This window comes from Salvelinus namaycush, chromosome 3 (assembly GCF_016432855.1).
Source record: "Salvelinus namaycush isolate Seneca chromosome 3, SaNama_1.0, whole genome shotgun sequence".
NCBI lineage: Eukaryota > Metazoa > Chordata > Actinopteri > Salmoniformes > Salmonidae > Salvelinus > Salvelinus namaycush.
Window position 1 is genome coordinate 71952962 of NC_052309.1, and position 64017 is coordinate 72016978.

A 64017-nucleotide genomic window follows, 5' to 3' on the forward strand; every position below is an offset into this window, starting at 1 on the left:
CAGAAAGAGCCTAATGATGGAGCTATTCACACTTACGATTACAGCATGTATCCCTGTATGACACACAGAGATCTAAGATGGAGGTGTAATCACACTGGTTTAATGATCCTCTCCCATTAGCAGGGTGTGGGGAGAGAGGGCAGTAAACCAAACCAGCTTTTGAGACTAAACTGACTGGCCATTGATTTTCTACAGTGGATAGATGTCCATCATTCAGACCGGGCGATACAGTAAGAGGAACGAAGACAGAGGGAGCGAGGCACCTCGCTGAACAACAGACCACCGACACCAGATACCCCACCATGGTTACAGCCAATAACCTAAGCCCATCATCCAGTGGTTGCAGACAGCTGGAAACCCAATATGAACATCACTAACCATCTGGAGAAAGGACAGCAGTGGACTTTTCACATATGCTTTAGAGCTTATCTGTGTACTGAAATACTGTCAGAATGTCTTTCAACTCCGTCACAGCCATGTACTGTATGTAACCCTGCAGATCAGGGCAAAGAGACGACAGGTCAACGATTACTTTGTGAAAGGAAAGGAGGGAAGGGAACTGTTTTAGCAGCTCAGTGGGAGCATGAAAGGGCTGCTGACCCCTTCCCCCTCTCAGAGGCCTCCTGGGCACCATTAACGCCTTGAGAGGGGGGGCATTTCCAAAGTTGGGTAAGGGTGGAGAATATATAGCATCTGGAAAGCATTATGCTGTTACTGCCCATGGGTGAGACATAGGAGGAATAAGAGCAGGGAGAATGTGTGTGTGTCTCAATGTGTGTGTGTGTGTGTGTGTGTGTGTGTGTGGTTTGGTTTTTACTATCCTTGTGGGGACCGCTTTTTTAGGCTTAGGGGTTAGGTTTGGGTTAGGTTTAGTTTTAGGGTTAGGGTTAGGATTTTGGGGTAGGGTTAAAGTTAAGAGCTAGGGTTAAGGTCAGGGAAAATAGGATTTTGAATGGGAATCAATTGTTTGGTCCCCATAAGGATTGTAAAATGTGTGTGTGTGTGTGTGTGTGTGTAGTCAATTACATTTGTGGGTCAGAGAATGTTAGAGCAATTTTAAAAAGACAGAGAGAGAGAGAGGGCGATGGAGGAGGCTGAGGTGGAGAGAGGGAGGGGAGATAAGGGTGAAGGGACAGAGCGATAGTGTGTACATAGGCAGTGGGAATGTGTGAGTGTGTGACCTAGCGCCATGCAGTGTGCTGTATGAGTCTTTGTTCCTGCTAGTCGTTTGAAGACTGGACCTTTTCAATGGGAGGCAGGATGTAGAGATCAGGAACCTTGGCAACAGAACAGTTTCATCTGGGCCTGGGCTAGAAACAAAATGGCTTTGTGTGAGTGTGTTAGAGAGAGACACCCTTATCCCATCCTCACCCCCAGCCGGCCCGGCCCAGCCTCAGGCAGGGTACACGAGGTGCTCCCCCCTCATCAGTCGTCCCAGCAGCCCAGGCCCAGCCAGCTGCCCTGGGCCTGGGGAGAGGGAACAGCGTAGCTAATGGCTCACACACAGCACATGACCTTCACTGAGACACATGCAGACACAGAGTAGGTCCCACTCCAATCAGCAGCACACACTTCTATCATCTAGAATTTCAGGGAGACGGGGAAGCCAGCTGATTCAGAACAGATTGTGATACAACAGGTTACATGGGGGTTACATGGGACAGGGAGGGACATTTGATGTAATACTCATAGTTCCTTTTCCCCAAAGGAGCTATTGTTGGGATTTGGGGGTTGTCAGGAAGATATTCTAGGTTGGTGAAAGGTTCAACATTGTCAGATACGAATGAAGCAGGCCCCAGGGAGGAGTAGAGCATGCTGGGTATTGGAGTATACTGATCCATATCTCTCTCCATAGGTCATAAGACTGATCACAAAGCAAATACTCCCCTAGTCTCCACTCACAGAGCAATTTACTGTTATGGAGCCAACTGTGATAAATGAAAATAAGAGGGTTTCTCGGCCAACTCTGGAACTCGCTCCCCCATTTTGTGAGATTTTCCTGGCTGTGGAGCGTTCACACCCCCACCCCCTTGGAGTAATTTTTTAAGAGCTAGTCGAGCATTTTCCATAACATGAGTACATGCTGTGCTAGGCCAAGTGCCCGCGGCACGCTAGAGACAATCGCTGGACGTTAAACCTACCTCCCCCTACCCTAGCACCACCAGCTCATTCCCCAGCCACCCTCCACTACCACCTCACATCCCCTCTAGTACTCTAGTCCTCTATCTCTCTCTGCCCATTTCTCTCCTCCACTCCCTCACTCTCTGCCCCCCCGCCTCACTCTCCACCCCCTCCCTCTTCCATATACTTCTTCTCTCAACCCCCCTCTCTCTCCTCCACACCCTCCCTCTCTCCTCTCCTCCCTGCCATCCATCGCTTGGGCTGATATTGAGCATGCATTTCACAGACACTCCCTTAGAGACCGGTGACCTCATCACTGGGCAGGAAGTCAGGGGTTCGTGTTCCTCCTTTTGTGAAAGTAATCCCACACTCAATATTTTATTCAGGAGGGAGTGGAGTGGAGGAGTGGTGGAGTGGAGGAGTGGAGAGAGGTCTGGCGGAGGGAAGGAGGGGGTGTGGAGGCCCCTAACTCAGTTGATTCTCATTAGTGCTCACTGCTCATGCCACATCATCATGGTCACACATCTGTACTTATAGACTAGAGCTTTAACTGCATTGAAACCACAGGAGGCTGGTGAGGGGAGGACGGCTGATCATAGTCTGGAATGGAGTGAATGGAATGGTATCAAACACATGGACCATGTGTTTGATACCGTTCCATTTATTCCATTCCAGCCATTACTATGAGCCTGTCCTCCACAATGAAGGTGCCACCAGGAACCAAAAGGAACCAAAAGGCCCTCTGTGAAAAGCATTTCTAGATCCAGGTCCAGGTGGCTTAACTTTCACAACTGGTCTAGACTGGACTGCAATGTGGCAGTGGAACAATGTGGAAGAGGAAGGACTGAAACAGAAAAGCCACAGAAAATAAAAGAGAAGAAAGATTCGACAAAGAGAAGAAAGATTCGACATAGAGAAGAAAGATTCGACAAAGAGAAGTTGTAAATGAAGCACAAAATATCAAAAGGAATGGAGAACAGATCAGTCTGTTTGGTTAGACACATGCTGTAGGCTACTGTATCTTTCTGTGAAAACCCAAGTCAATATGTCGTAAAAACATAGAGACAGAGAGACAAACTGACTGGAAACTTTTGTCCCTGATGTGAGTCAATGAATTTGACTGACGGTTTATTGCTGCCAGGGTGCTATTGCTATATTCTGATGACATCAAGGAAACGCCTAGGCAAGGCTGTAGCTGAGCTGATTCAACTCTACAGCTGCTTCTCCTCAGGCAGCAGCAGGAACAGACCCACCTGCCCTGCTGCCATACACAGAGGGGGTGTGGGGGCAGTCATCAGCTCTTTCTCTCAGGGGGCCCTACTGTGGACTAGGAAGATCACACACATACGTGCACACGCACACGGACATATATGCACGTGCACATGGACACATATATACACACACACACACACACCTTTGACAATGTGAATGTTTTTACTGCATTCTGGATAGAACCTCTGTCTTCTGGACAAGAAAACCATTCCCCATTTAGAGAAACGCTCGACCTGTGAAAAGAAAGATCATTCCAATCCATTCCAATTTCTAAGTGATTCTAAAGAAGGAATGGAAAGTACCTGACTCCCTGTTGGACTTCTTTGTTGCCTTTGAAGTGGCAGCAGTGGGTCCGCACCAGTGTGCACATTAGATTAGAGTAGAATAGATTATTAGTCACATTACATTTACACGACCAAACTCTTAGATTTCAATAAACACTGTCTGTAAAGTCTATGGAAGTAATTGGTTATTATGATTTTGATGTGAAGTATTAATACATACATTGCAATGGTTAGGCCTATTTAAATAACGGAGCACACCAAACATTAGGAACACCTTCCTAATATTGAGTTGCACCCCCCGCCCCCCATCAATAAGGGATCATAGCTTTCACCTGGTCAGTCTGTCATGGAAGGAGGGTTCTTAATATTTTGTAGACTCAGTGCACGTTACCTTATCATCAGGTCAAGCCCTACAAGACAACCTTTCCTTTTACATTTCTCACAATAAGTGTTATCTAAGAAAGAAGATAAGAGAGTGAAAAAGAAAGAGAGAGAGAAATGGAGCGGGAGAGAGAGAGAGAGTAGTGAGAAAGCACATTTTTGATCAATGCCCACAATGTGTTTCATCTAGCTGGTATGTGAGAGCTGCGAGCAGACATTCATGGCAGATCGATTCAGCACTGGGGAGCACAAGCATCAGGATTTTGAGGTTAAACTTTGCACGCACAGTCACTCACAAGAACAAAGTCAAACTGACGCATACACTCACCTATCATTTATACCACTTTCACAGACACACCTGCATTCCCTCCTTCCCTCAGTCCCCAGGACAGTCATCCCCAGTGAGTCTGTACATGTCTGTTACCGCCAGGTCTGGCTTTCCGCTAACGGTGCACAAACACACACTGTTGCTCCAGAGGGGTGTGTTGGGGCCTGGCCACTCCCGGCACTCACGACACAAAGACAGCAGCGCTGCCAGAAAGCAACACACAGCAGCTCCACAGAAAAGGAGAAAAACAGACAGAGCAGGCCAGGGAAAGAGGGGGGCAGAGAGGGGTGGGGGTGAATTCACTGAGGAGGCTGTGGAGTCTGAGCACTCTGCCTGCAGGGACATTGGTGGGTCTGTGCCCAGATGTGAGGGAGGGGATGGATGGATGGAGGGATGGATGGATGGATGGAGGGATGGATGGATGGATGGATGGATGGATGGATGGATGGATGGATGGATGGATGGATGGATGGATGGAGGGAGGGAGGGAGGGAGGGAGGGAGGGAGGGAGGGATGGATGGATGGACACAGAAGTGACAGTAAGATCCAGTGTGTCTGAATCCCTGCCAATCCCTCCAGTCATTCTCCTGGTGCTGCTCTGCTGCCTCTACAACCATTCTGTTATGTTTCCAGGACATTTCATTCCCCACCCGCTGCTGATTCTGGCACACACCACCTTAGGGCCTTCTCACATATTATAGTGTTGGACACACACTCTTAGTACACACCGCGCACGCACACATACAAACGCACGCACGCACGCACGCACGCACGCACACACACAGCGAGTCAGTGGAACAGAAGGCAGCAGCAACACATACTCTGTCGTTCTCTATCTTCCAGAGATATGCTAATTAGCAGTGACACAGTCGTCCAGTGATAAGGAAGTACTATAAAAACAGTGCCTCATGTCTTAGGAAGTGAATGTCATCCGTTACGCTCTCAACCAGCCCTTTCTGCATTGTACTCCCTGTGGTTTGATAGCATTTCTCTCTCTCCCTTTCCCTCTCTCTCGCTCTCTCTCTTTCCCTCTCTCTCGCTCTCTCTCTTTCCCTCTCTCTCGCTCTATCTCTTTCTCTCTGTCTCTGTGCCATGATTCATGCTGTAGTGAAACAGAACATTCAGATAAAATAACTGCTAGGAGACCGGGAGGACATTCACAGATAAACTATGAACATACTCCTTACACAATAAGAACATTCAGACCTACATTCAGAGAGGAACTGCACTCACTCACTGACACTCAGTCCAAGATGGTGCCTCGTCCTCTGTTGGCCAAGTGGAGAGTCTGTGATTAGTATGTGCTTACCTCATTGGTTAGAAATCTAATGATGCAGTTACTGCCATGAGATTGTCCAATTAGCATAGCCCCTCACTGTCTAATTATATATATATATATATATATATATATATATATATATATATATATATATATATATATATATATATATATATATATATTGAACCTTTATTTAACTAGGCAAGTCAGTTAAGAACAAATTCTTATTTGTAATGACGGCTTACCACGACCAAACCCGGGCGATGCTGGGCCAATTGCGCCGACCTATGGGACTCCCAATCACGGCCGGTTGGGATACAGCCTAGATTCGAACCAGGGTGTCTGTAGTGACGCCACTAGCACTGAGATGCAGTGCCTTAGACCGCTGAGCGCATTATCTCACAAGCTGAAAAGCGTTACCTCAAAACTAGGTCAAGGAAAAATAGCACATAAGATGAAGAGCTTGCCAAGGGCCAGAGTGACACTAAAGTGTTACAGGGATTAAATAATCAGCAAGAGAAAAGGGGGTGAGGGAGTGAGTGAGTTAGGGAGGGAGGGAGTGAGTGAGTTAGGGAGGGAGGGAAGAAGGGAGGGAGGGTTGGGAGGGCAAGAAAGAGAGCATGTAACTGTGAGGAGGAGCAGGGTCAAGGGGGAGATTGGGAGCGAGAGATAAGCAAAGGTTGGTGGGCGTCTGGTGGCTCCAAGGTCACAGAGGTCAGCCAGAGCGGAGGAAAGGTGGAACGTCATGACTCATTGCTATGTGGGAAAGAAGGAGGGAGAGAGAGAGGAAATAGTTTCAGGTCTGTTTGGGATAATTGAAGTGCATCCCTCAGCTGTAGTTGCTTGTGGAGTGTGGGAGTGTAGTGAGAGAGGGAGAAAGAGAGAGAGATGGAGAGAGAGAGAGAGAAAGGAGGAAGGAAGGAGAAAGGGAGAGAAAGAGAGAGAAAGCGAGAGAAAGAAAGAGAGACGGAGGGAGGGAGGGAAAGAGAGGGTTCAGTGCCTGGGCAGGTCTGGTTCCCATTAGACAAGAGGCCCAGAGGGTGGGTTTGTTTGTACAGGCAGAACGTCCCATAGGAGCAGGGGAGGCAGAGGAAGGCTGATGATGTCACTCTGCCCTATTGGGCCCCTACAGAGGGAATATCAACTGCTCTGGTTCACTCTTTCACCTTCTCACCCCTCCAATCCCCTCATCCCTACATCCCACCCACCCGTTTGGAAAGAATTGAAACAAACGGCTAACTTCTAAACTGTTTACGGATGTTCTCTGTTTGTGTGTTATTCATGAGAGCTGAGCTGAGAGGTCCTGTCATGACTCCTCTTCTCCTTGGACTGGCCCAGAACAGAGGATCATCTGCTGCTGCCCTTTGATTGATGTGTTATTCACCTGTGAACGAACCAACCTAGCCCTGCATATGAATCAGCCTACTGCCTCACTGCGGCTTAATGGGCATGTGCAGACAGGTCTATCACTCACATGGCCCATGGGCTGGGTTGTATCAGGACCAGTTACACACACACACAATCCTTTTACACATTATAATTACAGGCCAATTAATTACTGATGTGACTATCCAGCATGTCATGAATCATAACAAATGCCTCTTATGTCACCCATTAAATGTGTGGGTGCTATTATTGACAGCTGTTATATTGCATGCTATCCCCAAGTCATTCATTATCTCCGCTGACCACCATCTACATAGTTTGTGTTATTTTCACCATGACAACAATGGTTTCCTTGGTGTTTGTGGCCTAACTGTTTCTCTCTTTTCCCTCCTGGTATATGGCTGTTAGAGATAGCAACAGCCTCAGGCACAGAGGGATGAATGGAAGGCACCGCTGTTGATTGTGGCCTATAAAGGACACTGTGACTAACACGCAGCAGCATTAATAGGTTAATAAGGCCTGTAGGGTCTGATTGGAGCAGCATGACTCTGACTCAACTATGGTGCAACAGACAGACAGGACCAGAGACAGTTGTGGTTAGAGCAGAGACAGAAGAGGAAGCGAGACATCCCACTCCCTCAATTTTTCTGTTTCAATGTGAGTCAATGATCTAGGTAGACCAGACCCAGCTGCTATCGCATTGGTGTCTATGGGAGAGCCAGACCTTAAGCTCCCGAGTGGTGCGGTCTAAGGCACTGCATCTCTGTGCAAGAGGTGTCACTACAGTCCCTTGTTCGAATCCACGCTGTATCACATCCGTCTGTGATTGGGAGTCCCATAGGGCGGTGCACAATTGGCCCAGCGTTGTCTGGGTTTGGCCGGGGTAGGTCGTCATTGTAAATAAGAATTTGTTCTTAACTGACTTGCCTAGTTAAATAAAGGTTCAATCCTTTTTTTTTTAAGTAGACCAGTACTGACCATTTTTTCCAATGGTAAACGGCCTGAGTGAACTATCTTCATTTATCCACCATCTTTGGTTAGAGTGTCTGAATCAAAGCTGAACAGACACCTGGTTAGGTTGGGGTTAAGGAGTGGAGGGAGTGGTGATGTTTCACTCCTGGTTCCTCTGAAACAAGGACCGGCTGGGGAGTGTAGCACTGATTTATAGAGCCCAGACCAAAACTTCACTCCAACTTTTCCTGGAATTTGAGGCATTTTGGGGGGAGAGGGAGCAGGGTGTTAAGGGGTGAATGTGGTCCGAAGGCCAGGGAAGGAGCTATATTTCACCCATGGCCTTTAAATCAATTCTCCTCCAGATGGGTTTCAGGAGGTTGAAAGCTAATGAACGATCTCTTCCCCCTGCCTGTCCATTGCATTGAGTTACACACTTCACTCTGTCTATCCCTATAGGGTAGATCTGTTTCTCAAAGATGGAACCCTACAGTTCAACTGTGTTATTTGAGCTAAGGGGTCAACACTGCACATGATTAGGTAACTAGCATTTCCCTGGCTCAAGTAGTCAGCTGAAGACTGTAGAGGATAAGTGGACTGGTTTGTAACAGTCCAACTGATTACAATAGTTCAGACTGAACAGTATGCACATTGAGACAATGAATCAGCCACACTGTTGTTCTGTTGGCTGTGGATGCACATGCACGTAGAGGCAAGCATGTGTAACCTTATACGTATATAGAGTCTCTTGAGCAACTGCATATGAGTTCGTGTGTGTGTGTGTGTGTGTGTGTGTGTGTGTGTGTGTGTGTGTGTGTGAGAGACTTGTGTGTTTCTGTGTGTGCGTGTTTGTGCATGCAGCTGTAGGTGTGTATTTGTTAGTGTAATAATAAAAAGGACCAGAGTTGATCTCTATTAGTGTATTGTTCTCCCCTTTGAACCAGTTTCTCAATGAGTCACACCAGCGGCCTAATAAGTTATTGTCAGCACCAATGCCTCTTATGCAACAGAAAGAAGACAAACCCTCCAGCAAGTTACCAACACCCACACAGACCCACAGCGTATTAGCATAGCATTGCTATTATAGTTTCACCATGGAGTCGTAAAACTATCAGAACCATTTCAACCAATCTGCTTCAATTTAACATGATCACTGATAGCCCTGGAAGAGGGGTTCGTGTGAGCCTTTAATTTAAGCCAGCTTTCTTTTGTGTTAGCTAGCAGCGATGTTCGTCACTTTATGGAGCATTCTTCAGGACAGTTGCACTGTTGCCAAACTCTGACTTTCAAGATAAACACTGGATGTTTTCCAGCATTACAGCTCGGTCCATGGTCACAAAACACTTCCATACCACCACAGCTTGTTAGTCTCACACACACACACACACACACACACACACACACACACACACACACACACACACACACACACACACACACACACACACACACACACACACACACACACACACACACACACACACACACACACACACACACACACACACACCTCCCGCTCATGGGGTAGTGTAGTAGGGATCTGAGGCTGAACAGGCTTGGTTCTAACAGGGATCTAATGTGGCCCCTGTCTCTTACATTTTCCATAGACCACCCCTAATTCCTAGCGAGGGAAGTCCCCATAATTCCTTGGAGGGATGACTGCTCTGCTCGGCCTGCCCTCCTCACAATGAACTCTGTCCCATGTGTCAACTGCTCTCTTCTCATTAACAAACCAGTCTTCCTGGTGTGTGTGTGTTGCAGTGACTGTTCTATCTGCTGCCCTAAATTAGCTTTGACTTTTGTTTGCCATGGATTTAATGGCATGACTCACATCATACTAAATCTCTAGGCATTACCCAGTGAGTCCATCTGGAAGGCCTGGAGGCTGAAAGTGGGTTCACAAATGAAACTACTTACAGTCTTCATCATGTGGAAACCTCAGTCATAGTCTCAGTGTATGCCAGGCAGACAGCTCTATTTGACACCGTGACTCCCATCATATTATTCAATAAGAAATCCAATATATGGCAACACACTGCGCTCATCTGTCATCATCTACTTAAGCTGGAAAAGTGTCGGCTCGGTTTGGGCTTCATCGGGGAAAAATTGACTTTTTAATGCAATATGGCCAGAGTCAGGTTTCCTCATCAATGTTGTGAGATTGTGAGACGGCCAGAGTGTTAGTTTTGATTATAAACTGGGTTGTTCGAGCCCTGAATGCTGATTGTCTGACAGCAGTGGTATATCAGACCGTATATCACGGGTACGACAAAACATTTATTTTTACTGCTGGTTGATGCTTATTTATAAAACCCTCTTAGGCCTCACTCCCCCCTATCTGAGATATCTACTGCAGCCCTCATCCTCCACATACAACACCCATTCTGTCAGTCACATTCTGTTAAAGGTCCCCAAAGCACACACATCCCTGGGTCGTTCGTCTTTTCAGTTCGCTGCAGCTAGCGACTGGAACGAGCTGCAACAAACACTCAAACTGGACAGTTATATCTCAATCTCTTCATTCAAAGACTCAATCATGGACACATTTACTGACAGTTGTGGCTGCTTTGTGTGATGTGTTGTTGTTTCTACCTTCTTGCCCTTTGTGCTGTTGTCTGTGCCCAATAATGTTTATACCATGTTAGGTGCTGCTACCATGTTGTGTTGCTACCATGTTATTGTTATGTTGTGTTGCTACCATGCTGTGTTGTCATGTGTTGCTGCCTTGCTATGTTGTTGTCTTAGGTCTCTCTTTATGTAGTGTTGTGTTGTCTCTCTTGTTGTGATGTGTGTTTTATCCTATATTTATATTTTATTAAATTTCTATTTTTAATTCCAGCCCCAGCAGGAGGCCTTTTGCCTTTTGGTAGGCCGTCATTGTAAATAAGAATTTGTTCTTAACTGACTTGCCTAGTTAAATAAAGGTAACATAAATATATATATATATATATACACCACTGTACAAAAGTTTGAGGTCACTTAGAAATGTCCTTGTTTTTGAAAGAAAAGCAAATGTTTTGTCCATTAAAATAACATCAAACTGATCAGAAATACAGTGACAACGACATTGTTAATGTTGTAAATTACTATTGTAGCTGGAAACGGCTGATTTTTAATGGCATATCTACATAGACGTACAGAGGCCCATTATCAGCAACCATCTCTCCTGTGTTCCATTGACACGTTGTGTTAGCTAATCCAAGTTTATCATTTTAAAAGGCTAATTGATCATTAGAAAACACTTTTGCAATTATGTTAGTGCAACCGATGTGAAATGGCTAGTTAGCGGGGTGCGCGCTAATAGCATTTCAATCGGTGACGTCACTCGCTCTGAGACCCCGAAGTAGTTGTTCCCTTTGCTCTGCAAGGGCCGCGTCTTTTGTGGAGCGATGGGTAACGATGCTTCGAGAGTGGCTGTTGTCGATGTGTGCAGAGGGTCCCTGGTTCAAGCCCAGGTAGGGGCGAGGAGAGGGACGGAAGCTATACTGTTACATTAGCACAGCTGAAATGTGTTGTTCTGATTAAAGAAGCAATAAAACTGGCCTTCTTTAGACTAGTCGAGTATCTGGAGCATCAGCATTTGTGCGCTCGATTACAGGCTCAAAATGGCCAGAAACAAATACATTTCCTCGGAAACCCGTCAGTCTATTCTTGTACTGAGAAGTTAAGGCTATTCCATGCGAGAAATTGCCAAGAAACTGAAGATCTCGTACAAAGCTGTGTACTACTCCCTTCACAGAACAACGCAAACTGGCTCTATCCAGAATAGAAAGAGGAGTGGGAGGCCCTGGTGCACAACTGAGCAAGAGGACAAGTACATTACAGTGTGTAGTTTGAGAAACAGATGACTCACAAGTCCTCAACTGGCAGCTTCATTAAATAGTACTCGCAAAACACCAGTCTCAACATCAACAGTGAAGAGGTGACTCCAGGATGCTGGTCTTATAGGCAGAGTAGCAAAGAAAAAGCCATATCTCAGACTGGCCAATAAAAATACAAGATTAAGATGGGCAAAAGAACACCGACACTGGACAGAGGAAGATTGGAAAAAAAGTGTTATGGACAGACGAATCTAAGTTTGAGGTGTTCGGATCACAAAGAAGAACATTCGTGAGACGCAGAAAAAATGAAAAGATGCTGGAGGAGTGCTTGACGCCATCTGTCAAGAGTGGTGGAAGCAATATGATGGTCTGGGGGTGCTTTGGTGGTGGTAAAGTGGGAGATTTGTACAGGGTAAAAGGGATCTTGAAGAAGGAAGGCTATCACTACATTTTGCAACGCCATGCCGTACCCTGTGGATGGTGCTTAATTGGAGCCAATTTCCTCCTACAGCAGGACAATGACCCAAAGCACAGCTCCAAACTATGCAAGAACTATTTAGGGAAGAAGCACTCAGCTGCTATTCTGTCTATAATGGAGTGTCCAGCACAGTCAACGGATCTCAACCCTATTGAGCTGTTGTCGGAGCAGGTATGTAAGAAGTGCCCATCGAGCCAATCCAACTTGTGGGAGGTGCTTCAGGAAGCATGGGGTGAAATCTCTTCAGATTACCTCAACAAATTGACAACTAGAATGCCAAAGGTCTGCAAGGCTGTAATTGCTGCAAATAGAGGATTCTTTGACGAAAGCGAAGTTTGAAGGACACAATTATTTCAATTAAAAATCATTATTTATAACCTTGTCAACGTCCTACCGATGCTAGATTACAGAGACACCATTTATAGATCGTCAGGTAAGGGTGATCTCGACCGGCTAGATGTTCTTTACCATTCGGCCATCAGATTTGCCACCAATGATCCTTATAGGACACATCACTGTACTCTATACTCCTCTGTAAACTTGTAATCTCTGTAAACCCGTCGCAAGACCCACTGGTTGATGCTTATTTATAAAACCCTCTTCGGCTTCACTCCCCCCTAACTGAGATATCTACTGCAGCCCTCATCCTCCACATACAACACCCGTTCTGCCAGTCACATTCTGTTAAAGGTCCCCAAAGCACAGACATCCCTGGGTCGCTTGTCTTTTCAGTTTGCTGCAGCTAGTGACTGAAACGAGCTGCAACAAATACTCAAACTGGACAGTTCTCAATCTCTTCATTCAAAGACTCAATCATGGACACTCTTACTGACAGTTGTGGCTGGTTTGTGTGATGTATTGTTGCCTCTACCTTCTTGCCCTTTGTGCTGTTGTCTGTGCCCAATAATGTTGTGTTATTACCATGTTGTTATGTTGTGTTGCTACCATGCTGTGTTGTCATGTGTTGCTGCCTTGCTATGTTGTCTTAGGTCTCTCTTTATGTAGTGTTGTTTGTTTAGTCCTATATTTATATTGTATTTTATCATGACACAAGGCGAGACCCAGATGCAGACACAGGAGGCAGATGGTTGGAGTCTTACAATATTTATTAATCCAATAGGGTAAGGCAAGAGAATGGTCGTGGACAGGCAAAGGGTCAAAACTAGTTCAGACTCCAAAAGGTACCAAAGGGCAGGCAGAATCAAGGTCAGGGCAGGCAGGATGATCAGGCAGGCGGGAAAGTAGTCCAGAGTCAGGCAGGGGTCAAAACCGGGAAAAGTGTCAAAAAGAGAATAGCAAAAGGAGAACGGGAAAAACACGCTGGTTGACTTGACTAACATACAAGATGAACTGACAAAGAGAGACAGGAAACACATGGAAAAATACACTGGGGAAAATAAGCGACACCTGTAGGGGGTGGAGACAATCACCGGAACAGGTGAAACAGATCAGGGCGTGACAGTATTTATTTATTTTTTTATTTATAGGGTGCTCCCATAGCGGGCATGGAGGTCTGGAACCCCCTTAAATGCATTTAAAACCATTTTTAAAATCGCTGCTTGGTAACCCAAAAATAATACCAGGTGCCCGAAAAACAGAGATGTCTGGGAAATGGCTCCAGGGGCCAGCCCTCACCCAGGCCCCCGTCCCCGCAGGAGGCCTTTTGCCTTTTCGTAGGCTGTCATTGTAAATAAGAATTTGTTCATAACTGACTTGCCTAGTTAAATAAGTTATTGCCTAGTTCCTATTAATTTTGCAACTCACTTCATGTATGTTTTCATGGAAAACAAGGACATTTCTAAGTGACCCCAAATTTTTGAACGGTAGTGTATATAATTACATTGGTAACCAGTTTATAATAGCAATAAGGCACATCGGCTGTTTGTGGTATATGGCCAATATACCAAGGCTAAGGGCTGTGTCCAGGCACTCCGAGTTGGGTCGTGCGTAAGAACAGCCCTTAGCATGGTATATTGGCCATATACCACACCTCCTCGGGCCTTATTGCTTAAGTAGACCATGTGTGGGTGGAATCTTAGCTTTGAGTATTTAGAGCACACTGTGTAATAGGTGAGTGTTTACAGTTAACATTGTGTTTATACAGTAGTGTCTATGGTGTATGTAATAAGGGTGCTGGCGTTCAATTTTCTATTCTCTTTGGGCTCCTAGTCTTTCACCCCTTTTCTTTGAATTGCCAATGGATTTGCCGTTTTGATAGACTGTGGCCGCCGTGTTATTTCAGTTTTGATTGGATGTGACCGGTGAGGTCATAATGTAATTACGGCACAGCTGTATCAGCATCACCAAACTCCGCCAAAACCTTGCTTCCCCTCCTCCATCCATCCCCCATCCTCCACTCTGGTCTCCCCTCCCTGGCCTGTTCTGGTCTGCAGCACAGAGGAGCCTTGTCCTGCTCGAGGCCTTCCTGCTCCCTGCTCACTGTCTCAACACCCAGTTTACAGGTCAGGGGAAGGAAAGAGGAGTGGAGGCAGCAGCAGCAGGAACCAGGGGGAGAATCAACATAACAGACCCAACCTGATGACGACTGTGGAGAGAGAGAGAGAGAGAGAGAGAGAGAGAGAGAGAGAGAGAGAGAGAGAGAGAGAGAGAGAGAGAGAGAGAGAGAGAGAGAGAGAGAGAGAGAGAGAGAGAGAGAGAGAGAGAGAGAGAGAGAGAGAGAGAGAGAGAGAGAGAGAGAGAGAGAGAGAGAGAGAGAGAGAGAGAGAGAGAGAGAGTGCAGGAGAGAGAGAGAGAGAGAGTGCAGGAGAGAGAGAGAGAGAGGGAAGGAGAGAGAGAGTGCAGGAGAGAGAGAGAGAGAGAGAGGGAAGGAGAGAGAGAGAGAGAGAGAGAGAGAGAGAGAGAGAGAGAGAGAGAGAGAGAGAGAGAGAGAGAGAGAGAGTGCAGGAGAGAGAGAGAGAGAGTGCAGGAGAGAGAGAGAGAGTGCAGGAGAGAGAGAGAGAGTGCAGGAGAGAGAGAGAGAGGGAAGGAGAGAGAGAGTGCAGGAGAGAGAGAGAGAGAGAGAGAGGGAAGGAGAGAGAGAGAGAGAGAGAGAGAGAGAGAGAGAGAAGATCTCCCACCGTTCCATGCTATAAAAACTCCTGACCTTCGTGCAAAAAATAAACAGTGCCATTATTGACTATGAAAATAGCCGCTATCTCATGTGAGATGGAAAATGGGTGACCATGAAACATTTACAACGCCGTGTGATGATTCCAATGTTGCACAATACGTTCCCTCCTTCCCGCCCTCCTGTGATTGCGTAAAGGAGGGAAATGAAAACGAGAGTCGGAAAAGATCATCACTTATTTGGCCAACAGCAGCGGTGGTTTGTCAGGGTGACCGTTGTGGTGAGCCTGGTAACCGTGAAGACAGAGGTCTGGCCGACTGGACCAGTGTTCAGTTCCTGTCTGCCAGCCCCTTATACACATGGGAGAGGGAAGTGAAGTGACATGGAGAAGGGAAGAATGTGTAGAGTGTGTAGGAGATCAAAGCACCAGACCCCAGGGTGGAGGTGGTGGTGTGATGTGGTGAGCAGCAGGGGAGCTACCGCTGCACAGTCAGTAAATCTCTGCTCAATTTCAAGTGTGTTTCAACTGTGATTTACAATAACAACATCACTCCCAGATCCCTGGTGGAGGCTAGCTAACACCATGGTCCCTTTCATTGCAAACTGCTGAGTGCCGAGACATGCACATCAAAAGACAAATCTGCACTGAAAAGAAGGCAAAATTGTATTTTATATATCAACTGGTCATGAACATGGATGGTAAAACTGAAATAGCTGTGTCATGGACAGTCTCAGCTGGACAATTGGTGTCCTTTGTGGCCATTTTCTTGTGTAGGTGACTGTGAATGTCTGGTGTTGTGTCCCGCCCCGGCAGTGTGTCTGAGATGTCTGTAGACTGCACTGCTCCAGGCTGTCGGCAGTGTGTCTGAGATGTCTGTAGACTGCACTGCTCCAGGCTGTGTCGGCAGTGTGTCTGGGATGTCTGTAGACTGCACTGCTCCAGGCTGTGTCGGCAGTGTGTCTGAGATGTCTGTAGACTGCACTGCTCCAGGCTGTGTCGGCAGAGTGTCTGGGATGTCTGTAGACTGCACTGCTCCAGGCTGTGTCGGCAGAGTGTCTGGGATGTCTGTAGACTGCACTGCTCCAGGCTGTGTCGGCAGTGTGTCTGGGATGTCTGTAGACTGCACTGCTCCAGGCTGTGTCGGCAGTGTGTCTGGGATGTCTGTAGACTGCACTGCTCCAGGCTGTGTCGGCAGTGTGTCTGAGATGTCTGTAGACTGCACTGCTCCAGGCTGTGTCGGCAGTGTGTCTGGGATGTCTGTAGACTGCACTGCTCCAGGCTGTGTCGGCAGTGTGTCTGGGATGTCTGTAGACTGCACTGCTCCAGGCTGTGTCGGCAGTGTGTCTGAGATGTCTGTAGACTGCACTGCTCCAGGCTGTGTCGGCAGAGTGTCTGGGATGTCTGTAGACTGCACTGCTCCAGGCTGTGTCGGCAGAGTGTGAGATCTAGACCCTCACTGTCTCCCTGTCATCTCCTCTCATAGCCTTTGTTATTTTACGATACGCACATTCCACCACCCTGTCACTCTGTCAGTCACACAAGTAAACATAGACACACACTCATACACATTCACAGATATCCCTTAGTCATCTTCACATTAGTTTTCCCTCTTAACTGAAGTACTCTTTTTAACCTACTGAGTTGAGCCAAGCTGTACTTCACTGGCCTGGTTACCATCCATCATAGTTGCTGGAACTATGCTAGAAAGGACAAAGTGGAAAGAAAATATCCGAGCCAGCACAGTACGATTCAGGACGGCACAATAGTGTGAAAAGAACCAGGGTGTGAAGGAGAGTGCATGGGGGCCATAGAGGGGGTTTGTCTGGTCTGGACAGCAGAGAGAGATAGAGAGATAGAGAGATAGAGATAGAGAGAGAGAGAGAGAGAGAGAGAGAGAGAGAGAGAGAGAGAGAGAGAGAGAGAGAGAGAGAGAGAGATTAAAGCTGTGCTCTTGTTATGGCCTGACCCTGATCCCCTTTTGACCCCAACATTGACCCCTGCAGTCAACCAGCCAATCCTGCCCTGAGAGATTAGAAGATAAGGAAGTGGAGAGGGGAGAGATGTGTGTGTTTGACACATGTCGGCACAAACACTCTTTTGTAAACACACTTATACAAACAAATCCTGCATGCACAGTTATCCCTGTCACAAATACACAAAGTGAGTAAGACACACACACACATGCACACACACACACTGATCTTCTGCTCTATCTCTCAGGTAAACAACTGGCAGTGTGCGTACAATCTCCTGGAGGTGAGATTCCAAAAGGTTCACGCTTGACCTGCTTACTGAAAGCTCATTTTACCCTCTACCGACACACTTCACTTCCTTCAACTCCTCTGCATCCATCCATCCACCCTTCCTCGATTTCCTTAACCTATTTTCACCTTTTTCACCCAACTCCCTCAGCTCCCCCATCCTCACACATCATTTACTATCCTCCAAAACACCACCCTCCACCCTCTCCTTCCCAAAATCTTCAGGGTAGTAACAGTCTGCATGAGTGCATTTGGGAGCCCAAGCGTTCCTTTCTTCGGGGTGTCCTGCTGAGCTGTGCCAACGCTGGGAAACATCTGTGCTCCAATTTCTTTCTCTTTTATCTGAGTACGCATGTAGCTGTCTCTAAGACTGCCCATCCAGTTAGTAGGCTACATACTGCAGGTCAACCTATGGGTCCAGATGTTGCACAGCTGGAGCGGGAGAACGTGCAAAACAGTATTCAGCGACAATCTTACACATCAAACACACACACGACACCCACCCATATGTGCACAAAAACACACACACACACACACCCATATGTGCACAAACACACACACACACACACACGGGGGAGAGAAAGGCACACACCATAACCATTGATCTAAACCTGCGAGTATATTAAGCATTTGAACTCACACACAGGTCAAAGTATTCCTAAACTCAGTCTGTTGTTCCTGTTTATCTGTGCTTGCTGCTCATGCCTGTTTTAGACTTGAGAAGTTGAGGAGGACGGGTGAAAATGACTGGGGAAATACATCTATTTTTATTCCAGTTGTTAGGAATTATTTGTTTACATCTCACACGTAAGTAACGCCCTGGACCAGAGCTGGCTCGTAGATACAGTGGGGCAAAAAAGTATTTAGTCAGCCACCAATTGTGCAAGTTCTCCCACTTAAAAAGATGAGAGAGGCCTGTAATTTTCATCATAGGTACACTTCAACTATGACAGACAAAATGAGAGAAAAAAATCCAGAAAATCACATTGTAGGATTTTTTATGAATTTATTTGCAAATTATGGTGGAAAATAAGTATTTGGTCACCTACAAACAAGCAAGATTTCTGGCTCTCACAGACCTGTAACTTCTTCTTTAAGAGGCTCCTCTGTCCTCCACTCGTTACCTGTATTAATGGCACCTGTTTGAACTTGTTATCAGTATAAAAGACACCTGTCCACAACCTCAAACAGTCACACTCCAAACTCCACTATGGCCAAGACCAAAGAGCTGTCAAAGGACACCAGAAACAAAATTGTAGACCTGCACCAGGCTGGGAAGACTGAATCTGCAATAGGTAAGCAGCTTGGTTTGAAGAAATCAACTGTGGGAGCAATTATTAGGAAATGGAAGACATACAAGACCACTGATAATCTCCCTCGATCTGGGGCTCCACGCAAGATCTCACCCCGTGGGGTCAAAATGATCACAAGAACGGTGAGCAAAAATCCCAGAACCACACGGGGGGACCTAGTGAATGACCTGCAGAGAGCTGGGACCAAAGTAACAAAGCCTACCATCAGTAACACACTACGCCGCCAGGGACTCAAATCCTGCAGTGCCAGACGTGTCCCCCTGCTTAAGCCAGTACATGTCCAGGCCCGTCTGAAGTTTGCTAGAGAGCATTTGGATGATCCAGAAGAAGATTGGGAGAATGTCATATGGTCAGATGAAACCAAAATAGAACTTTTTGGTAAAAACTCAACTCGTCGTGTTTGGAGGACAAAGAATGCTGAGTTGCATCCAAAGAACACCATACCTACTGTGAAGCATGGGGGTGGAAACATCATGCTTTGGGGCTGTTTTTCTGCAAAGGGACCAGGACGACTGATCCGTGTAAAGGAAAGAATGAATGGGGCCATGTATCGTGAGATTTTGAGTGAAAACCTCCTTCCATCAGCAAGGGCATTGAAGATGAAACGTGGCTGGGTCTTTCAGCATGACAATGATCCCAAACACACCGCCCGGGCAACAAAGGAGTGGCTTCGTAAGAAGCATTTCAAGGTCCTGGAGTGGCCTAGCCAGTCTCCAGATCTCAACCCCATAGAAAATCTTTGGAGGGAGTTGAAAGTCCGTGTTGCCCAGCAACAGCCCCAAAACATCACTGCTCTAGAGGAGATCTGCATGGAGGAATGGGCCAAAATACCAGCAACAGTGTGTGAAAACCTTGTGAAGACTTACAGAAAACGTTTGACCTCTGTCATTGCCAACAAAGGGTATTTAACAAAGTATTGAGATAAACTTTTGTTATTGACCAAATACTTATTTTCCACCATAATTTGCAAATAAATTCATAAAAAATCCTACAATGTGATTTTCTGGATTTTTTTTCTTCTCATTTTGTCTGTCATAGTTGAAGTGTACCTATGATGAAAATTACAGGCCTCTCTCATCTTTTTAAGTGGGAGAACTTGCACAATTGGTGGCTGACTAAATACCTTTTTGCCCCACTGTAGCTGACAAGCTCATGTGTGTATAGTGGCACCCCAATTAAAAATACAAAGGCTTTGGTAGTTAATAACTAATGTGTAACATGCTTGCTATAGCTGGCCTTGAAAATGTTAACCAGTTCATCAAAATCGTTCAAATCGCACATGCCTACAGTATGAGAGATTATTCAATCCTTTGATTGGATGAGAAAGATGTCAATTGCTACTGCAAGACATCTGATTGGTTATCTGTTAATTTGTTCTATGTGGTATGCCATACTTATAGGCCGTCTATTGACGTCGTTTATAATTTTTTTTAAACAGAGCCGGGTGTGTTTTCTAGAGGAGGACTAAAAATAGCCGTCCTCAAATGAGGGGGGTGCTATTGAGATTAGACCATTTCAGAACAGTGTTTTTAAACAGATATTTCTCATTGATGTATCTAAAAATGTTAGATGACCAGCCTCCTCTGATATGTACATGTATTTACCTTTCAACCAGACACACACGGAGAAGGAGAATCTAAGATGACTGACAAGAGTTGTATGACAGCACAAATGACAGGTCCTGTTTAGGAAAACATTCTCTCTGAGTTATCATGTTCATAGACCCTAGTTTAATAATGAATGTGCGGATGAGAATGTGTTTTCATACTGGTACTTCAGCTAGGCTCTGTAAACACAGGGTCTAAGCTCCAGGAAGTCCACCAACCCCTACCTCGTGTCCCTCATCTCCCAATCCCCATGTCCATACCGTCCCTCACCATGGAGCTCTCTGGACCTCCCTGTCCTCCTCATTTCTTACTCCACCCTGTCAGAGGGAGAGAGGTGATGGCAGAGTCACACACACTGAAATTGAACATAATAGATATGGCCCAATACACCAGTAGAGTAACCAACACACAGAGACACAACAACACATCCACACACTCACACACATGAATAAAGTTGAACATGGGAACAGTCTATTGAGTCCAGGCTATAATAATCGGGGTAACTCTATACTCCTGAGAGAGATTCCTGGGCAGAAGGGGTGGAACCCTTTAACATTGGCTACTCACTGAGATCCACTGCACCACGGAAACATCTCACTCATACCCACAGAGAGCTCTGCTAGGAAAATAAATAGACAGATCATATACGTTCAGAGAGACTCCCCTCACACAGCCACACAGAGAGAAAATACAAAGACACACAGAGAAAACACTAACAAAGGACACACAGGCAGCAAACAGAAGATGGGTACAACAAGGCCTGGCAGTTATAAAATATGTATAATAATAATATGCCTGTAATGAAATCTGGTGTTATAAGTGGATTCACATGGCTCATGTACACATCATGTACATAACTAACAAAAGCACATACGGTTTCATTTAAGTGGGGGAAACAAAGCGCCCACCATGTGGTGTGGACAATGAGGTGAACCTCACCCCACAACGAAGAGATCAAATGTTTCTAACAACTACAAGTCTACTGTGTAGGTAAGAGAACGCTAGAAGATCAGGTTAGAGATAAGAGGGGAAGGTAACACTAGAGGTATTTATGGAGGAGGGGGAGCAGGGGGACCTGTTTTACCACATAACCTGTGAACAACAGACAGACAGACAGAGAGAGGGAGAGAGAGAGAGAGAGAGAGAGACATGTTGCATGACCAACACTTAAGCCACTAATGGGTGATTTGGAGAGAGGAGAAGATCAGCAGACGTCCAAGCGACAATGTTTACTCTGTCTGTTAAGGGGTATGGGGGGAACAAAAACACCCAGCAATGACACACACACACACACATACCTCCTCTACAACCAGCAGCACACACCGCCTGCTGTCTTTATTTTTTTATTTAACCTTTATTTAACTAGGCACGTCAGTTAAGAACAAATTCTTGTTTACAATGACGGCCTACCCCGGCCAAACCCTCCCCTAACCCGGGCGACGCTGGGCCAATTGTGAACCGCCCTATGGGACTCCTGATCACAGCCGGTTGTAATACAGCCCGGTATAGAACCCAGGTCTGTAGTAACGCCTCTAGCACTAGTGCCTTAGACCGCTGCGCCACTCGGCCCCATTGCTCCATTGATTGAATCACACAGCGCATCAGGATACTTACTGATGGTTAATGGCACAGGTTTGAGTGATTTTTCAGAGTGGCTGGAAGCAGCTGTAGCTGAGGCCTCTGGCTGCCTGTTCATCTACAGTAACACTATTGATTTGAACATCCAGAACTCATATTGACAATTCTCAGAACATGCCCTATGCTGTATTCATAAAATAGAATGTAGAATATGGTGCTGAACCACAATCACATGCAAGCATGCAAAGCCCCTTCAGCTGTGTCCTGTTCTCTCATGTTCTGACTGTTTGCAGCACTACCCTAGGTCCAAGATAGAACCAAAAATAGGAGTATTGTATGTTGTATAACTGCTTTGTGGTAAAGCATATTGCGCTAGAAAATTGCACTAGAAAGGTTACTGGTAAACCTAAACTAAAATGAGGCTATGAGCTAATGGTAAAATTAACCCTGTGCCCCTTCTGTCTCAATCATCAGTTGGTGAGAAATATGTCGCTCTGGAGACTAACGGGGACAAAAGTGTTACATAACCAAAATCATTTCCACATCCTTTGACCTGAATGTGAATACTCAGAGTATCATTATTCATGTCATTGTGAGCATCAGGTCTCATTGTATCACAAGAATGGGTTACAGATACACATGACTTAAGGAACATTCACAGTGCTAAAAATATAAAGTCTAGCTTTGGAGCATCTGTGGCGGAAAGAGGAAGGCTTATGTCCAGGCTTTGTGGAGCTACTCTCTGACTTCAGAAGAGGAAGTGATGTGAGTAAGAGATCCTTCCCCTGCTTTTCTCTTTACATCTCTTTTTCAAATCCAAACAAGGTAATATTAACAGGAATATACAGTGGATTTCACCCAGCAATCCCCATGCAGAATAGTAAGAATATTTTCTTAGTATTATCTTGCCTGCTCTTTGTGCAAAGGAGGAAAACTAGACCTTGTGCATTCAGTGTACACTAAATAATGGTCCCCCTTGAAATTCCCGTGCAGGACTTTGACAACATCCTTGCATCTGTAAACACCGCAGAAAATAGGTTAAATGTATACCATTTAGCCATGGAAAGTCCCCTTTCACTGAAATAGAGCATGAGAACAGTTACGCTTGACTGTTGTGATGACTTCCCTAGTGAAGGCTGGCTGCATCTAAAAGTAGAAACAAAGGAAACTCAGATCCTCAGATCGTCTAATACCACTCTGCCTTGTTGGGTCTGAGAGGAGGTATGGAGATGAGTTGAGGAGTCACAATATCTGTTCTTACTCAATGGGACATTTTGCTTGCTAGCAGTCCTGGGATAACTATAGTTTTAAATATGCTAAATCCATAGATTAGGGCCTAATTAATTTATTTCAATTGACTGATTTCCTTATGTAAACTGTAACTCAGTAAAATCGTTGGATGTTGCATTTATATTTTTGTTCAGTGTATATATTTTTAATAACTTGCATAAAAAATACCTCTAAATATTATGTGTTTTTCTGAGAGGTATTCAAAATACTTTCAAAAGTGATTCGTTTTTCTGAGACCTTTAATTGAATATCAAAGGAAATAATTGCCTGTAGTTGATTTTCTATATCTGACTACTGTTGGACTACCTCGAGTATTTGAAAAGTTGGTGTTTTCTAGTAAACTACAAAATACAACTTTTTCTGCCCAGGTCTGCATGCTAGACATTACAAGAAATAGTTTTGTTTCTCTAAATGTCTGTCTGTCTCTCGCTCTCTCTCACTTTCACATAACTACATAGGGCTAGAGACAAGTCAGGTAACCACAGACTGCATCACAACAATCCATGTTCACTTACAAGAAAGGCACATCACATTTACATTTGTTTTGTCATTTGGCAGACATTCTTATCCAAAGTGACTTACAGGAGAAATTAGGGTGGCGCTTTGCTCAAAGGCACATCGACAGATGTTTCACCATGCAGGGGCCGTAATAACAGCTGCCAGATGTGGGGAGTCTCAAGAGCCCAGTCACATTCTCACAGACAATGGAATGCTTGTGAGTAGCCCCAACAGGAAGTGAGGTCAGGGCTCTTGACCCCTCCCCTGAGCTAAGTGGGAGCTGCAAGGTTGGGGGTTCCTCTCTCCTCTGTGAGGCTCTGCAATGCACTCTCTCACAAACGTCTTGTCCCATCATAAACTCCCTGACAATGTGCAGTCAGTCCATAATGAGTGCTTGCTAGACATCCAGATTACTCACTGTCCATTCAAACTGCCAACGCTTAAGTGGAGTACGTCATTGACATGGAAGTACGAAAACTATTGGCGCCTTAGAGGGTAGGTACGCCCACATGTTGAAGAGCCACTCTCAGTTTCCAGAGAAACAGAACGTTTACTTTGAGTCTCCTTTTGATTTCTCCCAAATATACAGTGTGTTTCTATTCAAGATAATTTCACAATTTCCCTGCTTCTGAGAGAACACCTCCCACGCAGCTGGTGGAGGAGGAGAGGTGGAAGGAAGAAAGGTGGGAAGGATGTCTACAGTTGGTGGGTGGGGGGTTGCCCAATCACTGCCTGTCTCCTCTAACTATGCAGCTCTATTCACTCTCAACTCACTCACCAACACAGGGGGAGAAAGCAGACAGTTTATGGACTTTATGTTTCATCTGTGTGCGTTTCATTACCTAGTTTCATTTGCCACCAAGATGTGTGTAATGTGTCATGTGGTCTCTGGTATGCCGTATACAACACCATTACATTGATGTCACTCTGCATCACGGTACAGTAGCTAGGCTGGATTTCTGGCTTGATAATGACTGACAGAACATGCCCATACTCACCTCTCGCCTACCTTCTTGACTGACAGCAGACCAATTGCCATGATGTATTGATTAAAGACAAAAACAAGAATGAGTCAACATGAACAACTGACTCAACGCTTATTTACATGTTTTGCTATGAGCCATATCAAAGTTGAAATGCAAATACATTTCCCTTCCCTTATAGTAAAATCTAATTACAAATAATGTACGGGAAACAATGAAATTCTTCAGTATATGAATAGCCTGTATGCCAGAGACAGTATTTGTAGTACTGTAGTCAGTCAGAAGACTCCTCGGATCTCAGGCTAGTTAAGATTTGGAGGAGCACTGGACTCACGTTCATCCAGGGAGCGCGAGGGTTCCGGAAGTGAGGTGGTGGAACATTAAGGACGAAAACATCTGCACTTCATTTGTACACTGGACAGAGAAAAACTCACCATGAAAATGCTATCTGTTATCATGTAAGTCTAATTAGTGACTATGAATAAAGGTAGAGGGTTTATCTGAACATAATAAGTGAAAACCATTAACCGCCAATGGGACTGGTGTTAATATTCTGTAGCAGGACGTTTCGACAGTGGTTTTGAGTGGAGTAATATGTGTGTGACCGGTGCGTAATGTGCGCGCGCCTCCCTGTTGTTCCATAGCCGGTGGAGCTGTTGTTCTCAGAGTTAGAGAAGGAACAACCACACGGACACTGGGGATAGAGCAACAAAGGAGAAAGTATGAGCCGAACGAAAAGTCTTAGGCATTGTCTTTAAAGTCTCTTGTATTGGGAATCATTCAGTCTTCGCAGTATATATATTTTTTGAGGCAGAGTAGTTACAGCTATGGATTTACCTGTGACTAGACAAGCAACACTGTCTAGTCGTCATCCGAAATTTTGATTGTCATCATTATCCTCGACCCAGAAGAAGACAGCGCTCACAAATCAGGTGAACTTTTGAAAATGCATTTGATTTGGAGATAGGTAGCCACATGCTACACCTAAGGCGACAACAACCACAACTACATCGGCCGACTTTGGTTTTGCTGCACCCACCGACTTCGCACATGGGGTAAGTAGTTTCATGTGTAGACCTACCAGCCAAATTGTACAATTGTGGCGAGTGTACACTCTACACGTGCGGTTGTTGGAAAAACAAAGAAACTATCAATCAATGAACAACGTGCAGCGGGTCCGCAACACACGAGGGCAGTTATGAACTTCGCACACTTTGGGAAGATAAAACCTATTATTTTATATTAATCTACCCAAAGACCTATAGCACGTATTTAGTGGCAACCACTTACATCTAATCACACATGATTGTTTAAGTAACCTTAATGATATTAGAATTGGGCAGCATGAATGATAACCAGGATGCAGTCAAACGTGTTGAGAGGTTATCAGTATATAACGTATAAGGAAACCACACACAAATTCTAAGAGAAGCTTATGGGTGTCTTGGGTGATGCCTTATTAGTGTTCCTCAAGGTTGTACAGTATATGGTTAACCGAACAACCAGAAAATTATCCGTCAATAAATATATTGTTTTATTCTCCGGGAATAACAGATGTTTTGGAACGTTGTGTTTAATGAGTAACATGATCCATTAAATATTAACAAGCCACCGTGCCCGATGCTGGCGGATCCACTACTGCTCTATGTGTATTGTAGTTTGTCGATGGGGGTGGGGCTGTGGTCCCCTGGCTTTAGCTTCGCAGGGGGCTCCTATACGTCTTGTAGCGGTTGCAAGACCCGCTGTGCCCCCCTCGGGTGTTGTCGAGGTTCGTTCATCCGTCACTGTAAAGGGCGCATTGTCCTGAAAGGATGTTTTAATAAAACAAAAGGCTCCATTATACCATCTCACCGGAGCGGAGCTGCTTGGTGAGCGTCCGCGGGATCGGGGTCCCAAGTGTCTGGGGGATTAGACCTAATTTCCATTCTAACATGTTTTCAAGAGTTCCAAAAAGAATAAAGGCTAATATATATATTTTTTGCAACACTGTTCAGTTTTATCTTAAAAGATAAAGAAACTGTTCATAATTCTATTGTAAAAGCCCTGACCTACTTGCTGCACACTTTCACAAACCGTTACATTAGGCTAACCTATCTGTCATACTGTACATGTATTATATGCTGAGGTCTTAACTGACTACAAAATCAAATCAAAGTTTATTTGTCACATGCTTTGTAAACAACAGGTTTAGTCTACGGGCCCTTTCCAACAATGAATAGAGAAACATTTAAAAATTATAGAAAAAAATTATAACACAAGGAAAAAATACACAATGAGTAAGGGTAACTTGGCTATATACACTAGGTACCAGTATGTAGTCGATGTGCAGGGGTACTTCATTAAAAAAATATATATTTCACCTTTATTTAACCAGGTAGGCTAGTTGAGAACAAGTTCTCATTTACAACTGCAACCTGGCCAAGATAAAGCAAAGCAGTGTGACACAAACAACAACACAGAGTTACACATGGAATAAACAAACGTACAGTCAATAACACAATAGGGGGGGAAAAGAGTCTATATACAGTGTACGAGGTAATTGAGGTAGATATGTATTATAGGTAGGGGTAAAGTGACTAGGCAACAGGATAGATAATAAACAGTAGTAGCAGCGTATGTGATGAGTCAAAAGAGAGCTCAAAAAAGTTCAATGTAGATATTTGGTTAACTATTTAGCAGTCCTATGGCTTGGGCGTAGAAGCTGTTCAGGGTCGTTTTGGTTCCGGACTTGGTACATCGGTACCTCCAGCCACTCCAGGAGTCTTTTGACAGTTTTTAGGCCTTCCTCTGACACTGCTTGACATTACAGTTCAGCGTGTTGAATATGTGGATTAAGATGTGTGGAACAGGATATGTCATAATTATCTGGGTTGTATGGATTTAGGTGACTGCTGTGATGTCTGTTATGGTGTGTTTATGACCCATTCTGCACCTTGGCCAAGATGAATGAAATAGTGTTTGTTAGGAGCACAGTTTTGGGTCACATTGACAATGAAAAGCATAAACGCACCCTGCACGTTTCTGCTCTTTGAAAGAATAGCATTATGCAAAAACACCTTACACAGACACACCCACACAGAATGAGGGTGTCGGTAATCTATTCATGGGTAAGAGAAACACAGAGATAAGCTGATAAGGAGGAGGAACTAGTGTTTTATTACCCTGATAAAAACACCCATCCATCATTCTCTCCCTCCCTCTCTCCTCAGCTCCCTCTCTCTCTCCTCAGCTCACTCTCTTCACTGTGCTGGTCATTAAGCCTGTCTAAAATGTTAAAAGCTCCTGATGACATTAGCTCATGCTTGACCAATGGCAACAGAGCGCTAGACTAACTGAATGCTCAGATGGGAGACACTACAGACAAAAAGCACCACATAAAGACAAGCAAACATTTCTCCATGATACATCATTTGAGAGGGGTGGTGGGTGGGAGAAGGACATACACTGAGTATACAAAACATTAAGAACACCTGCTCTTTCCATAACATAGACTGACCAGGTGAATCCAGGTGAAAACTATGATCCCTTAATGATGTCTCTTGTTAAATTCTCTTCAATCAGTGTAGATGAAGGGGAGAAGACCGGTTAAAGACAGATTTTTAAGCCTTGAGACAATTGAGACATGGATTGTGTATGTGTGCCATTCAGAGGGTGAATGGGCAAGACAACAGATTTAAGTGCCTTTGAACAGGGTATGGTAATAGGTGCCAAACACACTGGTTTGTGTCAAGAACTGAAATGCTGCTGGGTTTTTCACGCTCAACAGTTTCCTGTGTGTATCAAGAATGGTCCCCCACCCAAAGGACATCCTGCTAAGCATTGGTGTCATTGGAAGCATTGGAGTCAACATGGGCCAGCATCCCTGTGGAATGCTTTTGACACCTTGTAGAGTCCATGCCTGACGAATTGAGGCTGTTCTGAGTGTAAAGGGGGGAGGTGTTCTTAATGTTTGGTGTACTCAGTGTATGTAGGTGGAGAAGAATATCAGGTGTGAGATGGGGATGTTGTGGGGGTGCTGTGGGTTGTTTCGGGTGTGGATGGGACGCCTGTGCTACGGGGGGAGGGGGGACTGGCCGACAGGCTAGAGATAGATATAACCTGATGCAGGCGACTGGCCGTCTGCTTTGCGACCATGTGACCTCACGGCTCATTACACTAGAACAAAACCCACCACACCGCCGCCACAACTGACCTCTGCCAACCCTCTTCACACACGTTCACTTCACACACTCTCATCTCTGGCCCAAGTGACAGAGCCCTGGAGTGCTGCTGTTAACAGCTCCAACACACCAACAGTCAACCATCCACACATTGTAACCAGGCAGACATGACAGCAGCATCCACACAGTGTAACCAGGCAGACATGACAGCAGCATCCACACAGTGTAACCAGGCAGACATGACAGCAGCATCCACAAAGTGTAACCAGGCAGACATGACAGCAGCATCCACACAGTGTAACCAGGCAGACATGACAGCAGCATCCACACAGTGTAACCAGGCAGACATGACAGCAGCATCCACACAGTGTAACCAGGCAGACATGACAGCAGCATCCACACAGTGTAACCAGGCAGACTTACTGTTAAAGACAAAAAAAGGATTTAAAGGGATTCATTGGATCTCATGCTCTGGCTCTGGCACATGTTTTTGGGTTTAGCAGTCCATATAGAGTGAATCTAAACTCCATGATGTCAGACTGCTCTCTGGTTAAATCCAGCAGATCATGACATCATAATGTTGGGGTCAGGAGGTCTCTGGGTGCTGTTACCCACCCTGGCCCCTTCCCTGCTCAGTCACCAGTTTATCCCTCATGAACTGAACACCCCCCCCCCCCCCCCCATGAGCCCCAGGGTCACCAAAGCCTACTGAATGGAGGAAGACTGCGAGGAGAAGTAGCGCGTGAGAAATACAAGTCAAATCAATGGACAAATAAATAAACCAATGTAGAAAGTAAACGGATGGATAAATAAATTGATGATAATTCAGCAGTGGGAACTGGATGTGTGGGATTATTTCTTGGCCAGGTCGGAAGCCGGGTCACATGGGGGTTGAAGTCGGAGGGAGATGTGGGTGGGGTCGTCCCTAAAGGATGCTCATGTTTCAGCTCCAATCCTGGGAGAGCGAGGCCGCTAATACGAGCAGTGAGAAGTCTTTTTCCTTAGGGACGCCGAAGGCTCTCGTTGTCTACTACACACAACCACTTTACTTTAGTCAGCCATTTCGAAAGGAGTACAAACATCGGAAAGATCAGAGAAGGGAACAACGGGTGCATGCCAAATAGCCAACAACGTTCTGGCTTGTACAGGCAGGGTTAAAAGGAAACAGTCACATGTCAATCCACTACTTACAGATGTATCATACAATCAATGTGTGTAATGCCTTTACAGGGGTGGATCCCCAAATAAATGTATAAAGTGATCAAAACAAATGTAGTTAGTGCAATACATTTTCTAGATAAAAGGATAAGTAGCATATCATTTTTAAATGTGTGCATGCTCTTCTCCTTCGGGAAAACATTTGCTGACTCAAAGGGGGTGTGGCGGGTATTAAAACACTTCTGCGCTACCTGCCGTGAGGATCAGTGGAGGCTGCTGAGGGGAGGACGGCTCATAATAATGGCTGGAACGGAGCGAATGGAATGGCAACAAACACATGGGAACCATGTGCTTGATGTATTTGAGACCATTCCCCTCCAGCCAACCAACCTCCTGTGGTGTGGATACTCTTGTGCATCCTCTGTCGAAGTTGGTAATCGAGGAGGGGGGCAGCCTCCTTCGTTCGCCTACTAACAAATTAACACTCGACCACTTATCGGTTTTACTGGGTCACAGAGGAGAGAGGAAGGAGAAGTCAATGAGAGGACGGTCTTTTGCCCAAATAAGAATCTCCGCTAGCCTGAAAAACACTTTTCCTGGGTGTGGCAGCTGTTCGCAGGTTTCAGAAGTACAAGCTGCAACAAACAGCTGACAACATGTAGCTTTCTGATACACAGCCAAGAACTGGGAGTGTCTCCGATCAGGAAATATATGGCCTGCTCTGCTTTTTTCACCATTCCCAACATCTTACAAACAAACACACACACACACACACACACACACACACACACACACACACACACACACACACACACACACACACACACACACACACACACACACACACACACACACACACACACACACACACACACACACACAGACACACAGACACAGACACATGAAACTATTTCAAAACATAATCTGTCTAACACACCCGGACTCACTGTCAGACGTGATCTCAGGAGTACTTTATAAATATTTAGTTGAGCAGACATTTGGAGGAGGGAAAGGTTTGGGGTATTTCAGTCCAGGATGATGTTTAAATTCCTTACCCAAATCCAACAGCTTTAAAAGGTCCTGTTACATCTGTCGTCTTCTCTAGTCACTTAACATAAACGTATCCATGGCTACGCACCCTAATACCCTCACCAACATACCAGCATGCCTGACATATCATTAAAGGCATTTGGTTCAAATCATCCTGCACAGTTGTGATAAAGGCATGTCTGTATCATACAGTATTGTTAACTTCACTGTGGACCACCCATATACTTAGAGAAACTTTCTGCCAGTCTAAGTAATTAGGCTAAGAAAGGTTATTGGATTGCATTATTGGATCTTTCATCCATGGCACATTAAACAATAACAAACTACCTCAACATTTTCATTTTGGTTTTGTGGCTTTCGAAGAAGGCGACAACACTTTGAAAACTGTACAGTGTACGAACACTATTCTACTGTGATTTACGGTAGGGAGGGAGTGGAATGAGCTCAGAGCTCCTGCAACAGCTGTATGGTTAATCAATGTGGTCAGATTGTGGTTTCCTGGTGTCTGGTCAATCCCAGTCAGTGGTCATGTTTCAGTGATGTTGGAGCAGGTACACATGGAGATGTGTGGTTTGGAACCCCCCCCCCCCCCCCCCTCCACACCCATCCTCCTCCTCATCCCTCCATTCTGGCAGCCATTGTTATTCTGAGCTGGCTTTGTTTGTGCAGCTGGAAGAAAAGCTGTGCTTCTTCAACCCCCCACAGGGAGAAGGAGGGAGACAAGGAGTTGGAGTCAGGCCTTTCAGGATTGTTCAAGTGGGAGAAGCTTAGATTAAAGTTCTTAGAGCAGTGTTGGACACGCTTACTGAGACTTAGAACTCTGAAAGAAGGTCTGTTCCATTAACAACATATTGGAGATACATCTCTATGTGATTATGAATAAAGATGGATGTGGCAGACTGACAGACTCTCTATTGGCTGGCTTACTTCCTCTCATTAACTGACTGACATACTGAAATTGGATTTTAAGTGAACTGCACAAAGAAAAACATACACCACAAGTAACTGAACTGGAGTCAGGTCATGCAACAGTTCAGAATGCTTTATAGGAGTTGGCAGATCAATTTGAAATGGATGATGTTTGTCTCAACCAAACGTGACAACAGGTCAAATGTAACGCTTGTGAGATCATCTCTCTGCTCCCGGTCAAAGTCAAGTAGCCGTTCTCTCACTGCCCTCGAAACCATACCCCCACAGCATGACAGAGTACTTTCAGACCTGCTCACAATATTATACCATACATACACATATATACACCCATACAACTGTTCCATCAAGGTACCTTAATAGAGGTTGCAAGGCAGTGAAATAGTCCTAGCATTGTCCAAACTCCCAAATCTTTTCAGCTGTTATTTTGACTGCTGTATTCATTCCACCTCAGGCCAATCAAAATAATAAACTGGTGCTTAATGAACTGTACAAGGCTATAAACAAGCAGGAAACCCTACACCCAGCGGCCGCCTTTCTGGTTTCCGGTGATTTTAATTCGGCATCGCTAAGACACGCGATGCCCACTTCCATCAACACGTCTCCAACGCCACTAGGGGAGAAAGTCCTAGACCACTGCTATTCTAACCATAAGCAACCATACAATGTCCTCCCTCGTCTGCCATTCGGCAAATCAGATCATGAATCTGTACTCTTGCTTCCTGTTTACAAGCAGAAGCTGAAACAGGAAGTACCCGCAATTTGCTCCGTTGAGAAATGGTCACCAGAATCAGAGGGTATGCTTCAGGACTGCTTTGCCAGCGCTGGTTGGAATATGTTCTGAGACTCCACCGATTAACGTCGACGAGTTTACCACCTCCGCCAATGGCTTCATTAGAAAATGCATCAGCAACGATGTACCCACGGTCACGGTTCGCTGCTTCCTCAATCAAAAGCCCTGGATTAACACTGAGGTTGGCACTAAACTAAAGAGCAGGGCTACCGCACACAGCGCTATCGCAGACAACCCTGATGCTACGGCCGAAGACAGGAATAAGTACAAAAAGGCCCGCTATGACCTCCACAGAGTCATCAAACGAGCAAAAGGACAATATAGGAATAAGGTTGAATCATATTACACAGGCTCCGACACCCGCCCCATGAGCAGGGGCTACAGTCTATTACGGATTACAAAGGAAGACCCAACCGTGATCTGCTCAACGATGCCTCTCTACCAGACGAACTCAATGCATGTTATGTACGCTTTGACAACAACAACATCGAGCCGGGTGTGAGGGCCGTCACCGACCCAGAGGACTGGGTGATCTCACTCTCTGAGGCCAACGTGAGAAGGGCTTTTAATCAGTTCAACACCTGCAAGTCCGCGGGCCGCGACGATATTCCAGGATTCATTCTCAGAGCATGCGCAGAAGAGCTGGCTGAAATATTCCCAGTATTTTTCAACCTCTCCTTGTCCCAGTCTGTAATTCCCCACATGTTTTAAGATGACCACAATCATCCCTGTTCCTAAGTACTCTAAGGCTTCATGCCACAATGATTACCGCCCTGTAGCAATCGCTTCTGTAATCATTTGAGAGGCTGGTTATGGCACACACTAACTCCACCATCCCAGCAACCCTAGACCCACTCCAATTGGCATACTGCCCCAACAGATCCATAGATGACGCAATCTCAATTGCTCTCCACACTGCCCTCACCCACCTAGATAAGAGGAATACCTATGTGAGAATGCGGTTCATTGACTACAGCTCAGCGTTCAACACTATTATCCTCTACAAACTCGTCACCAAGCTTAGGACTCTGGCTCTGAACACCTCCCTCTGCAACTGGATCCTGGACTTTCTGATGGGCTGACCCCAGGTGGTGAGGGTAGGCAACATCACCTCCATCACGCTGACCCTTCATGCAGGGGTGTGTGCTTAGTCCCCTCCTGTATTCCCAGTTTAGCCACAACTGTGTGGTCACGCACGACTCCAACACCATTATCAGTTCGCTGATGAAACGATGGTGGTAGGTCTGATGACCGGCGATGATGAGTCAGCCTACAGGGAGGAGGTCAGTGACTTGACATTGTGGTGCTTGAGCAACAACCTCTCCTTCAATGTCAGCAAGACCAAGGAGCTCATCGTGGACTACAGGAAATGGGGGAGGTTGATCACGCCCCTATCCACATTGATGGGACGTCAGTGGAACAGGTAGACTTCTTTAAGTTCCTCGTTGTCCAAATCACTAAAGACTTAAAATGGTCCAAACGCACAGTCGTGAAGGCGCAACATCGCCTCTTCCCCCTCAGGAGGTTGAAAAAGTTTGGCATGGGCCCTCATCTTAAAAACATTTGACAGTTGTACCATTGAGAGCATATTGAATGGCTGCATCACCGCTTGGTATGGCAATAGCACCATCCTCGAACGCATGGCGCTACAGAGGGTTGTGCGGACAGCCTAGTACATTACTGGGTCCGAGCTCCCTGCCATCCAGGACCTCTAAATTAGGAAGTGTGAAAAGAAGGCCTGGAAAATCATCAAAGACCCCAACCACCGAAGCCATAGACAATTTTCTCAGCTGCCGCACGGCAAGAGGCACCAGTGTATCAAGTCTGACACCAACAGGCTCCTGAACAGCTTCCATGGCCAAGCAATACGACTGACAAATAGCTAACCAAATAGCTACATGGACTTTAACTTGTATCTTTATTTACCTTTTATTTCAGTATTTGCACCGTCTATGCACACTCACAGGGCCCTACACACTCACACCCACTGTCACTCCAACACACACACACAAACGCTACATCATTCGCTCACTCATACATAATATGCACATACATTTATACTGACTCTGCACACCCATTCGCATGCAAGCTGCTGCTACTCTGTTTATCTTATATCCTGTTGTCCAGTCACCTTACCCCTATACATATCTACCTCCATCACTCCAGTATCCCTGTCCCCTTACCCCTATACATATCTACCTCCATCACTCCAGTATCCCTGTCCCCTTACCCCTATACATATCTACCTCCATCACTCCAGTATCCCTGCACATGTAAATATGGTATTGGAACTGACTTTTTAAATATTTGCTGTATATATTATGCTTACTTACTTACGTTATTGTGTATTTCATATATATTATTCTTCTAGTAATAAATTGCTATGGATTATTGCATTGTTGGGCTTTGAGTTAGCAAGAAAGGCATTTCACTGTACTTGTGCAGGTGCCTTAACTTAACCTCTAGGGTTGTTTCCATACAGCTCACTCTGCCTCTGTATGTGGTCTGCTTCTACCATGTACTGTAACTGTATGTTACAGGAGTACTTCAGTTCGTGTCCAGTCTCAGGGGGGATTGGCGCTCTTATATGTCAGTTCTCGGGAGGTCTCTGGATGTCGAAATATCCTTGTTGTTTTTCAGGAGACACATTGTCTATCTCTTGTTAGTATTTTTAAGAAAATGTAATCCTGTCTAAAACTTTGTTGAATGTTTGTAGAGCGTGTTCTCTCACTAGGCAGCCATGTATTTTTCTGACGGCAAAGCTCTGAATACAGGTCCGTATTAATAAAATACGGAAGGCTTCAATGCAGCATCTAAATAGAATCTAAAAGCAATCAGAGCTGCGTCGTCCCCCTCTGTTCACCCCTATAGATGATATCATATTTTTTTTCTTTCATTGGCACCATCCCCCTCCTCTTGTGGCCTCCCAGCTCTCTGTCCCGTGACAGTCTGCTGTTATTGATGCATAGAAAGATCCCAGGGACATCAGAGGAACAAGCATGCAGTTTGTAGTGTCACAGTCACTGCCTGCACCCTCACCACCAATTTGTGCACACACACACAAACACAACTAATATTGCACACACATAGAGATGTGTCAAAGCATTTGGAATCCGCTTCTATAGTGCTTACATTCATTAACATGCATACACATACATGCATGATCACATGCATGCTGATGCTGTGCGCGATCCCAAACCCTCATTACACACAGTATCCTAGCCAGGCAATAGAATAGAACCGGAGTAGGGTTGGAGTCCAAGTTCTAGCATCAGGTCAGAATAGGAGCGGGGAGCCGGGACAAAGAAAAGGTGAATGTGCATTCAAAGCCTATTCATTTAGGAGTACCTCACTGTGTTAAACAACAACACAGAGATGTGTGAGAATAGCAGCATTGCTGAAACCTGAAACTAGCACATCTCATCCTCCCTTGAGCTCAGCTGTTAGTTCCATATCTGACCCATAATGGAACACATTGTTCCAAACTTAAAGGGTTCTGATCCAGACCAACCGGTTGTGTTCAGGTCCAATAGCAGAACAGAGCTCCTTGCCCCCCCCCCTCCCCCACCCACTGCTCTGAGCGAGCCAGGATACTGGTTCAAGACTGACTTGTCCTGCTGAAACTCTACTGTGCCTTGCGCTCGCATTCATTTCAGTTCCAGAGCTGGGATGGAGACAAGCAGACCTCCCGGCTGAGTGTAAATATTCAGAGCCTTGCCTCTGTGGTTTACCAGTAATGTGACTAGTGTGTACGTGTCTTAGTGTCGTGAGAACATAGCCTACTGTTATCTTTTACCACCACGCTTCCTTTGTGACACTAACCACGTTTCCGTCCACAGTTTTTATGCAAGTAAAGTCATACCTTTTATAAAAATAAATCACGACAGCTATGATGGAAACAAAGTTTCGGTACAATTTTTAAATGCAGACAGATCATTTTGACAACACTATCGGGAGAGTTGAAAAATGTAATGGAAACCCATTAAACTTTTTAGATTTTTATTTGGTACAAGCAAAAAACAATGTCATCGCACTGATTTTTATCCACAACAGGTCTGTTTGGTTGAAACACACTACTGTTGGGAAAATTCACATATTTTCTTTGTACTGATGTTAGTCTATTCACATAAAAATCTGTCGCCAATTGGATGGAAACCTAGTTACTGTGATCTCTTGAGCGAATTATAACTGCTCAGAATGTTGCGAACCTTTCGTGTGAAATGAGTGTTGATAAGATGTGGTGATAAGACAGCTCAGGGTGTCATGAAGAGCCGCAAACCAGAGAGTGGTTCCTTTATATAGAATATGGAGCAATGAGGCCTTAATACGGAACTATAAGAACATGTCTGCTCCAGATGTGTTCTAAATCAATCCTTCCAGATGTGTTCTAAATCAATCCTTCCAGATGTGTTCTAAATCAATTCTTCCAGATGTGTTCTAAATCAGTCCTTCCAGGTGTGTTCTAAATCAGTCCTTCCAGATGTATTCTAAATCAGTCCTTCCAGATGTGTTCTAAATCAAGCCTTCCAGATGTGTTCTAAATCAAGCCTTCCAGATGTGTTCTAAATCGAGCCTTCCAGATGTGTTCTAAATCGAGCCTTCCAGGTGTGTTCTAAATCGAGCCTTCCAGGTGTGTTCTAAATCGAGCCTTCCAGGTGTGTTCTAAATCGAGCCTTCCAGGTGTGTTCTAAATCGAGCCTTCCAGGTGTGTTCTAAATCGAGCCTTCCAGGTGTGTTCTAAATCGAGCCTTCCAGGTGTGTTCTAAATCGAGCCTTCCAGGTGTGTTCTAAATCGAGCCTTCCAGATGTGTTCTAAATCGAGCCTTCCAGATGTGTTCTAAATCGAGCCTTCCAGATGTGTTCTAAATCAGTCCTTCCAGATGTGTTCTAAATCAGTCCTTCCAGATGTGTTCTAAATCAATCCTTCCAGATGTGTTCTAAATCAATCCTTCCAGATGTGTTCTAAATCAGTCCTTCCAGATGTGTTCTAAATCAGTCCTTCCAGATGTGTTCTAAATCAGTCCTTCCAGATGTGTTCTAAATCAGTCCTTCCAGATGTGTTCTAAATCAGTCCTTCCAGATGTGTTCTAAATCAGTCCTTCCAGATGTGTTCTAAATCAAGCCTTCCAGATGTGTTCTCAATCAAGCCTTCCAGATGTGTTCTAAATCAATCCTTCCAGATGTGTTCTAAATCAAACCTTCCAGATGTGTTCTAAATCACCTCTTCGTGCCCTTGTGCTTTGATCTCTGTGGTAAGTGTAAAGTATACCAGAGGAGGAGGGGGAACACGGAGAGAGGGAAATGTGGTCCCTATAAATCAGGACGCCGGATGAAAGAGAAATATGCAGAATAGTGCGACGTAAGAATATGAATAATTTGGCACTGTGCCCCGTGTGACGGGTTGACAGGAATGGTCTGAGGGTAAATGTATTACAGTAATTGCCTCAAAGGCGCCACCCCCTCTGATGCATTTCCCCTCCCGTTGGGTAGATGGGGGGGTTGTCGATCATGTGGGTGGCTCTGCTGCACGATGCCCCTCTTCACTTGTCCCTTGAGGGAGAGAGAGCACATATCCATCCATTGAAAGTAAACATTGCTTCTTGACCGAACTGTGCAGACAGAAACTAGACCCCCAAAAGAGGCTGTGCTCAAACTGTCATCTGCTGATGAGGAGAAGGTTAATCCCTAATTACAAGATTACCCGTCATTCAGTGTTTATTTTTTTTTACACTTCCTCAATAATCTGCCAGCTTCAGCAAGATTTTAACAAATCCCCACACCATACGACAAGGGGGAGAGGAAGACATTCTGTCTTTGAAGCTAAAAACAGTGTGCCTTTCCAGGGAGTTCTGTAACAAAAAACAGAAGTTGATGTCTAGTCACAGTATGTAACGAAATATATTTCTGTTATTTTTTCTGCACCAGTATAAGTTATGCCTATCTGACTCTGTACTACCATAGCTATGCAGTGATAACGCATGAATGTAAATATTCAATGATCATTACTGGACTAATATTTCACTATAACTAATCTAAACAATACGTCCCAGTGAAGAGCCAGAGGAATGTGAATGTGTATGTCTCGGACATGGTTTGGGAAGTTTACACAAAGCAAGCAACAAAGACATTTTTCCACCATGTTCTTTCTCATATTTCTCCGAATGTGCAGTAAGTTCCCCTGTGGAATTCCTCTTAAAGCTTAAAACTGAGATATTGCAGGCTTCCATCTCATATCACTGGTCCGTCCGGCCTCTCTACAGAACAAGTCACAGAGCGACACAGAAACAGCCTCTCTTCCTCTCACCCTCCCCCAAAACAACCCCCTCTTTCTCTCCCCTCTCGGTTTTTTTTCATTTAGCTGCCTGGCGGTCATATGAACAGTGCACGTCTCTCAACGACAGAGCCTCTTCTCTCTTGAGCCTGAGTTTCACTCCCCCACAATCAGTCAGCCCACGCTGTAGCCAGCTCCACAAAGCCAGGTGCTACAGAACTGTATGTCAAAGGTCAAATCACAGACAGACCAAGTGATTCACTCTCCAGTCCAAAGTCCAGAGACTGCTCGTGGAGATTTCACCATAGCTATTTCCTTTGTTTAGGAAATTGACCTCTAAACAGTTGTGAATATCCGTGTCAAAGTGGTATGCATATAGATACGATTATGCTGGTGTGTCTGTGTGAGTGATAGTATTTTTCTTTTGGCATTTTGTAGGTGTCTGTGTGTATCTCTGTGTCTGGTCCACTAGCACACATGTGTTATTGTGTGGCGTTTCAGTGTTGCTATTTGTGTTTTTTTCTCTTGGTGTGGGTTTCAGCCCTGGCTGCATGGCTGTGTGGTTGTGGGTGTTATCAGCCTGCCTGTCAACACTGAGCCATCTAGAGGAGATGCGGCCAGGGGAGGATCACTGCTCTCTCTCTTTCTCACTTTCTCACTCTCTCTCTCTCTCTCTCTCTCTCTCTCAATCTCTCACTCTCACTCACACAGATCATCATTGATACCACCACCACCAACCGACTGCATGACTGTTGCCCTGAAGACTTACCCTGGGTTAGTGTTATTTCATTTACGTCTCACAATTGGGTTGTTAATGTTGTATGTATTTTCCCTATGGGAAAATCGCCCGAGATGATAAAACCCCGTCTGTTTGTGACTGCAGATGGAACTCAAAGACCTATCTGTCTATACAGTGACCGCGGTTAGGGTTTAGGATGAGTCCTGCTCGTGTCTCCTCTGCTCTGTGACCACTCACCTAGCTGAGTTTTTAAAGTCACACTTTATTTGGTCCATCTGTACATGCTCTACAGAGGATCATACTATCAACAAACTATCTGTTGATAAGCAACTGCTTGCTAGGGTTAGGTTTAGAATAAGGGCTAGGGTTAGCTAGGATAAGTGTTAAGGTTAGGGTTAAAGCTAGGGTTAGTAGATAGTTAGCTAGTTGAAATGTTGCTGATAGTCTGTAGAGCATCTACAGATAGACTATCCAAATAGTGTTTCTGCCCCTGGTCCTGCTGGTTTTGTGAACTTGAATGCTCTGCCTCTGCTTCTGCCTTGCCCTGGGAACTGACTGAGGGCAATCAATGCTGCAGTGATGGCTGTGAAATCACTTCATGTCATGGATGGAGCCCTGGGGCTCAGGGATGTGGAGAGAGAGCAGAGACACACTGCTGCCACCTGCTATCACCAGCAAATTCGGTCCCACTACAGCCTGACTGTGAAGCTAAGCTCAGTGTGTGGCTAACTGGCTGGCTGGGGCTGTTTAGTCAGTGTGCTGTGGAGGGCTTGTCCTTCCATGCCCGTTTCCACTATGTAATGACTTGGAGCTATAGAAGAGAGTGTTGCTGGTGTCTGTGTGTAAAGCTGGATGAGCTGTGACTGAGGTACAGTAGAGACCAGGGGGGGGTGTCATTCATCTGATTTGGAAAAAGCTCTCTGGGAAAGAGTGAAATACAAGTGTTACTGATCGTGTGTAGAGCATCTACAGATTTGTATGCAAATAGTGTGTGCATATGAATGCCCATTTTTTTGGAATGAGATGTTTGACAAGCAGGTGTCCACATCATTTTGATAATGTAGTGTACATGATCTAAGTCTGTTAGTTGGTATTCAGCCGTCATAAAATGTGCCATAGTACTTTGTTGAAGCATCTTTGGCAGCGATTACAGCCTCGATTTGTCTTGGGTATGACGCTACAAGCTTGGCACACCAGTATTTGGGGAGTTTCTCTCATTCTTCTCTGCAGATCCTCTCAAGCTCAGCCAGGTTGGATGAGGAGCGTTGCTGCACAGCTACTTTCAGGTTTCTCCAGAGATGTTCCATCAGGTTCATGTCCGGGCTCTGGCTGGTTCACTCAAGGACATTCTGAGACTTGTCCCGAAGCCACTCCTGCGTTGTCTTGGCTGTGTGCTTAGGGTCGTTGTCCTTTTGGAAGGTGAACCTTCACTCCAGTCTAAGGTCCTGAGTGCTCTGGAGCAGGTTATCATCAAGTATCTTTCTGTACTTTGCTCCGTTCATAATTTCCTCGATCCTGACTAGTCTCCCAGTCCCTGTTGCTGAAAAACATCCCCACATTATGATGCCACAACCAGCATGCTTCACCGTAGGGATGGTGCCAGGTTTCTACCAGATGTGACTCTTGGCATTCAGGCCAAATAGTTTAATATTGGTTTCATCAGACCAGAGAATCTTGTTTCTCATGGTCTGAGAGTCTTTGGGTGCCTTTTGTCAAACTCCAAGCGGGCTGTCATGTGAGAAGTGGCTTCCATCTGGCCACTCTACCATAAAGGCCTGATTGGTGGAGTGCTGCAGAGATGGTTGTCCTTCTGGAAGATTCTCCCATCTCCACAGATTAACTCTAGAGCTCTTTCAGTGACCATCAGGTTCTTGGTCACCTCCCTGACCAAGGCCTTTCTCCCCCGATTGGTCAGGAAGGTTCCAAACTTCTTGCTTTTAAGAATGATGGAGGCCACTGTGTTCTTGGAGACCTTCAATGCTGTATACATTTTTTTGGTACCCTTCCCCAGATCTGTGCCTCGGCACAATCCTGTCTTGGAGATCTACGGACAATTCCTTTGACCTCATGGCTTAGTTTTTGCTCTGACATGCACTGTCAACTGTGAGACCTTATATAGACAGGTGTGTTTCTTTCCAAATCATGTCCAATCAATTGAATTTACCACAGGTGGACTCCAATCAAGTTGTACTAACATCTCAAGGATGATCAATGGAAACAGGATGCACCTGAGCTCAATTTCGAGTCTCATAGCAAAGGATCTGAATACTTATGTAAATAAGGTATTTCTGTTTTTGCTGAGGAATTGTTTTTATTTAATCCATTTCAGAATAAGGCTGTAACGTAACAAAATGTGGAAAATGTTAAGGAGTCTGAATACTTTCCAAAGGCAATGTATGTTGTACGCCTGTTATCATGTATGTTGCAAGCCCCATTGCTTCCTGACTTTATACACTGCATTGTGTCTCACGGTCCTGCTGAGGTATAAATATCTCTTCCTTCCTGCACTGACATCTTTAATGCTCCATCTCACTTGCTTTGTGTTTGATACCGCAGAGACACTATTGGCCCTTGACATCAAGGGTGATAACCTGTGGTCAGGGACTGGGGTGGGGGAGGAGGCGTTAAGGGGAGGGCGTGCAGAATGGAACAATCCTCCTGACAGCTAGCAGAGCTCTCAACGAGTATGCTCACAACGCCATTAGACGGGCCAAAAATGGAACCCGACAAGGCATCCAATCACAGCAGAGATGGGTCCTCCCCAGTGTGGGACTATGATGGATAATGATAACCCATAACCCTCTGGCTGCTCTAAAAGCCTGAGAGAGATTAGCTAGGAGGAGGAGAGAAATTACTACCACAGAGGTAAGATTGCGTCTGTCTGGTGTTTTAATGCTAATACAACAGCTTTAATGTGATAGAGGGGTAGTGTGAAGTAGAGGTCATCTCACATCCGGAAATTTAGATCCAAATCGAATTGGATTTGTGAAATTCCCATCTGACATTTTTTGCAAAATCAATACCCCATCGGATTCGGGTTTCCGAGGTGGACCAGATCCGACCCAAAATATGTCAGAGAATCAGATCCAAATTGGGTCAGGTCTGTATCAAACTCAAATGGATCCGATTTTTTTTTTTTAAATGCAGCTTTATTACTGCGCATGCCAGCAGAATGTCTTTGACTTCACAGGCAGGCAGTGAACGTTAACACTCAGTGTGCCGCAATTCCATAACTACTAGAATGGCCATGATGGTCATTCTGATCATTTGATATTTCAATTGTATAAATAGTCCATAATAAATAATTAATTGCTAAATGAATGCATTTATTATGTTAAAATACGTCATAAGAAACATCAGGATACCAAATGCAAATTATAACCAGTCAGAAAATGTATTGCTTGATCCAGATGCGCATAGATTGTAAATACTAAAAAAAGATGATAGTCTATTTTCTGACTGTAAGCCAAGTTGCCTGCCCACCAGGCCCGTCCAAACTAAACCTAAACTATATTGAAACTACACATAATAATAATAATAATAATAATTATTATTATTATTATTAACGCAACACAGCAAGATGCATTTCGCAGCATGGGGATGAGTATTTGCAGTAACAAAGAAACAAGTAGCTTACCAAATAGCACTTCTTCCATATCATCCTACAGAGGTCCATTCTGTGTTTTTAGTGTTTTTTTATTTTATTTTTACATCTAGCCTACAGGAACATACACTAATGAAAATGTTATGTTCTTTCAAATATTTACATTTTGTATTCTGTTACCGAACACCTTCATAAACACAACCAAATGACATTGGCATGAAAGGGGGTTCTATGAGGCCAGGCTTTTCTAGTTAAATGGATTTATTAGACTGGTGGCTATTGGTACTCCTCAAGGCCTGGCTATTCTACTGTTAAATATGATATGGTCATTTTGACCGTCATGGCGCTTTTAGGATGAAATTCTCAAAGTTTTTGTATTTTCTGACATTTGTCTGAGAGTACTGCTAGAGTGTAAAATACACCTGACCTTTCCAAAATATGTAAGGTTTATATTGAAATTTCAAAACTGAAAACGGTCAGGTTGACTGTCTTGGGAGTTGTAGTGTTAATGTTTCACATACATTTTCTGTTGTAGGCCTATCTAAAAGAATTGAGTTGTGGTCAACACACTACAGTGTTGTATTTTCATAAATGACATCCCTAATTAAAAATGTCTACACAAGAAGGGAATGGGTTTGTGGCAAAAACGCACTATAGGCGTGTCCCCTCTCCAGAATACGCTTTCTGTTTCCCGCTAATTTGTGCGCATTCATTGTTTCATTATGTGACTTGTTTTTTATGTTTATATATTTAGCTTGAACATGCATAGAAGTACCTGGCCTGTGCGCAAATGTAGGCCTATAAAAGTTACCATTTGGGAATGTCTGATAGTAGGCTATTTCTGATTGTCTTAACCTTTCTAGCGCAGGCGTTCCGCTAGTGACCCACCTCGACAACATCCGGTGAAATTGCAGAGCGCCAAATTCAAAATACAGAAATAGTCATAATAAACATTCATAAAAAATACAAGTGTTATACATCGGGTTAAAGAATAACTTCTTGTTAATCCAGCCGCTTTGTCAGATTTCAAAAAGGCTTTACGGCGAAAGCATACCATGTGATTATCTGAGGACAGCATCCCGCTTACAAAAGCATACAAACATTTTACAACCAAGTAAAGGAATTACAAAAGTCAGAAATAGCGATAAAATTAATCACTTACCTTTGAAGATCTTCATATGGTTGCAGTCACAAGAGTCCCAGCTACACAATAAATGTTAGTTTGGTTCGATAAAGTCCCTCTTTATATCCCAAAACTCAGTTTTGTTGGCGCGTTTTGTTCAGTAATCCACTGGCTCAAAGGTGGTCAAAACATGCAGACGAATACATCCTAATAGTACCGGTAAAGTTTGTCGAAACATGTCAAACGATGTTTATAATTAATCCTCAGGTTGTCAATTGTCTAAATAATCGATAATATTTCAACCGGACAATAGCGTATTCAATAGAAAGGAAAAACAACGAAGGGCGCGCACTCGGTCACGCGCAAAACCAGCACTGCATGATTCTACAGTCCACTGAGAGAAAGGTCTCATTCTTCTTAATTTTTCAGGAAACAAGCCTGAAACAATGTCTAAAGACTGTTGGCATCTAGTGGAAGCCATAGGAACTGCAATCTGGGTCCTAACGCATTAGATACTCTATAGGCATTCAATTGAAAATACCCACATCAAAAAGATCCCACTTCCTGGATGGATTTTCCTCAGGTTTTCGCCCGCCATATCAGTTCTGTTATACTCACAGACATTATCTTAACAGTTTTGGAAACCTTAGAGTGTTTTCTATCCAAATCTACCAATTATATGCATATCCTAGCTTCTGGGCCTGAGTAACAGGCAGTTTACTTTGGGCACGCTTCTCATCCAGACGTCGAAATACTGCCCCCAAGCCATAAGAAGTTTTAACTCACCACAACTTATGAGCTGCGGAGCTTCTCAAAGTATTTTTTCCGCCACCTCACACAGAAAGCCAACAGAGTGTTGTACATTAATTGGGAATGACCATAGTTCCTCACTATATTTGAACAATCTTTCCAACAATCTCCTTCTTGAGCTTAAGTAACCTCTGTGTGAAATAGCAGCATATTGCTGATCCCAGTGGCGGATTTAGGTATAGGCAAGATGGGCAGCCGCCAGGGGCGGCATCTTGCCGAGGAAGGCACGGGGCGCCCGCACATAAAAATTAGGAATGGTGACATTTGCGCAATCGGTTTTCTATCGCTGATTTGTACGCCATGTCAATGATATCATGTCACGGTGTGGGACTGGGTCAATTAACCTTGTCGGAGTGGGCGCCCTGATTCTGGTTTGTGAGCTAGACAGGCTACTGCCTCAGAAGGTCTCCCACTCAGAAGTACAAAATGGGGCGGGGGTAGGTTGACCTCCGGTCTCCCTACTGGAAGCCTGAGGTAGGGGGAGCAGGGGAATCTATCAAATAGCGCACCTCTAACTTTGTACAGTACTAATGCAATTAGTAAAATCAATCACACTACAAAATGCTACCAAATAGACAACAATTCATTCATAATACTGTGAATATATAGTTTCAGACATATTGTTGCATTTTTGCGAAATCATTAAGAATAATATAAAAGCAGTCTGCACACCACCACCAAGGTGAATTTGTTTAGTCTTGACTCTTGGTTGACAGTGTTGAGGGTTGGGTAATGTATTGATGCTAGATGGCCAAATCAACACAAATTTGTTTCTATTTTTCTTTGTTACTTCTTTTTGATATTTGAGTCTTATTTTTGTATATATTTTTATATTTATTTAGTTTTAAATGTCATGATTATTTATTTGTGTTGTTCTAAATGTCTGAATAAAAATTACAGTTAGTGGAGAATTGTTTGTTTTTTTTTGCTGAAGGGGGAGGTTTGCCCTGGGAGCCATACAAGCTAGAACCGCCACTGGCTGATCCCATGAAATAGGCTACCTGAACACTTCTCCGTTGCGCAAATACAGCTGTGTCTGTTCCAAGCTCATTGGCGCCGGAAACAGTGAGGGCCCAGTTGAAACAAGTTAGTCAACATGGGTCAGTATCCGCAGAGACACTATTGGCACTTGGCGTCAAGGGTGATAACCTGTGGTCAGTTACCGGGATGGGGGAGGAGGCGTTAAGGGGAGGGCGTGCAGAATGGAACAATCCTCCTGACAGCTAGCAGAGCTCTCAACGAGTATGCTCACAACGCCATTAGACGGGCCAAAAATGGAACCCGACAAGGCATCCAATCACAGCAGAGATGGGTCCTCCCCAGTGTGGGACTATGATGGATAATGATAACCCATAACCCTCTGGCTGCTCTAAAAGCCTGAGAGAGATTAGCTAGGAGGAGGAGAGAAATTACTACCACAGAGGTAAGATTGCGTCTGTCTGGTGTTTTAATGCTAATACAACAGCTTTAATGTGATAGAGGGGTAGTGTGAAGTAGAGGTCATCTCACATCCGGAAATTTAGATCCAAATCGAATTGGATTTGTGAAATTCCCATCTGACATTTTTTGCAAAATCAATACCCCATCCGATTCGGATCCGAGGTGGACCAGATCCGACCCAAAATATGTCAGAGAAATTTCAATACCTGAACACTTCTCTGTTGCGCAAATACAGCTGTGTCTGTTCCATGCTCATTGGCATGGGAAACAGTGAGGGCCCAGTTGAAACAAATTAGTCAACATGGGTCAGCATCCCTGTGGAACGCTTTCGACACCTTGTAGTCCATGACCCGGCGAACTGAGGCAGTTCTGGGGACAAAAGGGGGTGCAACTCAATATTGGTGTTCCTAATGTTTTGAACACTCAGGGTACTGTATATGTATGTACGTCTCCTTGTGTATGTGACTGAGTGCAGTTATACAAGACAATGTTGTGTCTGAGGTATCTCAAACACTGATTTCCCCTGCAGCAGGAGAAAGTGGAGCTGGGTAGCTGTGAGTGCTGCAGTGACAGCAGGTGGGTAATGGAACAGCTATCTGGGAGGGGAGCAGCAGGCACACACAGACACACTGCTAATTGGGGCTTATCAGGTGTTGCTGGGAAAGGGAAAACACCACCTGGGGCTTTTGTGAGAGCAGAGCAGGGAGCTATCAGTGGGTCACATGACCACTATGCCGAGATGGGGGGCTTTGTCTCAGTGTGGGGTTAGGAACCAGATCATTTTGTCCACCAGCCGGCTCTCTCTGTCGAACCACCTGGTTTTACAGCGCCTCAGAACGGGCCTTGACTGGAAGTCTATGGTAGGAGTGGACGAAACAACCGCTGGTTTTAATTGGCTGATCTCTGTAATAATTGGCTGATCTCTGTCCATCACCATCTAGCTTAACCCTTAGAACCTCCCCCCTACATTGTGGACTTCAAAGTGCGAGCAACGCAGGTGAGTTTGAAAAATCTGAAAGTACGCATCTTAGAAATTGTTTTCACATTTTAAAATGTATATGCCCGAACTCAGAATCAATTGGGTTAATGAGAGAGAACATTTATTTTTATTGCCGATTTTCACAATTTTTCTGTCCTGTCTACTACACTTCCCTTTCAAGTCCCACTTTGTTGCACAGTTTTACCTAGCTCTCTTCACCAGTCGAGCCTGAGGAAACCAGAGGATAAGGTTTCAGAAGATCTTTACTATTCGGACTCCTGAATATTCAGCATGGTTCATTTGAATATCGTACTAAATATGCATTGCGTGATAAACTTTGAGCAGCTTTGATTATGTAAGACGGATATTATTATCTGGTTGTTTTAGTTCTGATCATTTGTGGATGTAAAACAACCTTGGTGTTGGAGACGCACTAGATGGGCTACATGGTCACAAACTAAACTCAGCAAAAAAAGAAACGTCACTGTCAACTGCATTTATTTTCAGCAAACTTAACGTGTAAATATTTGTATGAACATAACAAGGTTCAACAACAGAGACATAAACTGAAGAAGTTCCACAGACATGTGACTAACAGAAATGAAATAATGTGTCCCTGAACAAAGGGGGGTCAAAATCAAAAGTAACAGTCAGTATCTGGTGTAGCCACCAGCTGCATTAAGTACTGCAGTGCATCTCCTCCTCTTGGACTGCACCAGATTTGCCAGTTCTTGCTGTGAGATGTTACCCTACTCTCCCACCAAGGCACCTGCGTCTGGACATTTCAGGCGGGAATGGCCCTAGCCCTCACCCGCCGATCCAACAGGTCCCAGACGTGCTCAATGGAATTGAGATCCGGGCTCTTCGCTGGCCATGGCAGAACACTGACATTCCTGTCTTGCAGGAAACCACGCACAGAACGAGCAGTATGGCTGGTGGCATTGTCATGCTGGAGGGTCATGTCAGGATGAGCCTGCAGGAAGGGTACCACATGAGGGAGGATGATGTCTTCCCTGTAACGCACAGCGTTGAGATTGCCTGCAATGACAACAAGCTCAGTCCGATGATGCTGTGACACACCGCCCCAGACCATGACGGACCCTCCACCTCCAAATCAATCCCGCTCCAGAGTACAGGCCTCGGTGTAACGCTCATTCCTTCGACGATAAACGCGAATCCGACCATCACCCCTGGTGAGACAAAACCGCGACTCGTCAGAGAAGAGCACTTTTTGCCGGTCCTGTCTGGTCCAGCGACGGTGGGTTTGTGCCCATAGGCAACGTTGTTGTTGCTGGTGATGTCTGGTGAGGACCTGCCTTACAACAGGCCTACAAGCCCTCAGTCCAGCCTCTCTCAGCCTATTGCGGACAGTCTGAGCACTGATGGAGGGGTTGTGCGTTCCTGGTGTAACTTGGGCAGTTGTTGTTGCCATCCTGTACCTGTCCCGCAGGTGTGATGTTCGGATGTACCAATCCTGTGCAGGTGTTGTTACACGTGGCCTGCCACTGCGAGGACGATCAGCTGTCCGTCCCGTCTCCCTGTAGCGCTGTCTTGGGTGTCGCTCATTACGGACGTTGCAATTTATTGCCCTGGCCACATCTGCAGTTCTCATGCCTCCTTGCAGCATGCCTAAGGCACGTTCACGCAGATGAGCAGGGACCCTGGGCATCTTTCGTTTGGTGTTTTTCAGAGTCAGTAGAAAGGCCTCTTTAGTGTCCTAAGTTTTCATAACTGTGACCTTAATTGCCTACCGTCTGTAAGCTGTTAGTGTCTTAATGACCGTTCCACAGGTGCATGTTCATTAATTGTTTATGGTTCATTGAACAAGCATGGGAAACAGTGTTGAAAGCATTGAAGATGATTTATTAATTTATTTTGAAGATTTTTACGAATTATCTTTGAAAGACAGGGTCCTGAAAAAGGGATGTTTCTTTTTTTGCTGAGTTTACATAGCTTTGATAATGACCCCATATCTAGGCTATGCAGCATGAGCATACATGTTTGGTGATGCGTCTTCGGCTCCTTTCTAGATGCAAATGTTCTCCCTTAAGCGTTTTTTGATTTCCTGTCTCTCTGAATGACACCTGAGAAACGTATGTCTGGTGCTTGTCTTCCTGTCTCTCGCTGCTGCCTTTTACCTCTTATTTCCTCTCACTCTCTTTCCATCCATCCATCCATCTCTCTCTCTCTTGCTCTCTTTTTACACACTCACAATGGAGACACCATTCTCCAGCCTGTACTGTATGGTCGAGACCCCTGGTCCTGCAGTAGACCATTGAACACTTATGTGGGTTAGAGTAGGGCCTTCAGCCATAGAAATACAGAAGCCTGAGGCTTTAGGTTCTTGCACCAGTGTAAAACCTGCCAGTGGAACCACATGAATCTCACATAGCACACAGACTTGCTCTCTCATTGGATCTAGGCCTACCCCTCAGTGTAATCTTTCATCTCAGTCACTCTCATCACGTCCTGTTGTTGAAGGTAGGTAGGGAAGGAAGGAAGGAATCGTGGCAGGTGTGTTTTGGTCTTGGTGCTGAGCATGTGTTTATCTGTTTTGGCTACAGCAGCAGGGATATGACAGTGATGTGTGATGTATGAGGTGTCAAGACAGTGCACAGCTTTGTCTCGTGCCGTATGAGGTTCAGGACTACAGAGCAGTGGAGCAGGAAGTCTGCTGCTCTCATGTCCTGTCTGTCAGCTAGTTGCTGTGGAGACATCTGGGCCTGTGTGGCACAGGGCAGGGCAGATCAAGGGCGAGACAACAGCACTGCAGGTAAACCAGCCCATCAGGTTTCACACGCTGTCAAATCCCCTGGTCACAGAGATGTCATGTGGCACGCCAAGGTCTCCACGGTCACGCACAGTCTGACGGGACCTTGAGCTGCCGTCTACGAGCAAAGTCGGAAAACAGTCGGGAAACTCTCCTTAGAAATCTGACTGAAGAGACCTAACTGAAAGATGAGCTGAGAGGAAGGAAGAAGCTGCTTCCAAAACATCACATCATCTCCTCTTGCTCTGTTCAATCTCAGCAGTTTTTAGAGAGCTGGTTTATATTGACTCCTCCAATAACAACATCATTCCCGTCTGCAGTAGTAATGTAACGTGATGTAATTACATTGGTGCGGCTGGCAGAGCCACTCAGCCTCAAGCCCAGATTTCTCTCTACTTATGGACACAGGAAACCGGGGGACGGGCGGAGACCTGATGCTATGATTCCGATAAGGAAATAGGAATATATTAATTGAATTGAATCAACTTTATTGTTCCACAGAGGGGACATTGGATTTGACCCCAGCATAAAATGGGCATACATCAGCACACGTCCAACGGCTAATACAGTTGCAGCAGCCCTATTGGGAGTAGTCTGACCAGGGAGGGAGTGACTCCAGCATGGCTTGGTGTGGCTGTGTTATTCAGGCTGAAAGGCAGAGCTCCTCCACACTGAAGGAGACTATTGTTCTTTTGTTCCTGCTTGAGGAAACAGCAGAGCATTCTGGTTATTATTAGTAGCCAAGAGCCACTGTGTGTGTGTTCAACCTGTGTGTGTGTGCAGCTGGGCTGGTGTGCTGCTCTCCTCAGCTCTCTGTGTGTTGAGTATATACTCTTAGGTGTGTGTGTGTGTGTGTGTGTGTGTGTGTGTGTGTGTGTGAGAGTGTATAGGGCTATGTTCAGTACATTTCATTCCTGAGTACGGTGCATGGACAGGCACATGACGGTGAAGCTTATAAGTGGGGGTCTGGTGTGTGCTGGTATCAGTGTGTGTTTTTGTGAGTGTGTGTGCACGAGTGCGTGAGGGTTTTGTGTGCGTCACAGAGATGTCTCAGATTCCTGCCTTTGTGTCCAGATGCCATTCCACATGGGCACGCCGCTCTTTCCACTCTCCCCAGCCCAGCCCCTCTCACCCTCACTGAGGTTTGTCACAGCCCAGTAGACAGGACGGCAGTTAGACTACCTAGCTAGCTACCCAAACCAGCAGTAAAACCGTTTAGATTAGGGAAATGAAGCAGGCAGCAGCAGTGCAGGCTGTAGAGAGGAGGCGTGCAGTGAAAGCATCAGGATCAGGTTACTATGAGCTGTTCTCCAGAGGCATCTCTTTACCGTCGACGTATTTAAGAGACCAGCTCAGACTCTAATCAGCTTTCCAGAACCTCTATACTGCTGGACAGCTTTTATTTTTGTTTTAACAGACCCTCCTTTTGCTTTCAACACTGTTTTGACTTTTGACTACTGATTCCAAGCTTTCTTTATGGACAAGTGTGTTATTTTCATACATTTGATTGAAAGTAATTATTTAAACTGTATCATTCAAATGAACAAACGGCTTAATTTGAATTCATTATTGAATGTAAATGTTTAAGGGTAGAGTGGATCTGAAAACCAGTAACACACATCTGCTAATTAAAATGTTATGACCCAACTGTGGCTTTTACAACTATCTTAACCAATGACCATGAAAATAGATTTTTCATTTCACTTTAGATTGGTTAATAATATGCTTCCCACAAGTCTGGAAAGTCCCCATCTTGTGATATGCCCTCCAGTGTTTGGGGGTCATCACGTTGAGGTCTGGCTGATCCACGATCTATGCTGCTATGCTGGTGTTAGAGGGACTTCAATGGAGTTAAATGTTGCTCAGTCCGGACAACGATGGTGTGACGGAGCAGAGTGTTGACAGCAAAGTGCTTAGAAATTATGAGCGGAATATCCTCGGTAGACAGACAGACCTAGCTGCTGTCTGTTCTAGCCTGACGGACCATTAGGTTCTGAGGCTACAGCCTATAGGTGATCTGTCTGCAGAAATATCTAGGCTACTGTTCTGGAAGAAAAATGTCTTGTTTCCTATTTGTCCTCGTACTGATTTTCCTAGGAATTACAGTTCCAGATTGGTCAAAGAGTGTAACTCTTCATGATAGGTTATTATGATGGCGTAAACCTTGCCCTGGAGTCTCTCAAAGCTCAACACTAATACACTATCTCCTTACTGCCATTCCAATCCTGTTGCACAGACAAAAGCAGCAACTGTCTGCCTGTGTGGGTGTTTAGCTGGAGATGTAGCAAAAGGACACAGTACACAGTGTATTTGCAGCAGTAGCACATGTGGTAACACACAGTCCTCTCTGTGTAATGCTCAGGGGATAGTTGTGGCTAAAGGCAGATGCCAGATCTGTCCGGATTGGATCTATTTTTGAACCCTAAGAAATGTCTGATCACCCCAGGTCCACGGGCCAAAGCAGGCCCTATGGCAGTAAGAATCAGTCACACACACATCACACACAACTGCTCTGATTTGTGTCATAAGCAAGTCTGACCTTAATAAACTATTTCACTGTAACACAGACCAACTCATTACTTTGTCTCCCCTAGATGAGTTGACACTTGAATCAACCTTTTCCCCCTTTTAAAATGTCTATTTAAAGGGGGAAAAGTTTTTAAAAATTCAACTTCATTGTTATCTCCAGCACCACCCCAACATCAACGTGTGGAAATTGTGCTTTTTATATGTTTTGTAGTAAAAAAGTGTTTCGAATGATATCATCAAACCAATTAGTAGACAATTAGTAGGCAATGCCTACTCATATGCCCTGTTAGTAATCCTGACCATGTCTCTCTGTTTCTCTGCAGGTGACCCAACCAGGCTTCCTGGGCCACAGAGACGTGATTCTGGGACGGGCACAGTCCCTCCTCTCAGCCTGCCTGCCCTGCGTCCCCCCCTGTCTCCCAGACGTCTCCTCTTGAGAGAATGACCATCGGCCCAGACCAGCTCTACCGCCACCATACCACTGTGTGAATGACTCTTTGCCGAAAAGCCACCGTGCTCTGCCACCCCGTTGTTGCCATGAAGAGCAAGTATTCCCAGTACTACAACCGGACCCTGATCCATGCCTACTATGTGTTTGCCAAGGACATGACCTCGGAGGAGCTGGAGGAGCGCACGAACGGGAAGGCGCAGCTCAGCTCCCTCAACATCGTCTTCGTCATCATCTGCAGCATCATCATTCTGGAGAACTTGCTGGTGCTCATTGCCGTGTTCCGCAACAAGAAGTTCCACTCCGCCATGTTCTTCTTCATCGGGAACCTAGCCTTCTCCGACCTGCTGGCCGGCTCTGCCTACATCGCCAACATCTTCCTATCAGGGCCAAGGACCTTTGAGTTGGTGCCGGTACAGTGGTTCATCAGGGAGGGCACAGCCTTTATAGCGCTGGCCGCCTCCGTCTTCAGCCTGCTGGCCATCGCCATCGAGCGCTACATCGCCATCACCAAGGTCAGGGTGTACGGCTCCAACAGGACGTGTCGTATGTTCCTGCTGATCGGGACGTGCTGGGTCACCTCTATCCTCCTGGGGGGCCTGCCCATCATCGGCTGGAACTGCATCAACAACCTGCCTGAGTGCTCGGTCTTGCTGCCCCTCTATTCCAAGAAGTACATCCTGTTTGTGGTCACCATCTTCAGCATCATCCTGCTCTCTATCGGCATCCTTTATGTGCGCATCTATCTGATCGTGCGCTCCAGCCACCAGGAGGCCACCAACTCTCCGGCCTACGCCCTGCTAAAGACGGTCACCATCGTGCTGGGCGTCTTCATCGTGTGCTGGCTGCCCGCCTTCACCGTCCTCCTCCTGGACACCTCTTGCCGCAGGCTGGACTGCCCCGTCCTCTCCAAGGCAGACATCTTCTTCGGCATCGCCACGCTCAACTCGGCACTCAACCCGCTGATCTACACGCTACGCAGCAAGGATATGAGAAAAGAGTTCCTGCGCGTGCTGTGCTGCTGGGGGCTGCTGACCAGCGGGCGCCCCACTGACCGATGCCTGGTGCCCCTCAAGAGCTCCAGCTCTATGGAGCACTGTACCAACAAACACGAACACCAGACCACGCCCATCATGCAGGCAGAGTGCACCACCTGTGTCTGACTCGATGCTATAATCACACAGTGTGTGTTTTCTGAATGTGAATGTGTGTGCGTGTGTGTCTGTTCAACTGGGTGTGTGAGAGGGATAGTGTGTGTGATGGGGCTGTGTGCAGGTGAAGAGACTTAAAGAGGAAAGCACATCTGTGAACCCCCCCATCCCCACTTCAGACCTGCCACACAGAAGACCGTCTGTCTGTTTGGAGAGATGTCACAACATTGTTGACTCTCATTACAATCATACCTGTGTGAATTCACAATCAGCATTCAACCGATTCACCACAAGAGCGTGATAACACAATCATCCTTGAGTGAATTCACTATTCAATGAATTCACAATCGTAGCTGATACTTTTTTTTCTTAAAAAAAAAAAAAAATGTTTTAAACATTTTCTTAGAGACTTTCACAGAGTGGAGTCAATCTTTGTTGAGGGAGTCTTGATTATAACGATACATGTTAATGTATCTGCATGTCGGCTTGTTTTACATGTATGCAGACTCTCTTATTGAAAGCCAAATCCACAGACACCATATACATAATCGTGACGCTGAGTTTTTGGTGTGTTTTACTGCGCCCTGATAATGGAAAGCTTTCAAATATTGCACTTTGTAGACATGTAAGTGTGATTGTTTATGGCTGTCACCCTCTTGAAAGGTTAAACCACAGAAGTTTCCCTGAGTGAATTATATATGTATCCATACATACAATACTCATAGGCCATTGCTCATATAGAGAGACGTGAGGCATCCAGGCAGTGACTAGTCCTCACTCAGTACTGCACTCCATGCAGGCCAAAACCCTTACAAGTACCCCTCTAAACCAGGGCTATATATCTTCATATATAAACATGCATAGATCCCTTTGATTAACTGCAAAAACAAAAGTACTATGCTTACGTATATTGCATGACATTCTAACTCCTTTGTAAGAACTAATGTGTATTGGTGTACTCCAGTAAATTCAGCTTATTCATTAACATTCTCTCTCTCCGCCCACTTAAATCTGTCCCTCTCGCTTCTACTGTTGTCTTTTGTGACTAACGTTTCCTAAGAGGAAGGCCCAATCAGAAAACACATTTCCTGAAGTGAGTTGGCACTGATAAATTTCACTCAATGACAGCTACCCAGCAGCCCATAACCAACATGACTGTTGTTTTAACAAAGTTGTAGCAACGCAGTGGCAGAGTGTGCTTTCTGTTATTATTGGTTCTTGCTCCAGGGGAATGGGCCTGAATGTAAGTCTGAAGTGTTTGGAGCAAGACCGCTCTATTTTTTTACAGTATTATTGATCATTGACTTGTCATTGATGTGCAGAGGGTGGGATTAAACAAGGTAGGTCAATCTCACTGTGAAGTCTTAAACAGACCACAAGTAACAGCAATATCACCACCAAGCCAGTCCAGGTAGAATGGTTGAAAAATAGTACAGTCCTGTTCAACACAGGAAGACATGGGATTAGTCCAGAGTAGACACGTCTCATCTTCCCCAATCCCAATAATCCCCCTCCATAGACAAGAGAAGATCCAGTTTCAAGGGGAGCGGGGGTCTCCATTCCCTTCTCAAGAGAGGTCGCCCTCTTCATTCTCTTAAGACACCTAAATAAACTCTACTTCCTCTAACGACAGGGAAGTCCTGTGTTTCATAAAGCGGTTCCTGTTGTTCAGGAAGAACCTCATCTGCCTTTGGTCCAGACACACTCACTCTCACTTGGCCACGCTTCTGGTCCTCATATTTCCATGCAGGTTTTTACAGCCTGCTAGTTAGACAGCGAGCCCTAGCCTGGAATCCAAACTGATATGCTCTGTTACAATTGTTTCACTTCACAATAAACTGAACCTATAAATGTAGATTCCAGGCTAGGCCAGACCAGTAGGAATAGTGAAAGCGCTATGGCAGCTTCCATATTGCCTGACTGCCTGCTCTCTCCCGGGTTTCTTAAGACAACGCAAACATACCAGTCACTTCATTCATATGTTGCCTAACCCTGTATGATTTGTATAAATATATGAATAACTATGTATGTAAGTATGTACAGTATGTATGTATGTATGTATGAACTGTGTTCATGTATGGAATGTCTTGTGTGTCCAGTAGCACTATGCCTATGTCAGAACGGTACATATTAAACACTAATAGTGGTACATAATTTGTTTTTCTTAAATGCATTCCTTTTTATAAAATAAATGAAATATCAAAAGAATCCAATGTGTTTTGTGTGTGTGTTTTTAACCAAGTGAAGTGTGCACACATTTTCATATTTGTGCATGTATTGTATGAGAAAAACATGTCCTGATACGTTTCACTTTCCAGGCCTATTGCCATCTTTCAAAATCTCACATGGCTGCATGAGGTGTAATTGAAAACTGATATTTAATCCAAACATGCTCTAACAAAGTCTAAAAAATACTTGTTTCAACATGAAAAAGCTCTATGCAAATGTTGTCATTAAACTTTCCCCATTTAACCTTGGCCTTCACATCTAACAGCATGGTTTTAACTGCTTCCAGACTAACATGAGAAAGAGTTCTGTTGTGTGAAATGTTAGGGGTGACCATAAGGGGTGGGAGAGGTCAGGGAGGGAGAGAAAGAAAATGGGGTGTGGCAGGCAGTTTTGAGAAATTGTTATTTAGGAGAGAGAGTGGCTGTTTTTCTGGGCGCTCCATAAAGATGGGAGACAGCCTTGGGAGACAGGGTGGGTGGACTCTGGGCCACGGAGTGTGGCCTTGAAAGAGAGTCTGGCCTGGTTGCTGTCAGACGTCCAGGATTCCTGGGTGGGAACATTGGCTAAATCAGCCCCAGGAGACTGCGCTGCGGTCATGGCTAAAAGGGATCCAGCTTTTGTCAAATTAAAGTCCGATTTGACTTTTCGTAGCAGGTTAGTATGATTAACATAGCAGGTTAGGATAATTAGGTTAAGGTTAGGAAAAGGGTTAGGTAAAATGCTTTAAAAAAACCTTTTAAAGTTAATTTGACAAAAGCTGGATCCCTTCTAGCCATGACCCTGCGCTGCTGGGAACGTGGCCAATAATTTCCAGAGCTCAGCAGCAGGATATGACAGAGTCTAGAAACCTGTAGGTGAAGAACACAAAAGGCATAAAGGTTTACACTGTGTGCATAAAGCTCAACTGAAACAGCTGCATATGCTTAAAAAGACATGAACACACTCACGCCACACAGGCACACCCACAAACAGGCATCCACATTGGGAAAAACAAGACTGAACACTTGCGAGTTTAAAACATACAGGCACTTGGAGTCAGCTGCAAATTCCTGTTATAGATATATCACAGCAAAAACACACACATACAAATGAGCTCATATGCTCTTGTAACCGATGTGAAATGGCTAGCTAGTTAGCAGGGTGCGCGCTAATAGCGTTTCAATCGGTGACGTCACTCGCTCTGAGACCTTGTAGTAGTTGTTCCCTCTGCAGACAAGGGCCGCGGCTTTTATGGAGCGAAGGGTAACGGTGCTTCGTGGGTGTCAGTTGTTGATGTGTGCAGAGGGTCCCTGGTTCGAGCCCAGGTAGGGGCGAGAGGGACGAAAGCTATACTGTTACACTCTCAGCCTCAAGAAATTCACTGCACATCAACCGTAATGAATGAACTAGTGCCACCTTGTGGTGAAACAGACTTTAATTTTACTTGTACATTTCACTTTCATTCACAGCACTAATTTCTATGATAATATGTTGAGTATGATGTGTGTGAGTTTTAATATAATTATTTTCTTTTTTATTCATCGACTTTGTATTTCTACACATTCATTATTAACTTTTGTTTTCGGTTGCATAATGCAAATTATATAGATCTATATCTATCTATTCGTTCCATTTGTCCAACCCAAAATAAATATGAAGAGATGCTGGCTTATGTTATGTGCTCAATGGGTCTGTGATGATTTTTATTACATTTTACTGCACACACTTGCAATTATGGAGGTTTGTTTTTCGACAATAGACACAAATGTTGCTATTGTGTACTGGTCGTTCCACGAAATGAGTCTCTTTTGCATCCCTTTGATATTTTTAAGTAGAAATTGTGCACCAATATTACATTTTAAAAGCCTGTTATATTAAACAAAGTACCCTTTAATATAGAACACGTTTTTATATCAATAAAGACACTATGCACCCTCTGTGACTTCTAGGAATATTTTAACCCACTTAAACTCAAAAGTTTTCCCCATCGTTGTTAAGCCCTTTACAATGCTTTGACAAAGTACATTCTGGAGTTTACGTATTTCATATGGTTAGTTATTAATTTTAAGGTTAAAAAAAAAAAACATTCTAAGGTCAACCATGTTATGTGAACTGAGCTCTCGTTTTAATATGGTGAAACTATTCCTATTTAAATAATTTTTCAAAAGAAACATTGATCGTTCAGAAAGTATTCAGACCCCTTAACTTTTTCCACATCTTGTTATGCTACATCCGTATTCTAAAATAGATTGAATTGTTTTTCCCCCTCATCAATCTACACACAATACCCCATTATGACAAAGCAAAAACAGGTTTAGATTTTTTTGCAAATACAAAACTGAAATATCACATTTACATAAGTGTTCAGACCCTTTACTCAGTACTTTGTTGAAGCACCTTTGTCAGTGATTACAGTCTTGAGTCTTCTTGGCACACCAGTATTTGGGGAGTTTCTCCCATTCTTCTCTGTAGATCCTCTCAAGCTCTGTCAGGTTGGTTGGGGAGCATCGCTGCACAGCTATTTTCAGGTCTCTTCAGAGATGTTCGATCGGGTTCAAGTCCAGGCTCTGGCAGGGTCACTCAAGGATATTCAGAGACTTGTCCCGAAGCCACTCCTGCGTTGTCTTGGCTGTGTGCTTCGGGTCGTTGTCCTGTTGGAAGGTTATCCTTCACCCTAGTCTGAAGTCCTGAGCGCTATGGAGCAGGTTTTCATCAAGGATCTGTCTGTACTTTGCTTCGTTCATCTTTCCCTCGATCCTGACTAGTCTCCCAGTCCCTACTGCTGAAAAACATCCCTACAGCATAATGCTGCCACCACCATGCTTCACCGTAGAGAGGGTGCCTTGTTTCCTCCAAACGTGATGCTTGGCATTCAGGCCAAAGAGTTCAATCTTGGTTTCATCAGACCAGAGGATCTGGTTTCTCATGGTTTGAGAGTCTTTAGGCAAACTCAAAGCAGGATATCATGCTCCTTTTATTGAGGAGTGGCTTCCATCTGGCCACTCTACCACAAAGCCCTGATTGGTGGAGTGCTACAGAGATGGTTGTCCTTCTGGAAGTATCTCCCATCGCCACAGAGGCACTCTAGAGCTCTGAATACTTTCCGAATGCACTCTATTCAACTTCTCAGATGCATTCAAATTCAGTTTTCTAAATTCAGATTCAAAACCAGAGACATCATCCTGGGCCCTCATTTATCAATGTTGCGTGCGAACAGAAATGTTCGTAAAGCATGCGTGCGATCATTTCTAAGCAAAGTGTGGGATTTATCAATTTGTACTTATACTTGAGAATGTGCGTAAATTTAAGCACACTGAAAAGGGATTTTCATACCATAGCTGGATTTCCCAATGTCCTTGGAGCAATTGACTGCACCCACATCGCAATAAAAGCACAATCAGTGAACGAAATCAACTTCGTCAACAGAAAAGGTTTCCATTCTGTCAATGTGCAGGTCATCTGTGATTCACATTTGGCTTTGTTCAATGTAGTGGCCAAATGGCCAGGTGGGACACACGATTCCTTCATTGCGCAGAACAACAGTTCAGTCGGCCTTAACCTCCAGAAGGGAGCTGTTGAGTATGGATGGCTTATTGGTAAGTGACTTGATTTATTTACCATGTTAGACCTCTACTGGGAAACTGAATGTTGTGTTCATAACTGCAGGAGACCGGGGCTACCCATTAAAAACATGGCTGATGACTCCCCTCACAAACCCCTCAAACCAACAAGATGCTAGGTACAACCAAGGCCACGCACGCACCAGAACAACAGTGGAGCGCACCATAGGCCTGCTGAAAGGGCGTTGGCTGTGCTTGTCTGGGACAGGAGGCATACTGCAATACCAGCCTAGCAAGGCTTGCCTATGAAATTACATCTTCAAATTACGTGAATGTAATACAATGTGCAAAATCCTTTTGAGGTTTGCTACATTGTCAAGGCTTGCAGTGTGCTCCACAACATTACAATCAAAAATGACATTCCACTGAATGATCCACCCAGACCCGATGAGCCCATGCCTGACGGAGTGTTTCCCACCACCCATAGCTCTGGAACTTAAGACAAGAGTCAATATCATGCAACGGTTTTAGGTATCTGTTCTTCCAAATATTGTAATCAAATCGACAAGGAAAACACGTTTATATTGCGCCAGAATTTGTCTCACATGTTTGACACAATCAACAAGTTATTACAATGGTTGATTTCTCTCTCTCAGGCCGTTGCACTTCTATCCCTTTTGTGGATCTTCATTTTTTGGGGGTCATGTTTTCAAATCAAACCATTTATATTTAATTTCATTAACTGTTCTGCACTCAGATGAGGCAGAATTTACCACAGCTCTAACCTGCTCCCAAGCATAATTTTTTCTCTTATTTGTCAAGCCATTGCTGAGGGCTCCAAAAAGTATGTCTTGTTTTGCTTCCACTTCGGTGATCAAAAGTTCTATTTCAGCGTCCGAAAAGTTTATTTTCTTTGATTTCTCCATGTTGGCGGACAGAAGTTAGTTACATTTCTTGCAGCTTTAAAGGGAAGGTTTATGACCATAATTGCTCATTTAGGGTGGTTCTTTATGTAAATGAGACTTCACGTGCACTAGCAGTGTTTTAGAACGTGTCTGATTTATCAAGGCAAAATACATACAGGTGTGTGTAAATCAAGCGTACGAGCAATTGATAAATACCAACTTTTTTGTACTTGCGAACATTCAAAATTTTCTTCGTACAGTTAATTTAGAAGCTTTTCTACGCAACATTGATAAATGAGGGCCCTGGCACTTTAAACGGTACTTGATAAGCAAGCAGGGTGCAGTCCTTTACATGAACTTCCTGAATTTATCCAAATAGAGTACCACAGTATGAGTCATAATACCCATAAAAACCTAGCGGTCAAACACCGTTCATTTTCCCCATAGGGGATTTTAGAAACACTTAAAATAAGGGCTGTGTTTCGTGTAGACTTAACCTTGTGTGACGTTTTGATAACCGTGTAAATCTCCATAGGACAAGGTGACTTTTATCACTAAATTAGCCTGTATTTAATCGCCCAAAATGAAATGCTAATTAACTACCTACCTGAGAAGGCAGGTAGCCTAGTGGTTAGAGTGTTGAACTAGTAACCTGAAAGGTTGCTAGATCAAATCCTGGAGCTGACAAGGTAAAATTCTGTTGTTCTGCCCTTGAGCAAGGCAGTTAACCCACTGTTCCTAAGCTGTCATTGAAAAGAAGAATGTGTTCTTAACTGACTTGCCTAGTAAAATAAAACTGCTCATGTGGCTATTATAAAGAACTACAAATGCCATGATGATATGGATGAGACTGCATAATTGATCTCTAGATTAACTACCATGTAATGAATAAATTGGCAAAAACGTCTTTAAATTGACAATTCTGTGAAGTTTGCAAGTTTTAAATTGATATAATACCTGTTAACAAAGGTGTCAGAGATGATGTGCAGGGATTTGTTGTCTTGCATGATGTCTACTTTTATGCTAATTCGTTTTTCGAATCTGAGAGTAAATAGACAAATATATTGATAAGTCACTTTCTCAGAGAGAGATTTAAATAGTTATCAAAACGTCATGCCAGGGTAAGCCTACACAAAACACAGCCCCTATTTTAAGTGTTTCTAAAATCCCTATGAAAAAAATGAATGGTGGAAAAACAATTGGAACCGTTTCCCTGTTTGACCGCTAGGTTTTATGGGTATTTTGACACTTCCAATGTGGGTCTCTATAGGCTTTAGCTAAGTGTGTTAACACTGTCTTTAATCTGTTCTCCTCTACCTTTCCTGGCTGGCAAAGTAGCAGCGCTTGACTTGGGCAGGAGCTCACTAGAGCTGAGTACCAGCATTTCAAATGTTCTACTGCTTGAGCTCCTGTTACTTTTAGAAAATATTAGCTCAAAAGTATTGTGGAGCTTCTGGACCTAAATATAAACAGTACCAACACCCAAATTGAGTACCGGCACCTACCAGAGACACCAGGATGTTGTCTCTGGTTTTCAATCTGAATTCAATGAACTGAATTTGAAATCTAAATGCATCTGAGAAGTTTAATATATTAACTTATATCAACTTGAAATTATAGTTTGTAAACTTGGTACACAGACAGTGAATGCAATATCTACAACATTGAAACTGAATATATAAATATTGAATTTTAATATTCAATTAAATTGTATTTTAAAACTGAATGCAATATTCATTCAATTCAGTTTCAAATCATTAAATACAAGTTCAATTTCTGAATTCAATTTGTGCCTTACAAATACATTTTATAAATTAAATTTCAAAATACAAAATAAAAAATTATGGAATTCAAATCCAATTTCTGTTGCCACTGAAATTACCCATAAACTACACCCCCGTCACGTTGCCCCATATCCACCAGATGAATTGTTTTATTTATTTTACTAGGCAAGTCAGTTAAGAACCCTCTTAGCGCTAGGTGTCAGATTTTTTAAATATTTTTTTTATAACGTGCCCAACGTAAATGGACATTTTCTCTGGCCCAGATCGTAGAATATGCATATAATTTACAGATTAGGATAGAAAACACTCCAAAGTTTCCAAAACTGTCAAAATATTGTCTGTGAGAATAAGAATACTTATTCTGCAAGCGAAATCCTGAGAAAAAGTAACCCAGAAGTGATATATATATATTTTTTTAAATCTTTGTTTCCTGGCCTGTCTAACCTCCATTTAAAGGGGTATCAACCAGATTCCTTCTCCAATGGCTTCCTCAGGCTGTGACCAGGCTTTAGACATAGTTTCAGGCTTTTATTTTGAAAAATTAACGAGTTTTTTCAAAACTAGTCAGGTGTCCTCGGAATATTTCCTGCGCGCGCGGGGAGCTCACCATTTTCCTTTTCGCAACCCAAATGGCGTTTTTTTGTGATAAAAGTAATATTTATCAAACAAAAAGAACATTTGTTGTGTAATTGGGAGTTTCGTGAGTGGA

The 64017-nt window shown here is 44.5% G+C and overlaps 1 protein-coding gene across 1 annotated transcript; it reads left to right on the forward strand.

The window, feature by feature from the left end:
- The first annotated feature begins 25327 nt into the window (after positions 1-25327).
- LOC120037147 (sphingosine 1-phosphate receptor 2-like) lies at positions 25328-57059 on the forward strand. The gene is made up of 2 exons (XM_038983322.1): positions 25328-25954; positions 53576-57059. Exon 2 carries the CDS (start codon positions 53742-53744, stop codon positions 54861-54863), a length of 1122 nt encoding a protein of 373 aa, XP_038839250.1. The 5' UTR covers positions 25328-25954; positions 53576-53741; the 3' UTR covers positions 54864-57059.
- Positions 57060-64017: the final 6958 nt, after the last annotated feature.

What these genes read in the sequence shown, in the direction of transcription:
- LOC120037147 (XM_038983322.1), top strand. Translation starts at nt 53,742, where the DNA reads ATGACTCTTTGCCGAAAAGCCACCGTGCTCTGCCACCCCGTTGTTGCC.